General features: G+C 35.6%; 1 protein-coding gene and 1 long non-coding RNA gene across 4 annotated transcripts; both read left to right on the forward strand.

Moving 5' to 3' along the window:
* The first annotated feature begins 24,681 nt into the window (after window positions 1-24,681).
* Window positions 24,682-38,155, forward strand: LOC125274038. Of its 2 annotated transcripts, XR_007186177.1 has the most exons (4): window positions 24,682-24,810; window positions 25,380-25,483; window positions 28,276-28,406; window positions 37,029-38,155. It is a non-coding gene; the product is annotated as an uncharacterized LOC125274038 (long non-coding RNA). The 2 variants fall into 2 exon arrangements; XR_007186176.1 differs by lacking the exon at window positions 37,029-38,155 and having other exon boundaries at window positions 28,276-29,236.
* A 7,788-nt stretch (window positions 38,156-45,943) lies between these two features.
* On the forward strand, window positions 45,944-51,547 carry rhcgl1 (Rh family, C glycoprotein, like 1). Of its 2 annotated transcripts, none has more exons than XM_048200074.1 (11): window positions 45,944-46,223; window positions 46,342-46,534; window positions 46,693-46,843; window positions 46,928-47,075; window positions 47,784-47,950; window positions 48,035-48,172; window positions 48,346-48,482; window positions 48,646-48,770; window positions 48,861-48,934; window positions 49,041-49,117; window positions 49,338-51,547. In XM_048200074.1, exons 1-11 carry the CDS (start codon window positions 46,037-46,039, stop codon window positions 49,357-49,359), a joined length of 1,419 nt encoding a protein of 472 aa, XP_048056031.1. In that variant the 5' UTR covers window positions 45,944-46,036; the 3' UTR covers window positions 49,360-51,547. The 2 variants fall into 2 exon arrangements, with proteins under 2 accessions (XP_048056031.1, XP_048056030.1); XM_048200073.1 differs by having other exon boundaries at window positions 51,078-51,547.
* Window positions 51,548-70,838: the final 19,291 nt, after the last annotated feature.

Consider the following 70,838-nt stretch of genomic DNA (forward strand, 5'->3'; position numbering starts at 1 on the left):
TACTTAAATATTATATTTGATTATATTATAATGTAAGCCTAATAAAAAAATTATCTCACAAGGGGATTGTTTAGGGCTCCTTGCCACAAAAAATCTTGAAACCTCCTGGTATAAAAAATCTGGGAAATTCATAAGCAATAAACATGTAATTTTAATGGTTTAACACTGTCTGTTGTAAAATAATTTTTTAATAGAATTTCTTGGTAAAGACTGGTACAGTTAATACAGCAATGTGAAAAAATCTCAAGTAACCTAAAATGTGCTTAATTTAGTGACTGAACTGCTTGTTAAATGTTACAGTTGCTTGATAAAACCATTTTTTGTGTGTGTGTTTACGTTGATTGTACAGGTCTGATATAAAGTATGTTTTTGCTCAGGTGGCCAAAATGTGCGCTCAACAGAGAAAAGTTTTGCTCGGCGAGAAAAAAAAAATTAGAGGGGACATTGGAGGCCATATGGCAATTCTCTTGTATTAATAACCATGCAACCGTGAAGATATTCCTATCAGCAGGGCTATCTGTTTTGACACAAGCTGTAGAATTTTAAGACATAATAATAAGCAAAAATAATGACATTTACCTCAGGTAAATTATCTCCTGCGACTACTGACAAGTCTTCCACATAATCTGTTTCTCCGATAAACCTCTCGAATACCTCCTGAACTCATAGCCATCAGAGGACAAGAGTCCTTTAAGAGCACGAAAGGACTTGAGAGGACTAAACTACACAGGAAGAATGACAGTTCAGATGTGAAGAAAACAAATGAAGCTATTTACATCTTCTGGAGAAGAAAAAAAAATCAATCTCAAAACTTTTTTCTACTTTATCTACTTCATTTATCTTTTGTCAAGCAATATCAATATATACTATAATTGTCAAAAACAACATAAATATCAATACACACCAAAATCATCATAAAACTGACAAATGGTAATAAGCCAAGCAAGACGGAAATAAGAACTCTTAAAGATGAGTCCCATCTGTAGGTTTTGATTTTTTTTCTTCCCCTATTTACTCACTGTCATGTCATTTAAATACACAGCCTCCAAAAAGGACAAAAAGCCACTTTAAAAATACCATAAAAGTTGTGTATATATATATATATATATATATATATATATTTTTTTTTTTTTTGTAAAAAAATTAAGTCATTATTTAATGATAATCTTAAAGGAAGTACTGTCAGACATTTGAGCACCAATCATTAATTTGGCATCTAAACTGTGTCATAGGGGCCATATTGGATTTTGGAGATATTGGAGAGCTGCAGCAGTATTAATAATTGAATAAGGACGTCACTTTTTGTTTAAGGTATTTAAAAGCGTATGAACAGTGGAATAACAGTATAAACAAGTTGCTACAATTTAGCAAACAAAGTTGATTTTTGTATTTCTATTAATGTATGGCAATTTGTCCTGGTTTCTGTTTAGCATCCTAAATTTCAGATGATGTTATAATCAATTAGTTTGTTGTTGCTGAAATGATTTTAGGTTGTGCTTAACTAGTTCAACACGCTCTGTTTTCCACTCAGAATCAGTGATCTATGAAGCATAGAGATATGTAAGGGCCATCCCCTACTGTCCGTTTGTAAGAGGAGAAACAAAACTGTTTTTTTTTTTTCTCCTCCTCTTTTACTGCTTTAAAATGAGTCTGCAGACAGAAGTTGCTGGGATGGAACTGATGTGAGCATCATCTGGAGAAGGGTTAAGACAGTCTCAGCTCACTTCACACTGCCTACTTGTGCAGGAAGTCACATGTCAAGGTCCTACAAGACAGTTCTATTTCCTCTCCCTAGAGGAAACACTCAACAGTGACTTAACACTTTTGCTAAGACCTCACCAAAGTATTCATTTGTACACTTAAGTTAAAGTAGGAAGCCTGTCAGATGTTTACACTTTCAGCTTTCTCATCTTCACTCTTATAAGAATGTCCAGTAAAAATCCTTGGTGTGCTTATTGATGTGCATCATTTACACAACCATAGCTTTGATGTACAGTTTCAGAAAAAAAGCTTCAATTCTGAGAGGAAAATTCTTTAGACAAGGCTGAAAGCACTTTTGACAGTAAATCTTTATTACCAGTATGAAGTAAACATCAGCAAGATTGAACATGTACAATTACAAACACTTGTATGTGAAGACAAGAGTATAGTTTGTATTTGTGCGTGTGTGTGTGTGTGTGTGTGTGTGTGTGCGCGCGTGCATGTGTGCACTTAGATATGGAATGTTTGACTTTGTGGGGTCCTTTTATTGGACCCCACAAGGACAAAATCTTTTATATGAGACTAAATGTTGACTCAATTTACTATCGTCCTTCCCTACTTTCTCTAACACACGTTATCCACAATTACGGTTGCCCTAGAAATAATTCCCTTTCATATTTACACTTTTTGGCAAACCAGGGTAATTAGGGACATAAAGCTGTCCAGCCATGGCTTCCTGTTTTACAGGATGAGGAAACACAATGGCCAAATTCCCTTAGTCATCCATCACAATAGGTAAAATTAAAGGATATAGTTCTGATGTGTAGCAAAAGATTGAGATTCACAAAATAGAAAGTGGCTGTAAGAAAATAGCTAAAGCATTGAAAAATCCCATTCCACAATCAAGGCAATAATTAAGAAATTCCAATCAACAGGAAATGTTATGGATTTGCCTGGAAGAGGACACATGTCTATTGTCTTAAAGGGTTAGTTCAGCCCAAAATAAAAATTCTGCCATTAATTACTCATCCTCATGTCATTCCTAACTCGTAAGGCTTTCGTTCATCTTCAGAACACAAATGAAGATCTTTTGAGATGAGCAGAAGCTCAACCAAAGGTGAATGACACACGTAACCAATGAGGTTCATTCTCGTGTGTTCACAGCACGTTTGAGCTTCCAGAAGAGGTTTGTTCTTGTGCGTCATTCACCTTTGGTTGAGCTTCTGTTTATGTTCGCTGATCAGTGTTTACATGTGAATAAAAGCCTAAATTCAGTCTGTTCATCATATAAAGCGATCGAGTCTCTTCAGAAAACTTGGACTAAACCGTTCGATTCTTATGGATTAGTTTTACGTTTTTGAACTTTTTGAAGCGTTAAAGTGGTAGTTGCAAAGGCAGTCAATGGAGGGACAGACATCTCTCAGATTTCATCAAAAAGATCTTCAGTTGTATTTTTAAGATGAACAAAAGTATTATGAGTTTGGAGCAACATGAGGGTGATTAATTAATGACAGAATTTTAATTTTGGATTGAACAAACCCTTTAATGCATGGTGAGGAGGAGAGTTTGAGTGGCCAAAGATTCTCCAAGAATCACAGCTGGAGAATAGCAGAAATTAGTTGAGTCTTGGGGTCAGAAAAAAAAAAAAAAAAAATCAAACAGCACATACATCACCACAAGTTGTTTGGAAAGGGGGGAAAAATAAAAAAAAATCCTCTGCTCTCATCCAAAACAAACTGTCAGACACAACTAGTACTTCAAATGGTCAGATGAAACTAAAAATGAGCTTTTTGACAGCAAACACTCAAGATGGGTTTGGTGCACACAGGGATAAAAAGTACCCCAATGTGTATGATTAAATAGCTTATACTGCTGAATCTTTAATGTTGTGGGCCTATTTTTCTGCTGGAGGTCCTGGACATCTTGTTCAGATACATGGGATCGCAGATTATATCAAATGCCAACAGATAAAAAATAAAAACCTGACTAGTTCTGCTGGAAATCTTATAATGGGCCATGGTTGAATCTTCCATCAGGACAATGATCCAAAACAAACATCAAAATCAACACAAAAATGGGTCACTGAGCACAAAATGATGGTTCAGCGATGGCCATTCCAGTCCCCTGACCTGAACCCTATAGAAAACTGAAGGACCTGGAGGGATTCTGTATGGAGGAATGGTTTCTGATCTCTTGTCAGGTGTTCTCCAAACTCATCAGGAATTAGAAGATCATGATTGCTATCTTGGCAAAAGGTTGCAAAAATTATTTTATAAAGGGTGCCTTTAATTGTGGACAAGAGAAAAACATTTATTTCATAGTGAAGTTTTCAATTGTTTTACTTCAATGAAAGGTTAGGTTTTTGTAAATTTTTTGAACCAAAGATCAAAAGGCTTAATAATGCAGAATACATTTCACAGGCTTCTTTGTTCAAGGTTGCCAATAATTCTGACCATTTAATGCTTTAATGCAATTAAATACTAAATACTAATAGTAATACTAAAGTAAAATGTAGTTCACTGTAGTTAAAGCTTAGTAAAAGAATAGCTAAATTGCGGTTTAACTATTTGAAAGACTAGCTTGCCAATCCATCACACAGTAGCTTCAGACACACCCCAGATTATGATCGGACGTATTTGTCACATTAACGTGTATACAGAGATGATGATCATTAAATATTTATTTTACAAGAAGAGAGGAGCTCTGTGGATGAAAGAGAACGAGTGAAGGGCATTAAGAGGGAAATTTACGGCGGCAACTATGGTGCAGTTTCTCTCTCCTGAGCAGTAATGACTACATTATCATCCCATATATGGCCTCCACACTAATTAGAAGCTGGGTCATTAGAGTAATTAAATGAAAGATTGGTTACCTTATCCAGTTTGACTTTACTCACACTGTACACATCCCTCATGTTTTCAGGCGCTCAATCTTAGACTGGAGAGTGTCTTCATATCCTATTAACTAATCTAATTAAATCCCATGTGGAGAGGGATATTTCTCTTCATGGTTGTTGTCAACCAATTTAATTAGCTACTTATTGAGTTGAATTCAGGGCTACCTCATCTCTGTCAGCAGTGCACAATAAAGAGAGCACTTTTAAATTCATATCAGATCTGCAGAGACAAATTTAATTTGTCCATTACTATGTCTAAGCTTGCTTCAATGTGTAATTACGGCTTTTCCTCAACTTTGTTGTTATTTGTATGTGAAATGAAAGTCAAATTGAATGTTTCAATATTTGTGCATTGCTTTCTTGTATTTATTCCGTCTCTATGAGTGGGCTAGAAATCTGACAGATGCTGCATTCATGCATGATATTTGTAGTATAGGTGGTGTCCTAATTTTGATTTTAGAAAGCTGAAATATTATAGAGGTCTGGAGGTCCTTAAAAGTTTTTAAAGTCCACTGAAAGTTCTATTTTTAAACTTTTTTTCTTTCAAATGTAGTGACTCACAACCTCACTAATTTTTTTTTAGAAAATTTCTTCACATGAAATCTGGAAAACATAATTGGTTTGCAGGGCCATTGTGAATGAAGGCCAAAATCCATGTACTGTTGAATCTAACATTATCAGGCATCTGTTATTTATCATCTTAATGGGATGGTTCACTCAAAAAGAAAAATTCTGTTATAATTTAATTGCCATCATTTTGTTCCAAACATGTATGATTTTCTTTGTCACAAAAGAGATGTTATGAATGCATGATCACTAAATGTTTTTGTTGTATGAAAAAGAACAGCAAGAACATCCTTGTAAATGTCTTCTATTGTGTTCCATGAAAGAAAGAAAAATTATATGGGTTTCAAATGACATGAGGGTTTGAAAACCCTAGGGGACATGGTGATAGAAAAAAAAGAGATAGAAGGAAAAATTATACCGCAATGCTTTTGCATGCGCTCGCAAAACATTGGCGTTCCCCGTGAGAAAATTTGCGTTTGCATCTCATACGTATGTCTATCACAAATTTTGCAAGTGTACAAAAAAAAATATGGCAAAGGAATGCAATTATTTTTTTAAGCAAATACAAAAGCATTGCAATACATTTTATCCTATTATTTCATATTTTTCCATATTTTTAAATTGTGTTTTTCTTACATAGGCTATTACTCCTCAATGCATTTCTATATTGATGATATATGTTTTATACTTAATTATATAAAGCAAAACCTAAAATTGTACTCAATTTAAGCTTCTAAAATTAGACCTGCAGGCTGTGGCACTAGAGTAAAAGATGTTAGTTTGTTTCTGGCCTGCATCACTCGGCAATCTCATTTTGTATTAAGCCTATATTTATTTAAAGAATGCATGAATTGTTCAAATCCAGAAAGCTTGTTTGAATTCAGTAAGAATACCTTATGATTACCATCCAATACCACTACAAAATAATCCAATCTCTGTATCTCTTTGTCGTTCTTTCTCTCTCTCTCGACTACATGCTTCAGAAAGATCGCTGTCATAATAGAACTGCATGGCCCCCATGAAAAATCAGTACTTGGATGTATTTATTTGCTCTACTTCCACTTCATCTAACGGTTTCTTACTTGTATTTATTGTGGCGGTCTGCCACTACTCACTTGCTTTTCATTTATCAAATGGCCCACAACACAGAATCTCTTGCACTACATATATATATATATATATATATATATATATATAGAAGCCAGCCATACAAAACAGATGTACCAAGCATCCATGAAGATGCTTAAGTGATAAAATTCTCTAATCTGATTTAAATAGCAATATGTCATCCAAACCTGTTACGAAACTCACAGTGAGGGAGTCATTGCTTAATGCATCAAAGGAAGCAGCTTGGTAAGTAAATTATCTTTGTTTTGACCTCAACTCAAGCAGACTTAATTTAAGGAGAATGTCATATCAAGCTATTTCTGAACTTCAAAACCGAGTATATGGAGTAAAGACTCCAACATCTGTAAGTAGAAAGCATTTCATCATCATTTATGAGTAAGCTGTTTAAAATTCATGAAATCTGTGTTTGTGATGCTGCAGTAAGGTCTGCGGCTTAACTGCGGCTTGATAAATGCAAATTGTTTCTTCTTTAATGTTTTTTTTTTCTTTTTCTTTTTGTTCTTTTCCAATTGTTTATGTATTTGCTTATTTGGCATCAGAATATACTAACAGTAGTTGCTCTTGTCATCAAATCTGGAGCAACTTGTGTCTTTGCGGTGTCGCACTTAAAAGAACAAGAACTATGTTGGAGGGACGACTGAAAATAATGCTGATAATTTCATTAAATTCTGCTTTTTTAATACACTTTTATTGTGCTTTTTTGTCATTTTTGGTGCTTGATTGTTTGGAAAAATAAAGGGTCCAGGGCATTCTGTATAATAACTGCATAATAACACGTTTTGGATTCTACAGATATGACTTTGGAACAACATGAGGGTGTGATAGGTTGACAGAATTTTAATTTATCTGTGAGCTATTGCTTTTTGTTCATAAAATTAAGTAAAACAAAACAGTAACCATATGTTGACTGAATGTATCACTTTTCTTTTTTTATATGTGTGAAAGTTTTCAATCATTTAGGCCATCACAGAATGTCCACTAGACTTTTTTGACAAAAGATGCTGGATTAAATGGCTTCCTTTATTCCTCTTTCAAACCACCTGACCTCTTTATACCATCCTTGAAAGATTGACCTTTAGATGTTAGTACAGTATGGTCACGTCTTGGGCAGATACAAGAGAGCAGTTACCGTCAACATGGGGATGGACTCACTCCTGACAGTCTACATCTGAGGTCGACTATAACAGTCGATAAGACTTCATATTAATGCTCCCTTCAAAAGGGCTTAACTGTGATGACAAATAATGCAAGAACTAAACAATAAATTTATAAGGTATGTAATAATGCAACCAAAATAATCAATCATATTGATGCAGGCATTTGTGTGTGTGTGTGTGTGTGGGTGGGTATGTGTGCGCATTTATATTCCTTACAATAATATTTTGGATTATGTTACATTCCTTTTAAACTGCCATTGAAATAAGGCAAGAGATGTGAGTCATTATATTGCAGTAAGAAAATATAAACATAAAATGACCTGTACCAATATGAACATTAATTTTAATCTCACTCATCATGTCTAATTATTACATTTTTCGGTGTTGATTAAAGTCATCATGAATAAGATTTGAATTCATTGTCATACCAGCCATACTGTACACAGGTATAGAGTGGAACGAAATATCTATCTATCTATCTATCTATATATATATATATATATATATATAGAGAGAGAGAGAGAGAGAGAGAGAGAGAGACATACAAAATAAGTGTGTCAATTTAAGCATTTATATTAAAAACACTGCTTCATGAAGCTTCTGAGCTTTATGAGTCTTTTGTTTCGAATTAGTGATTCGGATCTCCTAAAATGCTGAAATCACGTGACTTTGGTGCTCCGATTCACTGATTCGATTTGTAAAGCTCTGAATCAGTGTTTTGAACTCGGCCCATATAGATATTGTTGAAAAGTCATTATTTTGTTTTTTGGTGCACAAAAAAGTATTCTTGTCGTTTTAAAATATTAAGATAGAACCACTGAACTCACATGAACTGAACTCAAATATGTTTTTAGTACCTTTATGGATCTTGAGAGATGCAGTAACATTGCTGGCAATGGAGGCCTCACTGAGCCATCGGATTTCATCAACAAAATCTTAATTTGTGTTCCGAAGATGAACGAAGGTCTTACGGGTGAAGAACGACATGAGGGTGTGTAATAAATGACAATATTTTCATTCTTGGGTGAACTAACCCTTTAAGCATTGAATGCCATTCACCATTGTCATATGATGTTTTATTAACAATTTGAGAGGAGCATGTTCAAAAAAATCTACCCAATCAGGGCGAGTGTCAGGGTTTGGAAGGAGCGAGGACTCAAATGCAGGAAGAAGATGGGTCTTTATTAAATGAATAAAAAATAAAACAAAACACAACAACAAAAACTACCCCGTGGGGGAAAACAGCCTTGACCTAGGCTAGACTTGACTTGAATTGACAAAGAGGGAACACACATGGGAAACCACGACGACCGAATATACAACAACGAACCAACACAGGACTGCAAACACAAGGAGAATAAGTAGGGAACAAACAAGGCAGGTAATGATGTGGAACAGGTGGGGCAAATTAACCAATGAACAGATAACAAGATGGGCGGGGTCCAGACAAAATACAGGTGAGCACATGGCACAAGGAAACACAAAACATCTGGGTGCAATGAAACAGGATAATGAGTCCGGGAAGTGTGTTATGGGAAATGGAGTTCACGGGTGTGGTGAGGAACCGTCCAGGTTGGAGTGCCCTCTGGTGGCTAACTAGGGCACTCCAACTGGTGATCATGACAGCGAGAGGAGGCATAGATAATGTATAGCGCCGACTTACCTTGGTTCCATAACAGTTTTCCAGCATCCTTCTTCACTCTCGATTATTCCTATCCCAGCCAGGGATGGAGTACTCTTGGTTCGGGCCAAATTCCGAGCTCGGAGCCCTCTGCTCGGACATGCCATCAATGCTTATCAATGTAATGCATTTGTAAACGAGTTATTTGACAAACCCCTTGGTTGGTGTACTTTTTAAGGTTGAGCCATATTATTCAAAGTTCATTTTGTTTAGCAAAAAATAAAAGCAATCGTGTCAGACTTACAAAGTGTTACACATTTTTTTATTCTGTTAAGCATTACACAGCTAGGCCAATGTCCAGAAATTCAGTAACACTTTGATGTTGTGGTGTACCACTCATGTAACTATCCCAGAACAGGCTTTTTCATGAATCTGTTCATGAAAAAACACACACACAAAAATTGCAATACTATAGTGAGAATCTGATGAGTCCTTCCCTTTATCTGCCAGCAGGATGATTCTGTTGTAATGACAGATGATGACAATTGATGTCCAAGTATTCTTCATGTGTGTAGTCAGGATAGTGGAGGCAAGACCTTAAAGCCGCATCTTCTGACCTCTGTTTTATTTTGAAAGGGCAGAAAAGGAGTTGTTTGTTTCCTGAACAGACAGTTGTGGATGATCTTTTATGTTGCTGTTGTGCTTCATAGATCACTAAGTCTTATCACTCCACAGGTGGAAGACAGCAGCAGAGGGTGGATGGGACCATTGTAGCGTTGAATAGTGCAGGCAAGACCTTTAAGCAGAATTCTTTCACCTCATCCCCTTGTTATTGTGTAGGTTTTTTTTTTTGTTTTTTTTGATTATATCAGGTCCACTACTGGGATTCACTGTGGTGCTACAGTGAATTTTTATTGCTTGGCTAGGACTTCCTTCTCCAGTTGAATAGGTTTCATGTCGCACAGGTTCTTATTTTGCCTTCAGAAGTAGACTTGTCTCATTTGCTCACACACTTGCTCTGTGATTTACCAGTATTCACAAAATATATTGATTAAATAAGATTACATCTGAATATATTTTTCTTTATAATATTCAATTTTGTGCTATAACAAGAAAATTATATTATATTATATTATATTTTAAGCTTATTCTATACACATAGAATTACAATTTGATTAAATGCTGTCTTGATATATACTGTGTGTGTGTGTGTGTGTGTGTGTGTGTGTGTGTGTGTGTGTGTGTGTGTGTATATATATATATAATATTGCTGTTTAAAGGTGCCCTAGAATTAAAAATTTAATTTACCTTGGCATAGTTAAATAACAAGAGTTCAGTACATGGAAATGACATACAGTGAGTCTCAAACTCCATTGTTTCCTCCTTCTTATATAAATCTCATTTGTTTAAAAGACCTCCGAAGAACAGGCGAATCTCAACATAACACCGACTGTTATGTAACCGTCAGGATCATTAATGTGCACGCCCCCAACATTTGCATATGCCAGCTCATGTTCAAGGCATTAGACAAGGGCAAGATGTCTGGATGTGCACAGCTGAATCATCAGACTAGGTAAGCAAGCAAGGACAATAGCGAAAAATGGCAGATGGAGCAATAATAACTGACATGATCCATGATAACATGATATTTTTAGTGATATTTGTAAATTGTCTTTCTAAATGTTTCGTTAGCATGTTGCTAATGTACTGTTACTGTAAATGTGGTTAAAGTTACCATCGTTTCTTACTGTATTCACGGAGACAAGACTGTCGTTATTTTCATTTTTTAAACACTTGCAGTCTGTATAATTCATAAACACAGCTTGATTCTTTATAAATCTCTCCAACAGTGTGTAATGTTAGCTTTAGCCACGGAGCACCATCAAACTCATTCAGAATCAAATGTAAACATTCAAATAAATACCATACTTACGCGATTAGACATGTTGCATGACGAACACTTTTTAAAGATCCATTTTGAGGGTTATATTAGTTTGTTTATGCTGTTTAAGGCAGTCGCAAGCTCGGGGGCAGGGAACGCAAGGATTTAAAGGGGCCGCAGCCTGAATCAGCGCATATTTAATGATGCCCCAAAATAGGCAGTTAAAAAAATGAATTAAAAAAAATCTATGGGGTATTTTGAGCTGATTTTTTATCTGGAGTAACTTAACAAAAAGATAAGATCTACAATGTTTTATTGATTATACTGATTCTTGACAAACATCTCAGTATATATTTAAACTATATATATAACATAAGGATTCCGCACCAACTTAAAACTCCTCTATTCACAAGTACAAGTTCTCTGTAAAGTCAAAATAAAACTTTCTTTTTCTTATCTAGATTTAAAAGTTCCACCTTTAAGTGAGTACAGAATAAACTAATTTGCTCTTTCAGTCAGTTCTGGCCATTGAACATTTTCTATAGACAGAAAAGAGACTATTGTATCTCCCTATAGGTAATTATGGTACATTCTAATGAAAATGGCATCTGAGTCTGTGCATTTTCAGATGAATAGGTTGGAGGAAAGCAGATCAGACCGTCTTGAATTATGTGGTAACCAGTCCTTTTTAATGGCAGCTCATAATTTCACAGATCAATGAGCATTACCTGCAGCAGTAAAAGAGGGTAGAATTTGTATGCATGCCAAATTCAATATTTTCAGCCTATTGTTGAACAAGGACAAAGTCATTAGAAATGTCCAATTAAAGGTATTTTTTCCACGAGTAAGTCTTTTGTTGTGCACTATGAAGAAAATGAGCTAACAGCATTATAAAGCTTGCAAAGAAATATTAGGACAAACATACAGTTCTAGGTAGACATAAATGAGGATGCCGCTTTATTCAGCAGATGCTTTTATCCAATAAAATAAATAAATAGGTGTTCTGTTTATTTATTTAATTATTTATTTATTATTTAATTTAATAATTTTATTATTATTATTACTATTATTATTATGTTGTGATTATTTAAGTATTTAAGAACATCATTGTCTTCATGATATTCAATTCTATATATTATATTATATTATATTATATTATATTATATTATATTATATTATATTATATTATATTATATTATTAAATGTAGGGGATCTGCTCTTACTGGCACAATTCTCAGAGCCTTGAATTTGATGCAGGCAGTGGAGCAAGACCTTTGCAGAAGCTTCGCAGTGTATTTGGACAAATAGGGTCAGATTTTTCTGATGCTGAAAAGTGCAAATTTGCATGGCTGGTTGGTTGTTGAAGTTTGTTGAAGGTCTGGCGCATTAAACACTATCCACAGGTTCCTGGCTGACCTAGCAGGTCTTTGAGTTGTTGAGCTAAGATGTAAAGTGATATGGTGGTCAAATGATGGCTGCATCCAGGCCAAAATGTCTGTGAAGCCCTCAGAGGTATGTGCTGAGATCATAGGTACAGTGTTGGTGAACGTGATTTGACCAAATAGAATATGTTCCTGGATTAACATCTCTGAATAACATTCCAATCAATCAATCTATCAGATTTATGTACAGTTTATGTCAAGTTTAGGCTTTTACATAAGTGTTATCATTTCCTTCTGATTTTAGAGTTAAGTTATGGGTCTGGTTAGGTATAGGGGTAGGAAAAGGTTTAGGGCTGTATTTTCAGACAAGAATGTTGTCTTATAGGATCAACAAAATATGTTCCCTGGAAATATGTTGATACTTGGCTAGAGAGTGCTAGCGAACGATAACGAAGAATAGAAATAGAAGATAATTCTATTAGATAAAGATAAATTGTCACTATTTACTCACCCTCATGTCGTTCCAAACTTGTATGACTTTCTTTCTTCTGTAGAACACAAAATAGGATATTTTGAAAAATGTCTCAATGTGAGGATTTGTTTGTTTGTTTGTTTGTTTTTTTCATACAGTGAAAGTCAATAGGCTCCAATGTTGTTTGCACCCCAACATTCTTCAAAATTTCTTGTTTTGTTTTCCACAGAAGAAAGAAATGCTTTCAGGTTTGGACATGAGAATGAATAAATTTAAGAAGACCTCAGATGACCAACACCTATGAAGAGATGGCGCCAACTCCTGCGAGGACTTCAGAAGACGCAATCATCTGGATCAACATGCACATTGCCCAATTTCTATATCCTAATTATTGTTAATGTAATTCATTTTTCCAGGAGCTCATTGCTTCTACCTTCATTTAAACTGCTAACAGTGATTGTAAATTAATTGCCTAAATTATTACATTATTTTCTAACTGCATTCTTTAAATTGTGATGTTGACATGCATTCTCTGTAAAGCTGCTTTGAAATTATATGTATCGTGAAAAGCGCTATACAAATAAATGTGAATTGAATTGAATTGAATTGAATTGAATTAAATGAACTGTCATAGGCGGAGCGTGTGTAAGGCTAGGGAAGGCTTAGCTTTCCCCTGACTATGGGTCAAAAATTAACGGGAACATGGCCAAAAATGCACCTGCACATTTAAACTAAATCTAGTAATAAAGTGTAAAAAGTGAAAAGGGTCAATTGAAGTATTAAATATAGATCTGCTCATGTTGCGTTATACTTTTTACATGTTTTACAGCGTTGCGCACTATAACCAATCACACATGATTCTGTTATGCTTATAATTACAATGGCCAATCAGAAGCGTTCAGATTAGTCATCACTGTTTTATTCAGTGCGCGAGCTGAACGAAGTCTGAATGAATTCCTCACTCCTGCTAAAGCTCTCAGTCTTATCATAAACTGATAAACATAAAGAGATTTGGCGATTGTGCTCTTGAGAGCGTCAAAGAGATATTATGTAGGCTAAATAAAATATTCATACAGTCAGGTTAATCAATTAGTAGAACTTGAATTAAGATGAGTGACAGTTTAGTGATTATAAAGGGAGCGCTTTTATGCACGCTTTCTACACGATATATAATTCATTCAGAATTTGAAGATAACATATTTTTTGCTGCATTAGGTACGGCAATGGTTAGGCTATTTATTATTCGAACTTGCTGTCATGCCAAATCACGCATACAGTATACAGCCTGTTCAAATTATAGTGGTTTGTGAACATAGGCGCTTTAATAACAAGAGCGTTTATGCTGGGATGTGTAGGTTGCTGAAAGGCGACACGTAACTATTTCATGACATTGTATTTAAATGTGTTTTTATGGAGGAATCTAGCCTCACATCCAGCCTTATCCTAGAGTTGGTTCACCCTCCACCTATGTGAACTGTCCCTTTAAGTATTTCAGTTTAGGCAAATGTTTTGATTAATTCTTTCTCCCAATGCTCAGACATCTCTGGTCATATTTCAGGATAGAGAGCTAAGCTCTAAAAATTAGGTAAACTTCAGCTTCCTTTTCAATCTGACACTCTGGGGGCAGAGAAAATGAAACCGTTGTGTCATTATGTCACCACTCAGATTCACTCAGACGGATGTGTGGGAGTATTGTTTTGTTATCGTGTTACAAGGAAGTCACATGATCCTTTTAATAAGAAAGCAGTTTCAATAAATTAATCCTATTAACAGTCCATATCCTCAAGACACAATGAAATGATACTGAACTGCACATAGCAAAATAAGGAAGATCCACCACTAACTTTTCCCCCTCTAACCAACCATCTTGTCAACATATGTTTATGTGTCCTGGAGGAAACCAATCAAAATGATATAAATTCAATTAGCACATTGCCTAAAAATAAAACAAACACAAAGTTTTTAATTATGTGAAGGAATAGTGCATACCAACTGCTCCAGTTCAGTGGTTTGAGACTCAGTAATCTTAATTTTGACTAGCCACAGGGTTGATTGGTGCAAACTATTTAAATTGACTTTAGAAAGCCAGATGAGTAGTAGAAAACAAAAAGAGATGCTTATCGATCAGCTAGGCTACACCAGATTTGTATATCCATATATATATATACTATATCTTAAGCCAGAGCCTTGGACAGGGGAATCCATCACTATTGACAGGTGATGTTGATGATCCAAGAGAGCGTGGCAGGTTTATGGACACGTTTTAAGTGGGTTGTCTGGGCCTCTTTAAAGCCACATCACTCAATCATTGCAATAGAATTAGGCCCCATATGAGTCAGTAATGGACCACTTGGACCATTTGGAGAGAGAATGTACATCTATAGCTTACCTATACTGTATAACATGAACTTGCATATACAGATTAATATCCATGCATGCATACAGCATTGAGACAAAGATTACCATCAAATCTACTGAGGATATCTATTATAAGCAAACTGCTATATAGCTAAATAGCTAAATGGCAGTTTAATGTCTAGACAACACTGTGTATTCATTTTCAAAGGCATGAACCTCATTACTTTGGAATACTCTGTTGTCTTAGCACTGTAGATATGTATGTATGAGAGGTTGCAGGAAAAACAGCTTTTAGTTCACAGAGGAGCACTGCTCTCATTTCCATAATTGCTGAACTTGGCCACTGCCAGGTATATTCACCACATACTCCCACTTGTATTGCCCTGCTATTTAATCCTAAGGCCCTGTCAAGCGAGACTGATGAATCTTGTCAACGCAAGAAAAGCTCCAGATTGGACTAGTCCAGCAATTTACTATAAGTACTCAATTTGAGACTGAAACGCAGCCTGGATTTTGCAGATGGGTGGCCACAGTTCTGTATATAAATATATATATTTATTAAAATCTGTGAGTGTACACACTCTTAACATAATTGCCTCTGAGTACATTTTTTAAAAACTGAAAATTGCATGTGTCATTTCGAATAGTACAATTGCAATATCAGTTTGAGTGCAAAACCATTTTATCGAAATCATGAATATTACATCTTTCAAATGGTATGTTGGATGTCAAGATGAATTAATAATATGACATTAAAAATGCTGTGTTAACAGATTGAGCTAGTAACTAGTATATAGAAAGCCTTTGTGAGTTGTGTACTCATATAACTTAAAAGGAAGAGTTCACCCAAAAATTTACCCCATTGACTTTTTGGACACCACTGAATTTTAACAGTTCAGACTGCTCAAAATATCTTCTTTTGTGTTCCACAGAAGAAACGTCACACAAGTTAGGAACAACATGATGGCAAATGTTGAATTTTGGGTGAACTGTCCATTTAATGAATTAATGTTTATGTCCTACTACAGTTTGAAGACCACTTGTAAATTGTGGCATAACATAGATTTAACTTAAATCTGTAATAAAAACTGTCAGCAGCAAATGTGAAGTATGAAGGACAATAAATTAGAAAGCCTTATCAGTGCATAACCCGAAATCCACTTTTATCATTGCGAGCCAAAATCTTTGTGCTGTTTAGATCTTAATGCGTTGACAGTTAAATCCCTCAAGCTTTTCAAACTTTGCTCTGGTGTTTGGGATCTATCCATTACCCTGACACCTCATTTCTTACTGCAAGTGACCTAGAAAGTGGAAGAAGTGGGGATGCATACAGAGCCGCTATGCTTTCAAGATCTTACCACCTGTGCGAAATGGCTAACCTCTCCACTGCAGGGGCATGGTGTTTAGTGGCTGCCTTGGTTATTGATGAGAGTCAAATCCTATCTGAATCCCTGAGCCATGCCGCTCTTTGTAACTAGGACAAATGGTGGTAAAGTGAGAGTGCTCACTTGACCAGAAACAATGAGTAAAAAATGTTTTAGGTAAATCCTTCAGAAGAGTAAAACTCATTTAAAAGATAAAAGTCTGCTCGGAAAGTGAATTAGGAACAGAGGGTCATTGAAGAAGGCATGGCGTGTAAGAAAAACATTGTTTCTCAGTTTGTACCACCTTACAGCTAGATGTAAGACCTCGCTTTAAGATCAAACCTGCTTTTTAATGGCATTCTTTTTGACATTCTTGTAGCATAGTTGAACAAACTAAATAAGTAGCACTTTAAAGGGTTAGTTCACCCAAAAATGAAAATTCTGTCATTCATTACTCACCCTTGTGTCGTTCCACATCCCTAAGACCTTCGTTCATGTTCGGAACACAAATTAAGATCTTTTCGATGAAGGTTTCTGTGCCTCCATAGAGATCCAACGTAACTACCACTCCAAGGTCCAGAAAGGTAGGAAAAGACATCATTAAAGTACTCGATGTGACTCCAGTGGCTTAAACTCAATTTTATGAAGCAATGTGAGTGATTTGTTTGTGCAAAAAAACATAATTTACCACTTTATTCACAAAATAATTATATCCAAAGATTGTTCACGCAACAATGTCAGCTTTCAACACAAACACAAAATGAATGCATCGTGATGCTCTCGTGATGCGCGTTGCAGATCAATATTTTTACAAGTGGTAAATTATGTGGGTTTTTTTGCACAAACAAAGCACTCATGTCGCTTCATAAAATTTAGGTTAAACCACTGGATTCACAAGGAGTACTTTAATGATGTCATTCTTTCTGGACCTTGAAAGTGGTAGTTGTATTGGATCTCTGTGGGGGGACAGAAGCCCTCATACTTCATCAAAAAGATCTTAATTTGTGTTCTGAAGATGAATGAAGGTCTTACAGATGTGGAACGACACGAGGGTGAGTAATAAATGATAGAATTTTCATTTTGGGGTGAACTAACTCTGTAACACTTAACAGTATTGCGGATCATATATATACATTTAAAATATTAATATGAATTTATAAGTCAAAGTTTCATGTACATCAACTAATGTTATTTTTATATATATATATATATATATATATATATATATATATATATATATATATATATATATATATAAAAGGTTTAAATAATGCAATAAATGTACATACATTTGCATGTTCATTTAGCAATTTTCTCCAATGCAACTTAAAATGAGGGGTAAAAACAAGCAATTTATCAAAAATAATCCACAAATATTAGCAGTGAAAGGAAGAAAAAAATGAATTTTCTGTATTTTATCTTATACTTTCTGAGTTCATTAAAAGTTTTTATGGTAACACTTTACAATAAGGTTCATTAGTTCATTAGCTTCTACAGCATTTATGAATTTTTGTTAATGTTCATTTCAACATTTACTAATACATTATTAAAATCAAGATTTGTATTTGTTAACATTAGTTTTAAAATAGAAGTGTCAACATGGCAGATTTTAATGAGCAGATGTGACGGTGGATTTGATCGTGAGCAAGTGCAGTATCCCTCACTACTTAAAGGGATAGTTCACCCAAAAATGAAAATTTTATGTTTATCTGCTTACCCCTAGAGCATCCAAGATGTAGGTGTCTTTGTTTCTTCAGTAGAACACAATTGATGATTTTTAACTCCAACCGCTGCCATCTGTCAGTGGTATAATGCAAGTCAGCGGGAACTTGGACTATAAGAGTAAATAAAACACAACAGACAAATCCAAATTAAACCCTGCGGCTCGTGACGGCACATTGATGTCCTTAGACACGAAACGATCGGTTTGTGCGAGAAACCGAACAGTATTTATAACATTTTTTACCTCTAATACACCACTATGTCCAACTGCATTCATCACTCGATTCGTGAGGTCTGATCGCGCTCTGACAATGGCAGTGATGTCTGGCACTCATTGAAGTATATGCGCGAGACATCACTGCCGTTGTCAGAGCGCGATCAGACCTCACTAAACGAGTGCTGAAAGCAGTTGGACATAGTGGTGTTTTAGAGGTAAAAAATGATATAAATACTGTTTGGTTTCTCACACAAACCGATCGTTTCATGTCTAAGGACATCAATGTGTCGTCACGAGCCGCAGGGTTTAATTTGGATTTGTCTGTCATGTTTTATTTACTCTTATAGTCCAAGTTCCCGCTGACTTGCATTTTACCACTGACAGACGGCAGCGGTTGGAGTTAAAAATCATCAATTGTGTTCTACTGAAGAAACAAAGACACCTACATCTTGGATGCGCTGGGGGTAAGCAGATAAACATCAAATTTTCATTTTTGGGTGAACTATCCCTTTAACATCTTACATGCTTTGAGAACCACTGATATATTGAAATGATGTTTATTAATAATATCAATGAAAGTTATTATAATGTGTTATAGTACCTCAGAGTCATGGGGGAAAAGTCAAAAGCAATTACCGAGACACCCTTAGGCTTTTGCGTGAAGTTATAATGAGCGTTTGCTTTGCTGAGATGAAGGCTAAGGGTCAAGTCCTCAGGTGTTGGCTTTAATGTCACTGGCGGAACTGGTGTAACATATTACTGACAATCACAGCAGTTGATGTGCATCCTGAGGACACTATTACTAATGTGGAAAAAACAAACAAACAAATAAAATAAAATAAAATAAAAAAAACACTACTTCTAGAACAAAAAGTCAATTACAAATGTGTAATTAAAAATCTATTTAAATACATGATACACAAGTCTCAATAGAAATTACATAAATACTGTATATTTTAGCTTAACATGAATGCTTGCAAGTACTTAAGTAGATCAAAAAAGCACTCTAGTCCAGCTAATTGCATTTAATATACATTTAAACTACAACAGTTAAGTGTACTACTTTTAAAAAAATATGTTAAACTGTTCTTTTTTTCCCTCAAGGGCTATAGTGGTATGTCTATGGAATGCAATCAGGACTCAATAATAACGAGGACTCAAAATAATGAGCCAAATGTGACCTTAACAGTGCATATAGTGACCAGTAATGGGGGACTGTGTTATGTGAATCACTCAACTGGCTAGAACACAAAATGAGTCACAGCCACACGAGCACTTACTCAGTGTGCACAATGGGCTTTGTACTGATTTAAAACTACATTTGAAGATTTTTTTTTTTTTTTTTTTTGTATTAATAATTTAAAAAAATACAGACTTTCTAGGTTTGATTAAAATATCTATAATCTGATAGTCTCATCTCATCTTGGCTTAATGGCAAAACATCTTTATGGACAAAGTTTGTGTACATCATTCTAAGTTGTTATCATATGAAGAGATACCCATAGCTAAACAGTGTTGGTACATGCTGTTTTCCTGATTACAAGCGCAGCTTCAGAGGTGACAAAGTTAGTAACCTACTTCATCTGTAAGATGCTGCAATCAGTGTGTATGTTCTCAATGCTGCTTCCCCCTCACTCAAGACAGTGATTATAAAACATTAATCAGCTGCAGAGGAGAGATTTAAAATGTGATATAGACCATATAAATCAATGTGAGAACCTTCAAGTGGGGGAGGCAAATTATTGGCCTCTCTAGGAAGCCATCTGGTGCGCTTCAAACCTAGACTGTGCAGTAATGCGAGATGTATAACTGGAACGTATGTTACGGTAAATGTCACTTACATAATCTTTCGAAGCAAACTAAACATTCTAGATTTAATATCACTTCAAAAGTAAGTAAATTAATTTGTTCACAAGGGAAACGGGGGCCAATTAGTCAACAGAGAGTCCCTTGTCGTATTAGTAATGATGTGAAGTCTTTCAGCAACTTAGAGGTGGATGTGAAGTTATAATGCTGCACACATTATATAAGAAATCAATAAAAGCATTGAGGCATCTTTGTGGGCACAGAGCCAATAAAAGGAGGCACATGTGTGACATGTGTTTTCCAATATCTCAGAGATGAATCTTAGCACCTCAAGGGCATAACCATAACATTTCTTCATAACAGAGACATTTAGGGGAATATGAGGGCACTATTACATTGCTAGCTTGGTTTCTTCTCCCAGAGAAGTCAATATGATAGAATATTATTTCTCTTGCTGTGTTTGTGCACTGTCAGGTGACTACTGTGATGTGTGAGAGCATAACATTGCATCAGACAAAATATATGTTAATTTAGTAAAACTTTACAATAAGGTTCCATCTGTTAACATTAGTTAACATGAATTGACATTCATCTAAAGCATTTATTAAACATAATGTTAATTCCAATATTTACTAACGCATTATTAAAAATCAAAAGTTGTATCTGTTAATATTATTGATGACACATTACAATTAGGTTCCTTAAAGGGTTAGTTCACCCAAAAATGAAAATTCTGTCCTTAATTACTCACCCTCATGTTGTTCCACACCCGTAAGACCTTCGTTCATCTTCGGAACACAAAGATATTATTAAGATATTATTGATGACATCTAGTGGCTCAGTGAGGCCTGCATTGCCAGCAAGACAATTAACACTTTCAATACCCAGAAAGCTATTAAAGATGTATTTAAAACAGTTCATGTGACTACAGTGGTTGAACCTTAATGTTATGAAGCGAAGAGAATACTTTTTGTGTGCTAAAAAAACAAAATAATGACTTCATGACAATATCTAGTGATGGGCGATTTCAAAACGCTGCTTCATGAAGCTTCATGAATCTTTTGTTTTGAATCAGTGGAAGTCACGTGATTTCAGTAAACAAGGTTTAGTGTTTTTTAAATTTCAATGGTTCACCACTGGGGGGTGTGACTTTGGCAGTTTGATACATGCTCCGAACCACTGATTCAAAACAAAAGATTCGTAAAGCTTCGAAGCTTCATGAAGCGGTGTTTTGAAATCGAAGATGAACGAAGGTTTTACGGGTGTGGAACGACATGAGGGTGAGTAATTAATTAATGACATAATTTTAATTTTTGGTTGAACTAACCCTTTAAGTTAAGGTTAGTTAATTCATTAAGTAACATTAACTAACAATGAGCAAATTATGACAGTATTTTTCCTTGTTAATTTTTTTTTAATTTTTCCTTGTTAATTATGTTAGCAACTTTTGATTTTGATAATGTGTTAATAATAAATGTTAAAATTAACATTAATAAATGCTTTATATCTAATGTTAGTGTTTATAACTAATGTTACATTATGACTAATGTTTCTTTATAACTAATGTAGTTAACTAGTGTAACCTTATTGTATTAAGTGTTACCATATTATTTAAAGGTCCCGTTTTTCGTGGTTTTTTGAAGCTTTGATTGTGTTTATAGTGTGCAATATAACATGTGTTCATGTTTCGCGTGTAAAAAAACACAGTATTTTTTACATAATTTACTTATCTGTATACCGCTGTTTCCACTGTCATAAAAACAGGCTGATGACTTCCTTGTTCTATGAAGTCCTGATTGTGCCAGCGGTTCGTGTGTTGTGATTCGACAGCTCTGAGCGCACCGTGCCCTGAAAGGTCACGCCTCTTGGAGATGCATGCGCTCAGTGTTATTGTAAACATGTCTTTAATTTTACCCTATCAATTTGAGCCGGAATCAGACCCGGTGATTGGACTGCGGGATGAAAATAACAACGTTTTGACGACATGGCGACAAACACACTCTACAAACGCAACTCTTGTGTATTCCTGTGGGCGGAGGTTAGTCAAAAAACTGTTTTAGTGACGTCATTAAAGAAGGAAGTAGAGGGATGTAGTCCAAACTGGCCGTTCGATGTAGGCGACTTCTGTTAAATAAAATATCTCGCTTGGCATTAAACTTTGAGCTTTAAAATTTTACAGATTTTATTTATACTCTAACAACAACATTACACACTAACTAAAGTTTGAAACATGGGATCACGAAGAACGGGACCTTTAATGGACCTCAGCTAGCATGAACTAGCAATAAACAGTTGTATTTATATTAATTTTATTAACTGTTATTAACATTAACAAAGATGAATAAATATTTTAACAATTGTGTTGTAACTAATTGGACCTTATTGTAAAGTGTTACCATTAATTCAAACTTTAGGTTAGATTTTGAGGTGGGGAAAATCATTTGGTAACACTTTATTTTAAAATGACGTACTACATGCACTTACTATAGTAATAACAGAAAATTTTGCATAAGTACAAGTAACCTAAACCAAAACCTAACTCTATAGTACTGTAAGTACATGTAGTTAATTAATATTACTTATTACTTATTTGAGTAAGTACAATGTAACTACGTTACCTTAAAATAAAGTGTAACCTCATTACATTAGAAAAGAAAAGCATTCATTTTGTATATGCTGATGCAAGAAGTCTTGTCATTTCTTTTTAAATTTGATAATTTTGACAGTCTAATAGAAAAGATCACCAGCATTGCAATAGCAGCAAAAATCTCTTGTCACAATGACAGCTTGCCCAAATTCTTTCCTCTGACTAGATAGTCCGCTGCATAGCCCTTCATTAAATGTCCGGCAGCTTAATTATGGGAATTCGAATGAGATCCTTGAATTGTAGTTTGACATTTTAACAGCTTTGAGAGATTTTTTTTTTTCAACCTTGATTGAACCTTAGAGCTCTTGGAAGGGTCATTATAAAGGATAAAGAGGAGGGATAAGCAATAAGAAAAATTCGACTCACGTACTGTAAATGTGCTTTCCCTTATCTACATGGATTTCTATGGTGACCTTAGCCCATAATGCAAAAGTATGCACAAAACATGACATCATAACAAATTCAGCATTTTATTTTCATGAATCTAATACATTTGTGAATGAATTGTAACACCTTTGCAAATATTTCGTTTATCCGTGATTTTATGTTTTGAGTTAATTTTACGTTGTTGCCTAATGTTTCAGCATAAGTGTGCAAGTGTGTATGAAATGGTTTTTAATCTCTCTAAATATACCGTATGTTGTGAAGATTTGTTTGCTTACCTAATGCCATTGTGTTGTGCACTGCAGAGCCATTGTTATTTTGAGCTTTTGCACTAAAACCAAAGCTTACTTGGAGCAAAATGTAATGCAATGTAAATCCTGTTTTTACCATTCAGGCTTCTTTTTAGCAGACCCTAATGCTGTCACTTCAATCCTCAGGACTAATAAGACTCGAATGTATATTAGCAATGATTTCACTCGTCAACCAAGGCCTTCCTTAGAGAGTTCCAACCCGTCTCCAATGGCCTCGAGGTGCTTGCAGTCAGACTTGACAAATGGTGTTGCTGGGCCGTGCATCAGCAAGCCTAAGGCTAACTGACTTATCACCCTGCTATCCCAAACTATTACTTTTAGGGACACTTGGTCTATCTACAGGCCTTACTCACATTTTACCTTTCACATCTGTGAAGTTGGAGTGACTTCAGTGTCAACAACATATTAACAGTGTAACAGATGATTTCTTGTGAGGCCGACACCTTTTGCATCTTGTAGCAGAACATTCAGCATGCCATTAGTAACATTTTCCAGTCACACAATTTATTTTTCCTCCAAAATAAGATCTGATTACTAAAAGAGATCAAAATATCATTTTCATCCATGTAGTAAACAGCATTAATGTCTGATTTGTCTACCTAATTTGTGCTGGAAGTTTCGTATGTTTTTCTTTTGCATATATTTTTGCTTTGTTTCCAATAATGATAATAATAAATAATAATTTAAATTAAAATTTAAATAAAAAACTTAAAAGGATAGGATACATTAATGTTATAAACTGTATTGTAAAATGTTATAAACTGGATTAATGTCTGCAGATCATCTGATTACATAAAAACAGTAGGAAGTTATATGAAAAATGTGTTTGTGTGCATATACCTGTATGTATTTGCCTCAATTTTGGGTGTTGATGCCAAATTTCGAACTTAAGAAATGTAATGGCCCTTAGCCAAATCTTTGTACTTTTCTTATCGCTAAACTGGAATGTGTAACCGTGTCATTCACATGATCTATGACGCACCTCTGATTGCTATTTGGCTCATCTCCCAGTCCCATTGAGCAACAGAAGTAAATCTGAATAATCAATTTCGCAGTTTGAGCTTTTCCAGTCGAACAAACATGAGCATTGGGTCTGACAGCAACAACCTGCCTACACAACAGAGATGTCAGAGGCAAACTTAGGAGTTTCATCATCCCTTTCAAGCAAAAGCTGTTTTTGTTTACTTCTTGGACAGTATGTATTGCTCAAGTGTTACTACTGTGTTTATTCAGAAATCGATTTTACTTCACTTTGATCGTCCTTTTGATGATAATAATAACCTTGTTCTACATATACAGACTTTTTTCTTTAAACAGGCAAAGTTTTAAATCTGTTTTCACAGAACTCTGTATGATTATTATATAGACTTACCAATTTAGCCTGAGGTGAAAATAAATTCTTGTAGGCTTACAGACTGCAAGCCTGCCTTACATGACAAAAAAAAAAAATGCAGGATGACTCTATGTATAAGCCTGTAATGTCGCATGACTTAACCAGTGACGATGTTCTTAAATGGGGCTATTGTGACATTTTTCTTGAACAAAATGTGTCTTAAAAGACAATTTTTTCAAATCTTCTCATATTCTTGACAACAAAACAGTGTAATTATACAGTAGTCAGGATTTGTCTGTGCCATTACATGTCCACTGTTGTTTGTCACTGGAAGTTTTTGTTTGGAAAGCACAATAGAGCTTCTGAATTGTACCTATATTTAATCCCCATCTTGCCTGCTGTCAAACTGAGTTTTTCCTTGTGCATTACAGTTTTAATACAGAGGAAACAACTGTCTTCGAGGAGTATGAGACAGACATTCAGCATTAGCTCTCGTTCACTGTGGGACTGAAGTCTGTGGCAGCAATTTGCTACGGTAAAAGAAATAGAATTCTTTGATTGGTGTAAAGGACACATGAAGGTTGTACAGAATACGTCTCTCTCACTAAGCTCAAGAATTAGGTGTACAAGCCATATCATCAGTCACTGTCAGTTTATGTTACAATATATTAAAAAGTATAAAAAAAAAAAAAAAAGAACCCTTGGATTTCCTTACTGGAGTTTATTACCACACAGATTTGATTTGAGAATTATAACATACAAGCAACAATTTGCTTCCTTTTTGTGGGACATGGGAATAGTCTAAACTAATAGAGAAAGGCACGGTGGCAAAATAATCAAAGCATTTCAATCACTCTGTGCTGTGCTAAATTGTTGGAGCTTGACATTGATTTTCCTGGCAACTTTCAGTGAGCTCATTAGAGATTTATTTATGTATATATCTGTTTGATGTGCGTACATATTAAATGTACTGTATGTATATACAGTATACTGTTTGAAAATGCATTAGACCACAAGCCAGACGTAAACAACTCCTTTTGGAATCTGAAAAATGAGAGGATATTCAATCATCTTTAGGTAAACAGATTCCTTTAAGCCCTAAATGATCGTGATATACGGCGATTATATAACAAATAACTCTTTACGGTAAATATTTATAAATATCAGTAAGTATTTTCCATGCTTCCCAAAAAGCAATTGCTCAGCCATATCAATAATAAAACCACTATTGTGGAAACAAGGTTATGCTTCACAATTGAGATAATATAAGTGAATGGAACATTTGTACAAAGAATATTTGTACGAGTGTGTAGCCTGGAGCCTGTCTGTCTGACTGTTTGCTTCATTTGCTTGAGTTAGGGCATCTATTCCAGCAGGACAAAATCTATAGGCCATGGGCACATATCTTAAACAGTTTGTCATATAGTGGGGTTATTGTCAGGAGAATCAGGTCCAATAAGGACAAGTTCAGCCAGCAGCTATAACTCTGCAGCTCTTGCCTGTGGTCACCCACTAAAGCTAAGCCGGGATGAGCCTGGTCAGTACCTGGATGAGAGACCTCCTGGAAAATAGGTTGCTGCTGGAACAAGTGCTAATGAGGCCAGCAGGGGGTGCTCACTCTGTGGTCTGTGTGGTTCTTAGCACCCCAGTATAGTGATGGGGACGCTATACTCACCCAAAAAAAAAAAAAAATGCACCGTCCTTAGGATGAGATGTTAAACTATGGTCATAAAAAAAATCCCAGGATGTCCTTTGGGAAGTGTAGGGGTGTAACCCTGTGCATCCTGGCTAAACTTGCCCTTTGGCCTCTGTCCATCATCATGGCCTCCTAATCAACACATATATTTAATGATTGGCTTCATCACACCAATAAGCTGGTGTGTGGTAAGCACTCTGGCGCACTATGGCTGCCGTTGCATTTTCCAGGTGGATGCTGTGCATTGGTGGTTGATGAGGAGATTCCCATCTTCCATATGTAAAGCACTTTGAGTGACAAAGAATGCGCTATATAAATGTAACAATTTTATTTAGCCAGTCATAGTAGAAAATGCATTGTGGCGCAGTTGGTTACATAAAGTGAAGTATCAATAGGACAGCATGATAAAGATAACTCTTAATAAATTGTTAAAATGATTCAATAAAAATAACATTTAGTTAAGTTCATGTAAATTATTCAATAATTCAAAGTTAAAAAAGACCATTTTTAATGCTTTTACACATTTTCCATTTTAACAGCACTGTAACATTCACTTCTTGCTCAATGAAGAACACTCGGAATCTTTTTCATTGGATACTTTTTATAAACAGCCCACCAGTGTGGTTATGTGAAGTAGGCCAACCAACATTTAGACTGCTACTGTAGCTCTCTACAGGTTTTTCTCACCAATGTGGAAAAATGTCAGTCTTTGCAAACTGGTTGTGTTTTAATAATACTGGCTGGAGGTAGCAGTGTGGGTAAATTGATTTACGAAATTCATGCATGAGACAAAAGTTGCTTCCATTTCTGGCAGAGTCAGACTCAGATTTGTCTCACAGTTGAGCAACATCTGCATTCCCCCATGGTATAGAAGGCAAATTGATTTTATCTTTTCCAGGCTGTCAGCAGTGTGACAGAACATTATAAAACAAAATACAACCACTGAATCCACAGGATGTCTAGGGCTGTACCTCATTCCACTCCTTTGTCCCCTGTGATGTGATTCAGTATATCATGAACATGAATTTGGCCACTAAATCTACTAAACACTGGGACACTGATGACTCAACTACAAGGTCGCTCGTTAAAAATGTAGCTGTATAACACGCACTACCAATATATTTTTTGGGGCATTTTCAGAGCTGTTAAAAAGTACAGTGCTGTTTTGAAATATGCACTTGTCATCCGATTTTGACTTTTATTAAAGCAAAAATGGCAAGGTTATGCAGAACTTACTAAATTAACAACAGCAAGTCAGAGACTGAAGAATAATACATTTTTTTAAAGATGTATTCTGGGAATTTATAAAAAGCGAACATTTCAGTGCACTGAAAAGAAAAAGTTAGGACAGTCCTTGAAATGGCAGAAGGTTCCAGGCATTGTGATTCATTGTGATGTATTGTGCTGCATTGTGATGTATTGTGCTAACGAACTAGGGAGCAGATTCAGACATCCTATGTAACTGTCATGGTAAGGCTTGGACACAATGACGATGTCAGAGTTAGAGGAATAAACTGGTAACTTTATTAAATGAAGCAGCAGAAACACAATCCAATGTAGGTAAGAACTGAAGAGATGGATAAATAACAATAGTGGAATCTTTGAAGATGATAACTGGTATTGTCTTACAGGTAATCCGGGCATAAACACACAAGGGAGCAAACGAGACAAACTGGATGACTTGGAATCGACTTGGAACAAGGAACAGCACTGTAGATGACAACTTAAGCTTACAGTAGGATATTCTCAGACAGGTTTCCAGGTAAGAGAGTCTGTATTCCCTTGATGAGGCCAGACAACTGGTGATGGTGTGTCTGCTTTATAGTGCTGGTGATGAGGCCTGATGAGTGGCAGGTGTGTGTGGTTAGTACTCTAGTGACTGTACAGGCTTGATGTGACAGTGAGGTGGAGAGATGGATCATGCATATACACCTACATACACCTGCAACTAGACTGTTGTGTTCAGACTGGCCACCTGAGCACTAAACCAGTGGACATTTAAACTTTTTTCATAAACTGTGGATTGGCATTCATGGGGGGCGGCCATCTTGAATTGAGTAAAAGACCTGAAAGAACTTTCATCATGCTTTTTATACTTTGCCATGTTGCATCATGGGAATGGGAGATACCAAGTTGGGGGGGGGGGGGGGGGTGAAGGGGTGAACATTGTTTTATGAGGTTATTGCCCTTGACTTCCTCTAATTTTTGCTTAAATGAAGCTGATAATGGGTTTTATTGTGCTATTTATATTTGTGTATTGAAGGAAATGAGGTTATGTGATCTTTAGTACTTTCCATGTAAAATTATAGCTGAGAAAAGGTTGTACCCATGTGTATAAATTCTCACACAATGAAGTGGTCCAGGAGTCTAGGACTGATGTTCAGTGAGAGCAGTAGCTACTGTGGAGTACTTTGATTTTTATTCAGCACTTTATTATTATTATTATTATTATTATTTGTTTTTGATTTACATTGAAGAATTTTTTTTTTCCCCTCTTTGGGAAATTTGTTTTTTTGTTTGTTTTTGCATCTGTGAGCACTCTGCACTTTACTGGCTTGGGAATGTCCCCAAATAAAAAGGGAAAAACTGGCATTTACCGTCCTCCAGTCATTCATTGAAGAACTTTTGATGGTGTCCTAAGTTGATACATTGACAGTGAGTAAGGGAGAGCCTGGCGTGATTGTGACATTAACATGGTAAGGAAAAACAGTAATGTAAGACTTGTATAGTAAATAATCTGTTCAACAAAATTATTATTATTTACATTTATTTCTTCACATCTTCTAATTTGGTTTTATTATTTTTATTTTGTTTAAACAAATGAGATTTATATAAGAAGGAGGAAACAATGGAGTTTGAGACTCACTGTATGTCATTTCCATGTACTGAACTCTTGTTATTCAACTATGCCGAGGTTGAATCTAGGGCACCTTTAATTTATTTTCTTTTTAACTTTTTTTGGGGTGGTGGGTGACGGTTAGCATCAATGTGAAGGCCATTGTACTATGTATTTTAAAATTCTATAAAATAAGCTTTTGTCATGAGTTAAGTAAGATTATACAGGACAGGTTATGCATATTGTTAAACACTGTGAAATACAGTCAAACATTTTCTGATATTTTCAGCAACTGCAAACATGATGAAAGAGTGATAAATTATTGAGTCTGGGGGGAAAGGATGCTGGCAAAATATCTTAACAAAATGTTGAACTTATTTGCAGCATTCACTGCCCCCAAGAGGAAATAGCAGAAGAGCTTAATTTGCTACAACAACCTTTTCCATTTTCATTATACTGTAGTCTAAGGGTGAAAACTGTGGTTCCCTGAGAAGGGAAACGAGACACTGCATCTTGGATGGATGCTATGGGGATGCCAGCAGCTTATCTGGTGTCTGAAGCATGTGTGAAAACATTCCAATCTGGAGTGGTTTCCCAAAGCTTACTATGGTTGCAAGTTCCATCGTTACCAATAGAGTTCAATGGGACTTATGACTATGGTTCACCAACGATGCTTTCAGGAAACGCACCCCTGATTGGTTGGCGACGTCTATGACATCATTAGCAGAGTGCCCGGAAGTATAAGAGGATGCTTTTAGCAATCATCATCAAATTCTTTGTCTGAAAGAGACATGCAGGCAGACCCAATGGAATGGCAGTGTCTCGTTCTCCTTCTCAGGAAACCACTGTTACAGTCGTAACCTGAGATGTTCCCTTTCGAATAGGAACTCTACACTGCATCTTGGATCGACGCTATGGGGAGCAAGTACCCACTCTGCCATGCTACGGAAATGCCTGCCTCACTAGGTGAAAATCTGCACAAACATAGCATACATTGACTTAACGGATTACTTAGCTGGAATCAGAGCGTCCATCCAGGGCACATACATATACAGACCGTCTAGAGAGGTAATGTTCCCTAAGCCATTATCTCTGACAAAACTAGAACATCCCTTAGCTTCTATGCCTCTATCTGCCTCAAAGGAACCTTCCTCCCTCCCCAGCGGCAGAGCTCTATGGAAAAATGGCCAGGCTGTGACCGCCTTTTCTTGTCTGACACTCTCAGGAAATGCCTGCCATAGGGAGTTTTTTTTTTTTTTTTTTTTTTTTTTTTTAATAAATATTCCACTATCAACCTTGGCAGTAACACTACATCTGAGGGAAATGCACATAAATTTTCATATAGGCTGTGGAACAAGAATGGCAAGTACTATAATGCAGCAAATTCTTGTAATAAACTCCAAGCAAACTGCAGCTCTATTAAATTACCCTATACAAGAAGGGGAGCACTCACACCCTCCTTGACATTTATAACCCAGGCAGATTCGCACCATTTTATTTGGAAATGATTGGTGGAAAATACCAAGGAGAATCACTTTTTTTTATGTATTTGCCAAAATCTCTACTCGGTAACATAGATGACTGGTAAAGGAGGGCAAGGGACCCTCAGACTGTGGCGGGCCAGAACCCCCAGAGATCTGGATCTGGATGGAGACCAGGCGGGGATCTGGATCGGCGCGGGATGTATTTCCTGAACGCCGCCGACTGCGCCCTCATCTCTCTAAACTTTCTGACTACTTTCTCAACAGATGTGCCAAAAAGTTCAGAGGGCAAGACTGGGGCATCAAGGGGAAAATTATTTTCTTTCTCCCTGATGTCCACCAAGTTCAGCCACAGATGCCTCTCGATGACCACCATCGCTGCAACCGATAGCAGATGCTGTTTGTTGAAATGTCCCGGAGTGCAAAATCCGTGGTGTGGCGCAGTTCAGCTAACACTTCAGGAGACAGTTCCTGGCCCTGATCTAAAACTTTAGCAGATCTGCCTGGTAGGCCTGCAACACCACCATTGAATGCAAGGCCCCCCCTGGCCTGACCTGCTGTCACCCTGCATACACCCTGCCATTCAGGCACAAGGGGGACTGAAGTGGCCTGGATGCCATGGAAGGAGCCTTCAAAGAGGATGATTCGCCCTTGGAGAGATCCCCACAGGGGGCATCTTCACATATCCCCGCTCAGCTAATCCTTCCACATTTGCTCAGTTTGAATGATGAAACGGATAAATCCGGGCTGAATATAATTTGTTCCATGATTTGTCGGAAAGGAATGGAGGGCTCATAGGGTAAGGGAGGACATGGCCTAATAGGAAGTGCTCATCCAGCCTACCACAAGCAACTTCCTGTTCGGATGACTCTAGAGACACCACATCCTGATCCAGCAGATCACACGAGCCTGCAATCGAGGCGCGAGAAACAGTCAACCCCTTTTTTTAACTCCTTGGCAAGCTCGACCTGCGATCCCCATGACAGAAGCCTTTGCTTTGCCCCTGGCAACAGCGGGACCTGAGCCATGGGGTACAGATGCTTGCTCCACATCCTTCGAGAATAGGGACAAATCAGAACTGAGCTTTCGCATTTTTAATTTCTCACAATGAGCACATGCAGAACCCTCGAGCGCTGAACGTGCATGCTCCTCTTCCAAGCGATTAACTCCCTGAGGTCTGAAAACGCGCCGGCGCGTTTTGCAGGATTTTTTTCACATTGCAGCAAAACAGACTTAAAATACTCCATCATTTCTTGTCATAGAGACATAAGTAATATATCAATTAAAACTATAGAATGTCTTCTTTTATTTGTGTACACTCAGAGTAAAAACACAATGTTGTGCTTTTTGTAAAATAAAGAAAACTAACATGATGCGTGATCTCTCGTCTCCCTCTGCACGAAGTCCAATCTGATAGTTCTCAGAAAATGAACTGTAACTTAGTGAATACTAATGACAAAAAAAAGACATTTATGTGTTTTCAAACATTGTGTTTAAGTAATCTGTATGAAAAGAGAGTCATGTCAGAAGTCTGTGATTCAGCTCATTATCCGCTAATGTGGCCACGCCCACGGAGGGAGCGCTATTCAGACGCAAATTCAGAGGCAATACTTGTATGCATTGTCTCAATCGTGTATTTATTGTCGTGAAAAGTGTTTATCTGGATGTTAAAGCCATGGTTAGCGACCTCTAGAAGACATGCCGTTAGTTCCTGGTTCCATTTCTTCTTTATATGAATTTGTGGCCTAAAGGTGTACAGAGAGCGCCCTCCGGCTGCAAGTATGAATTGAAAACACCATTCCTGAAATGTCCTCTTCTTCTTTAGAATAATTTGTGGACTAAAGGTGTACAGAGCGCCCTCCGGCTGCAAGTATGAATTGAAAACAGTATCCAGCACTCATAGTGATGATAATAAATTTGAATAAATATTACTCCTCAGTATAGAATATTGACATAAACATATAAGAATCCATCAATATTTCTCCAAATGTGCATGCTTTTAAGCTAAAAGCCTATATGAAATGCCATAGAGGTTACATAATTGTTCAGACACTTTACATCACAGAAATACATTATATTTTCAAGAATATAATAGAATACCATTATTTTAAATTGAGCTGAGACATGATTACAGAGGGTTTTTTCACAGCCTACCTGACTGAAAGGCCTCATTAATATGCAAGTCATTTCAGGTCATTATTATGTGATTTTTTTGTCTTCTCAGGTGTAAATGACCCATTATTCATAATGATTCACGCCTCCATGCATACTGTGTTTTTTGACAAAAAGTGTCTTACAAAAACTAAATCAATATATTGTTTTATATGAACAAGTGGGCATTATAATTTTTACATAATTTTGAAGCAAAAACTCTAGTCTACAACCTCCAATATCCAGAAGTCTTGTGAACACAGATTTAATATACTTTTTTTGGCCTTATTTCAGTGACTTAAGTTTTTTGTTTTTTCAATAACCATGCATAAACATTATTCCTTCAAAAATACAAACATGTACATACATGTTTCTCACATATTATGGTAGCCTAGTTTGTGCTGAATACAGAGTAATGACACTTTTGTCATTAATATGTTTAAGAACAACTGAAAAAAGCACAAATGTCAGGGCATGTCAAAACTTCTCCAAGCCCCAAATCAGCCTCAGACTCCAGAGGGTTAATGCTCAGGTTGTGTGTGTCCTCAGGTGTCGAAAACCTAAGACATGAGGCACACATTTACTAAAACACTTGCTAGGACTTACCATGATCCTGCATTTACCACGCGCTAATGATACAAATGGCTCCTGAAGACAAAAAAAGCTGATGATGTGCGCTAAGGGCATCCTCTTATGCTTCCGGGGACTCTGCTAATAACGTCACAGACTTTAGCCAACCAGTCAGATTGGAGTGTTTTCATATGTGCTTCAGACACTGGATACACTGATGTCCCCATAGCATCCATCCAAGATGCAGTGTAGAGTTTCAATTTGAAAGGGAACACTGGAGATAATATATTAGCGTAGTCTCTCATTAGCTTGTGGAGTTGCTATTGAAGTGTTGGACATTTTCATTCTCACCTTTACTTCAACTGTAGAGTACAGTCAGAGCCCATGGGAGAACACACTCCGTACAGACAGAGCACGGTGTGTCGAGAATGAGTGATGATGTAAATGCTCAGCCTGAAATGAGCAATATCACATCGGAAAGCATGTGTTTCCTTGCCCCCAAGATAAACAGAACTCATTATATCTCAGCACTGATGTATTATATATGTGCTATAATGTGCGTTGCTGTACTTTTTAACATTTGCATTCAAATACCATATTGTTTCTGTTTCCGAGTGTGACACACTTTTAAAATATGTGGTAATGTTCAGAACACAGGGGATGCATTCATTAAAGATTTGTTACAATGAAAGATTTGGTCATTGTAAGCAAAGGTGGGTAAAGAGTATAAAGTAAAAAAAAAAAAAAAAAAAGCTATGCATATTTGCAGAGAAAAGCAGGCATTGGGATTTAGGTCACATAAGTAAACCTGACTTAAACACTTTAGGGTCCATGTGAGCCTTAATAACAATTCAGTTCATGGATGGTCTACTGTGCAAGCCAGTGGAAGCATTACTGGAATCAAAGTGACCTACAGGTCTGAAACTTTCATCCCCTGACAAAGAAATCAAGATTTAGTATGTAGGGCACACAGAAATAAAGAAAGGAGAGGTCCTTTGCTTTCTTCTCTCATTGTTACAGCCTTTTATGAAGACCTCAGCAATCCTTTTTAAATGTATATGAGCTTTTTTGGCATCACATGATAATCAGGGTTATTTAGCATGTGATGCCGAATAACAACTCAATTACACCTGACTCTATATTTTCAGAGTTGTTTTAATTTTTGTGATCTACATTACCCAATAAATCAAATGCACATTGACAAATTGCCCAATCAATTGGTCCTAAAAATGAACATTTCATACATTTTCAGCAATTTTATTATTACTGTCCTGTTCTTTCTGATTTGAGACTTCTGTCTTAGGAGCTGAGTATGCTTTGACAAGTGATTTATTAGAGATTTTACATTTCACAGAAGAAAATCCCTTTGATGGGTTCATTAAAAAGTTATTTATTTTATTAATGCCTAGATTACAGTCTGCCAATTTGTACCACAAGTGTCCTAATTTTTATCTAAGGGCCTTTTGCAGAAAGGAAGCAGGACGTTTTTACATGGAAAGAAACACTTTATATGAAACTCTTGTTAAAGAAATGCTAGCATGGTGCCCATGTTATTTGGCCAGCACTGTTTTGTGTATAGAAATTCAGTAGCTCTCCAGTGAGCTGTATTCTAATATTATTTTTTTACTGGTGAGCTATTGACTTTGTCAAGTTCGTATCATTGTTGTCAAAGAACTGTGTTTGGTGATGTATCTCCCTATCTTGTTTCTGTTTTATGGGCTGTCAATATGAAATATGAAATTAAATATTAAAAAGTGATATTGGTGTTTGTGATGCTGTGGCAGGGCCCAGACTAGTGCTCTTTATATCCATTAATATTGTTGCATCCACTTAAACTAAACTCATGTAGGACGTAACACCTGTTAATGAATAAGCTTCATGAAACTGGCCACTGGATTACCAGCCCAGATAGTCTTGTATCTGTAAAATACTTTTTATTTCCTAAAATGCATTTTAAATAGATATTTAAAAAAATTTTATTCATTGGCAAGGTCATTAGCTTACATATCTTTGGAAATACTATAATAGTTAATTATATAAATATATTCATGTAATTCTTTGAGATTTATAATCTATTTGTGTTGCTTACAAGAAAAAAGATGTACTTGACTATAGCACAAAGCATAAGAAAAACTATAGACAAGTTGAAAACATTACCAGAATAGAAAAAGAGATGTTGTATCATCTTTTTCATTTTTTTATTATTATTATTTTTTTTTTTTTTTTTTTTTTTATGTGCTGTATTGACTAAAAAGTACCTGGAGGTGCATTGTACATTTTAATAAAGGAACCTTTTGTACTTGCTAAGATCTACATATCTGGTACATTTTTATCTTATCAACTTATACTGTCAGATTAACTTATATGAATATCCATCTCTAATACATGGTTCACCATTTTATCTAGCGCATATAAATATATAATTTTTTTTTTTTATATATAATGTTAAAGAAGTCATATTGTGAGAAAAGCGTATTTTCCTTGATCTTCTGTGATAAAAGAGTTCATTGTACTTTGGAAACTTACTGCAACTTTCATAACTAAAACTTATTTCCAAATCCAAAAAGAAGATTCATAAAAAAGACAAGCTGCTTGTTCTAAAATCCTTGGTTTTAATATATATCCACCCACATTTATGTGTTATTTATGCCCTATTTTGTGTTCATGACCCTGCCTGCCACATTCATAAGGTATTAAAGAGGAGGATAGGGCTTAGCAAATTACTGTACAACAAAGCATTGTGTGCTCTCTCTCTCTCTCTCTCTCTCTCTTCTTTATTATTTTTTTGTTTACATTTAACTTGAAAAGCAAAGTACAAAAAGCCATAATATATAATAATATTTATAATAATGCAAAATAGTAATAAAATGGTATTTGTTTTTTGTTTTTTTAGGGGATCTTGGTGAGAAAATGTATTGTATGACCTCTTTAACAACAATGTAATCCTTTAAAAAAGCCAATAACTGCTACTGTACACTGATGTGGTTACTGAAGGAGAAGCCAGTCGAAATTGATGTTGCTATAGGTTACAGAATTATATAACATTCCACAGAAGCATGTTTACTTGCGCAACACAGAAACCTAGTCACGAGTAAACTTGAAGATGAGTTTAAAATGACAACATGTTGTAGGTTTAGAAGTGAAACACACCCAAACTGGATTGTCTGAAAACACAATAGTACAATTTTTAGCTCCTCTCATCTCATTCATGCCATTATGTATTGTATTGTAGACTGTATTGATTTATGTATTGTAGATTGTATTGACTGAAACTGTGGTTTCTGGTCAGTTGCATGAATTCAATAACAGTACATGTGTTTCTATTTTAACATCCCTATTTTTCTAGGAATGGCCCTGGTCTCTAACCTGTTTTCACATATGCTGCCAGGTATCTTAAAACCTTCTGCAAACTCTAAGACCTGAAGTAAATCCTGCAACCTCTCCATTGAAATTTATATATTTCACTCCTGGATTCATCCTGTAACCAATCTGAAATTCAAGACTTACCAGCCCACAATCTTGTCCAAATCAGTAGGTAAGTACTTAATAGCCGATAATCTGCCAAGCTTGTAGCCCAACCTCACCAACTTTGGAATATGTCCATGTAAAAAGTACTACCCTCCCCGGCAATGTGCACTCAACATCATTTTTGTGTAGTACCTGACAAACCTGTGTTGCCAGATGATGCACCTACTTGAATACAAAATCCAAACAATCCTCTTGTGCAGTCAACTTGTCAAAGTTGTATTGTTAATGAGGACAGGTTTCTTTTGCAACCATGACAGCGTATGAATTAGAAATAGACAGTTCAACATGATAGCCTCTAATTTTTTTGAGTACTTAATCCCAAAACATATTTTTCTTTTTGAGCTTTGTGCATGATACCATTTGATATAGCTTAGATGTCACTTAGAGGCTTCTGCTTAGTAAGAATGTACTTAATCCTTACAATTGATGTTCGGCAATACAAATAACTGATTACAATAAACTGCTACACACTTGGTTTCAGTTGTTGTTGTTGTTGTCTGCCAATTTCCAAGTATTTTGGGACTGGTTTGGCCAGAGTCTGCAGACGAAAAAAATATAGCTCTCAACACTGTCATTAGGTACACACAAAATGTCTCAATGTTGTCAGGTTAATGTGGTTGGGAAAGCTTGTGACACAGGCAGGAATAGGGGACAGATGGGAACTGTTCGGTCACTTATAGCGATCAACAACTACCTTGTTATCCAGGAAAAGACTCTCAACAGCACAATAGCTTTATAAGTATGTTCCTAATATTCCAATGAGGTCTGCTCTTGTTTTGGACCCTACTGACTTTTATTGTATAGAGAAATAATATTTTGTCAGATCAAACCTCTTTCAGAAGCTCAAATATATGCTATGTAACCAATGAGGTTCATTCTTGTGTGTTACGCAGCATGTTTGAGCTTCCGGAAGAGGTTTGCTTATGATCTAGAGCTTCTGCTTATGTTCGCTAATCAATGTTTACATGAGAGTAAAAGCCTAAATTAAATCTTTTCATCATAACAAGCGATCGATTCTCTTCAGAAAATTTGGACTAAACCGCTCAATTCATATGGATTAGTTTTCCGATCTCTTGATGAAGTTTTTGATGTGTCAAAGTGGTAGTTACAAAAGTAGTCAATGGAAGGAAATCTGACAGCATTCTGTCATCAACAAGATCTTTGCCATTTGTCTTGCGAAGAGGATAAAAGTCTTATGGGTGTGGAACGACATGAGGGTGAGTAATTAATGACAGAATGTTCGTTTTGGGGTGAACTAAACCTTTAAGAATGAATTGTTCAGCCCATTATACTGCAAATTTGTTTTGTAATAGTCCCAGAAAGTTCCACTCCTTTGGTTTTGGGAGTGGCTTCTTATGGTTCAAAGTTTTAATTTCTGTGACATGACCTGGGGTGAGATGCATGCTTTTACATGTTTTTTCTATAACCAGTAAGAGTCTAGTAGTATATTTCCTTGTACACTCTCATGTCAACTTGTATGATATGACAAAATTGTTTGATATCCTACATATGGGATCTTATGGTCATAAGTGACTTTTATTGGGGTTTTTCCCCCTATTATAATCATGGTTTATTATAGGGGCAGGGCTTCATGCTTAGCTTTAGTCTTGGGTTGTATGTTGTACCGTCCAACTTGTATGGATTCTTACGATTTCTGTCATCTTATATGAATCACTACAGCTTCTCATGAGTCTGAGTTGGTATTTCTACTTTCAGCGTTATGCTCATTGAAATACATAACTGTAATTTCTGGCAAATGAGTTATGGAATATTCTAACAAAAATTGGTTACACTATTTTAAGGTGTCTTTCTCACAGTGCAATTATACATTTAAACATCAAGAAATATTAACTAACTACATGTACTTACTACAGGGTTAGCATTAGGTTTGGTTTGGGGTTAGTTGCATGTACTTATGGATAATTTATTTTATTACTATGGTTATTACTGTTGTAACTACATGTAACATATGTAACAAGGACAGTGTAAAATAAAGTCTTACCCAAAATTTCCTCTCAGTTCTTCAAAAGTGTAACATTTGTTAGCTATATGCACAATTCATCTTATTTCATAAAACAAAATTTTCAAAAGTGTTGGCCAAAACACTTCCATTGCATTTTGTAACTACTGTATTTTATGTTTGTTGCTTTACAACTAAAAGTGAAAGAAATGAAAAGAATCACAAATTGCACTGGTTCTTAAACCAGCTCACTAGGTTTGAATGAACAGAAGCATGACAGTAGGCAACATTTTCAGTTAATAATGCCTTTATTTTGCATTCTCCCTCATACAAAGATATCTCATGGCTTTAGAAGACATGGAAGATCATATAAACTAACACATTTGTCCTTCCTGGCACTTGTTAGCACCTGCTCCTGTTTACTCTATTTGTATGTTTCCGCGTGGAAAAAGATAAACGATGCAATGACCCTTTTAAGACAAAATTCCCTAACAAGCCAGAAAGAGAAAGCCAGAGTCAGTAAGCTACTATCTTCTTGCCAATCTAAAATAGCAAAAATGGGTTGTGATTAAAGGAAGGGACACTGCTCACAAACTCCCAGTTGATACTTTAAAGTTTAGAGACTAAGAGCAGTGCAATACTATGCCCATGTTTAATGGGAACTGGCCATATATTGATTACCTAGCACTATTACAAAGCTAAGTTGGCATTTATGATTAATAATGCAGTCAAGTTAAATAAACCGAAAAACATCTATCCTCCAATAAGGTTATGCAATAACGTGTGGTGTTCAACAAAAATGGTTGGAATGCTGTGGTTTAAGGGTGTCTGTTACCACTAATGAGCTGTCACTTTCATTGTTACAGATCATGCTCTTAAAAAATTATTGGAATTCAACACCAAACAATATACCCATATGCAGTGGCCTGAACCTTAACAGCAAATGTGACGAATGATGGTGTACACAACACCTAACATAATAGTCCATTGCTAGTTTCTTTGGTGGAGATAAAAGAAGTCTTCATAGTTTTTTTTTTTTTTTTTTTTTTTTTTTTAGATAGTGCTATAAACATTGTTTTATGCAAACAAGTGCTGTTCAACTTTTCTTCTGACTACTTGTTTGATACGTTAACTAAGTAGTTCTGATTTATTTGCATTTTCTCTCCAAATAAATAAAATGATACCACTTTTTTAATGATAAAACAGTCAATGGGATAACTAAAATTTCAATGTACTATTATATGAAAAAAAAAAAAAAAAAAATGCATGCTGTGAACTAATATAACACTATTCATTATATTAGTCACTCTGTGGAGTTGACTGATGAAGACAGAAAGGAGAAAAATAAAGTTTGTCTGAGTAACTGTTTACATGCTGTAAGATACTTTGGGTGTCGTCAGAAAGAGTGACTGGAAAACAAAATGATTTTGACAATTGCCCCAAACTGTAGCCTTTTCACAGTCCAACTCCTCACTGTCCATGTCTGTATGTTATTTGTGCATTGCATAGGGATTGAGGAAATGTCATGAATTATTTCAGAATTACTACGCATTTGTTAAAGTATATATGTGTAAATATATTGGTGTAAGTAAATATATGTGAACTTACTTTAAGTAGAAATGTATTCTGCCAGTGCGCTGTATCAGTGCGGTTTAATCACAATGTGTGCTGTTGCCTATGGTGATTCAACAGAAAATCCCACAGATGAATAAAACTACAGGTGTCACATGTGTAAATGTATTAGCAGACTAGGTGTTTGGGCATGTCTCACTAAGGTGTCTATATTGTATCTTCAAGGATGGTTCTTGATGTACAAGTATGACAAAGCCTCACCTTGACTATTACTCAACAGCAAATATTTTTGTGTCTTGCTAAGACTTAAATCTCTTTATATTAACATTTCAAATTGAATTAATATCTAAGATGGTTTTGCTTGTTCAGATATTGACATACAGTATGCCTGTATAGCTGATAAAACATTATGCATATCAGGAATTTTCATGTTTAAGTATGTGCTCTTTCTGTAAACCTGCAGGGAAAACATTGTTTACAATCAGATAAGTCATTTACTCAGTCCGTAGACTGTAAAAAAAATATGGACGTAGTGTCTGTGACGTTACCCGTAGATTTCTGAAGAGCACTTTGAAGTGAAAATGAGGCTTCTGCCATCTTAGCAGCGCATCACCGCACGTCACTCCCGGATAACTGAAAATGGACAAAGAGGCGGGACGTGGTTGGAACTGAGGTGCCTAGTTGCTGAAACCTAGCGCGACGTGATCGTGTTAGCAGGCAAAGGAGCTATCTTAATAAAATATTAATAAAGATAAGTTATATCATTAGAAAGTTCTAAAGGGTTACTGTCAATCTACAGTGTCTGTGATGCTCCAGCACCAGTAATTGTAATTTGTCTCGGGTGTGCAAATGACAACACAAAAAATCAAATGGGACTTCATATCTTTATAATGAAATAGCGATCGAAAGATGAATCCAATCTGTGGCACTTGGGTAAAATACCCATTAGTGTCCATTGAAAAACAAAAAACAGTACTTTTTGTCCAAAAAAGCGTTAAATCCATTAAATATTGATATATTATCCATTGTTTGCATCACATTTCATCTGAATGATCTGCTCTCCATCATCGTTCTTCAAGAAATTGTGCAACCTGAGCAGCGTTTATGTTGTAAAACTGTATATGATTGTATACATTAGACTCTTACAAACAAATGAGCCTGTGTCCAAAGTATAATTTTTCAAAATAGTGCAGCAGTTTTAGTTATAATATCCAAGCAGTGCTGTCAGAGTTTTATATCCTTCCGCCATTGTCATTGTAGTAAATCTCACGAACAAAATTTTTAGCCAATGCCACGATCCAACAACGTGTGTTCTGTTTATCTTCCGCATCTGTCTTGAGTCTCAACCATTAACGCAACAAGCCATATTATTTTAAATTGTATAAAATAATCCCGAAAAAAAGCACAAACACGACAGAGATGCCAAATTCAGCAGATGGAATTAGCTGAGGTAAATTGATGGCTCACAGACAGTAGTGGCAAACCTGTCACTCAAGTGACCACGCCCTTAATTATGCAGAACTTTAATGCTTAATATAATTTAAACGGATGAGTTATAAAAAAATTCACCCCCCTCAGAGTTGTTCTGAAGGGCAAAATCAGCAGTATAGACCAAAACTACAATTTGTACCAGCTGTAAACATATTTTTTCTAGGGCTGTCAAACGATTAATCACGATTAATCGCATACAAAATAAAAGTTTGAGTTTGCCTAATATATGTGGGTGTACTGTGTGTAATTATTATGTATATATAAATACAAACACATCCATGTATATATTTGAGAAATATTTACAAGTATATGTATTTATTTATATTTTTATATAATTTATATTATATATAAATACTTTTTTTGTACATAAATAACATATTTCTCTTAAATGTATACGTTAATTTGTGTGTATTTATATATACATATTAATTACACACATTACTCACACATATATTATACAAACTCAAACTTTTATTTTGTATGCGATTAGTCGCGATTAATCATTTGACAGCCCTAATTTTTTCTGTTGTAAAGTTGGGCATTTTAACATGGGGGTCAATGAGATTCTGCTCTCTTTTGGACCCTGTCCCTAGCGGCCAGTCGATAAATTGCAGTTTAAGTCACTTCTGTATTAGCTTCAAGAGAAACCGGGGGAGGTTGCCGCTTGAGTCAGTTGCATAAGAGTTTAACTCCCCTCAGCCACCTTCCGTTTTTTTTTAGGAAATGCATTTTTGTCAATAAAAATGTAAGCAGTGTAAAAATGCTACGACCAGATACTGTATATCCTCATAGCTGCTTTGCAAAAATAATAATAATAATAATTAAACATTTATCTGTGGATAAATCTATTGGTACTATCTGCTGATCACACAAAGCCTATTAGATTAGCTTAGCTTTTTAAAAAACCTTGTTCAGTATGAGGCCACGATAAGTTGAAGACTAGAAGTAGAGTCTTATGTGTGCAGCATTATTGAATTTATATTTGTTGTTTTTATTAATGATTATTAATCTCCTAAATAATGATGTTTATTATTTTTAGTAGCAGTATTTTCAGGTGAAATAAGAAAGGTCTAGCCACTCAAGGTAAGAAATGATGGTGATGGCTTGACACGCTAACATGTTGTTGTGAGAACATTTGACAGTAACTGAATATTGCACATACCACAATATAAATGTTGTACATACTGCACATTGTTGACGCAGTTGTGAGGGGAAATCTTTGACACTTACAGGGGCTTTTTATCTGAGCAGTAACAACAATGTCATGTAAGCATGTAACTCACACATCATGCTACAGGGAAACTACAAGAACAAGTAAACAGAGCTTTTGGCAATTTTTTTTTTTTTTTTTTACTGAAACTGATGATGTGTAATACCACAAAATTCAACATAAAACAGTAAATGTTTTTAATTATCTAGCTACAGTTTTACTTGACTATATATATATATATATATATATATATATATATATATATATATATATATATATATATATATATATATATATATATATATATATATATATATATATATATATACAGTACAGTCCAAAAGTTTGGAACCACTAAGATTTTTAATGTTTTTAAAAGAAGTTTCGTCTGCTCACCAAGGCTACATTTATTTAATTAAAAATACAGTAAAAACAGTAATATTGTGAAATATTATTACAATTTAAAATAACTGTTTTCTATTTGAATATATTTCACAAAGTAATTTATTTCTGTGATGGCAAAGCTGAATTTTCAGCATCATTACTCCAGTCTTCAGTGTCACATGATCCTTCAGAAATCATTCTAATATGTGTACAATTGTACAAAATATTTGTGTACAATATTTTTTTTCAGGATTATTTGATGAATAGAAATTTCAAAAAAACAGTGTTTATCTGAAATCTAATCTTTTGTAACATTATAAATGTCTTTACTGCCACTTTTGATTGATTTAATGCATCCTTGCTGAATAAAAGTATTAATTTCTTTAATTTCTTTTCAAAAAAATAAAAATTACAATTCTTACTGACCCCAAACTTTTGAACGGTAGTGTATAATGCTACAGAAGCTTTGTATTTCAGATAAATGCTGTTCTTTTGAACTTTCTATTCATCAAGGAATCCTGAAAAAAAAAAGTACACAACTGTTTTCAACATTGAAAATAATCATAAATGTTTATTGAGCAGCAAATCAGCATATTAGAATGATTTCTGAAGGATCATGTGACACTGAAGACTGGAGTAATGATGCTGAAAATTCAGCTTTGCATCACAGGAATAAATTACTTTGTCAAATATATTTAAATAGTACACAGTTATTTTAAATTGTAATAATATTTCACAATATTACTGTTTTTTACTGTATTTTTAATTAAATAAATTTAGCCTTGGTGAGCAGACGAAACTTCTTTTAAAAACATTAAAAATCTTAGTGGTTCCAAACTTTTGGACTGTACTGTGTATATATATATATATATATATATATATATATATATATATATATATATATATATATATATATATATATATATATATATATATATATATATATATATATATATATATATATATATATATAGCCTTTTATAATTTTCCAAATATGCTTATGCAAAAGTCCTAGGCCACCACTAGCTTTGTTGTTTTAGCAAAGTTTTAATGTGTATTTGTAATATGTTTTTAGTATTTGTTGAGCATGTCATGTATTGTGTGCGTGCTCTTCTCTCTCTTTCTCCTGTCTCCTTTGCAGGTTGCTAATTGAGTTCCACCTGATGCTCATCAACTGAGTGCATGTTGCAGATCCCAAACGCTATAACAGAGTGAAGAAACAATGCTGGAGTACTGACAGAATGCACTTCTTTTCCCTGATCTAGAACTGTTATCGTGTATTTTCTCTTGTGTGAATTCAGGTATAGAACTAAATGCAGCCTTGCTCTGCTCTCAACTTTTTGGATGAGTTGCGTAACCACTTGCAGTGAGAGAGCGTGTGAAAGCTGTTTTGTTTGTTCTTATGTTATCAACATTTTGTTTTCACTCTTAATTTGTGTAAATACTTTGTTTTCAATTGGGAAGCTGTAGGGAGAGTGCCATTTTCTTTAAACTTGAATTTTGCTTATGTTTATAGACAGGGAGCAAGGTAAGACTTTGTTGTTTATTTGTTTTCTTTTAGTTAATGCTACCCTTGTCAGTAAGAAAGTTTCTGTTTGTTGTGTTGGCCTGAAGATTTGCTTCCTTTATTTCTTTCTTTCTTTTTGTTGAGGCTATTTTTGAATTGTTGTTAAATAAAGTTATTTTTGCTTAATTTGTGTTTGTGGCTTTTCTGGATTAGGGGATTTAAGTGACAGTCATTTTTATTTTATTGACAATTGTTACTTCCTACCCCTAGACAAACTGGGAGGTTTGTAACAAATTACCATATATATATATATATATATATATATAATTTTTTTTTTTTAATTTTATTTATTTTTTTGGTCTTTTATTATAATACAAACAGAAAATACAAGAAATATGTACACAAAGTAAAAAAAATATATATATAATAAAAATATAATATAAAATAAAAATATAATATAAAATATATATACACCAGATACCATCTCTTCCTTTTCCTCAATACCTTTTTGTCATAAGTGTGTGTGTGTTTTATGTCTTTGCATGTCTTTGTAGGTGTGGCTAGTTGATTATGTCATGACACACCTCCAAACCTCAATATAAAACCTTTATGACAAAAGGTGAGTCACATGCATGTTCCTATTGAAAGGAATTTCACGGTCATCTCAAGAACCTCTCTTCGGGAAAATCTGCAAGACTTAAAATGACCAAAAACACCAATATTCGAATCAGTCTACCAGCAGTTTGCTTTGTCTGGCAGATTGCCATGATCATCCTGTTTGGTGTGTTCATTCGTTATAATGAGGAGTCTGACACCCATTGGATCGAACACAAGAGAAGAAAAAATATTTCCACGCATTTAGAGAATGACTTTTACTATAGATATCCAAGTAAGTAACATCACCAGCATGTTTCACTCCAATCTGTTAAATTTACTGAAACTTTTTTTTCCTCATAATCATGTACATATTCACACTCAGACATTCTTCTTTTTTTATGTTTCCTCAGGTTTTCAGGATGTGCATGTGATGATCTTTGTTGGTTTTGGATTTCTCATGACCTTCCTTAAGCGTTATAGTTTCGGTGGAGTTGGCTTCAATTTTCTCATCGCAGCTTTTGGAATTCAATGGGCTCTGCTGATGCAAGGCTGGTTTCATCATCTTGACAGTGATGACTGGAAAATAAAAATTGGGATTGAGAAGTAATTGATTATTGTAATCTATTGACATTATTGATATGTTCACCTTCATGTTTAGGCCTAGCGTCACATGACTGACATGCTTTCTACATGATACAGAACAGTGATTGAGTTTTAAATTTTTGAAGCAATGCTTAATATATGCATCATTTTTCAATCAGCCTCATCAATGCAGATTTCTGTGTGGCCGGCTGTCTCATTGCATATGGCGCTTGTCTTGGAAAGGTCAGTCCAGTGCAGCTGATGGTTCTTACTCTGTTTGGAGTCACCCTGTTTGCAGTTGAGGAGTATATCATTTTAGAACTCCTTCATGTAAGTTTGAATCCATCTATTTTCTCCCAATAAATAACATCAGAGCTGGAATTTATCATTTTTGATGGCCTCATTCATGCATAGGTGAAAGATGCTGGTGGTTCTATGGTCATCCACACTTTTGGAGCATATTATGGTTTGACCATATCTTGGATCTTATATCGACCATTGCTATCTCAAACCAAACATTTACAAGGATCCGTATACCACTCCGATGTGTTTGCAATGATTGGTGAGTATGAAAGAACATCCTTCTCCCTTTCCCCTGTTGTATTAATCAAGCTGGGTATAACAAACGTCACTAAAAGAGCTGTTGATTTTGCAAGGTATTTTACATTTAAGTACATAGTTATTCAAAACAACCACTTCAATTGAACCAAATGGTGCAATTTTCAATTTAATCATATTTTGCCATTTCAAAACCTCTTAAAGGTATAGTTCACCCAAAATTTGAAATTATGTCATAATTTACTCACCCTCAAGTTGTTCCAAACCTGTTTAAATTACACAAAAGAAGATATTCTGAAGAATGTCGGTAAACAAACAGTTGATGGGTCCCATTGACTTCCATATATGGAGAAAAAAAAAAAAAAAAAAAAACACTATGGAAGTCAGTGGGCAACAACTTGAACTTGGGTGACTAAATACAAAAAATACAAATCGAGAAAATCCAAATTTGAGAAAATTTAAAATTATGACAAGATCTGTTGAAAAAATGATCCCATTAGCTACATATGCATCATTGTAAAAATTATTAAATGTTAGATTGAATTGAAAAGTGCTGTGCTTTTTGTTGCTAATTTAGTGTTTTGGGATAAAATAAATTAAAGGAGCCTATATAAATAAAATACCCCAGGGGGCTTTACCTGCTGTACCCAATTATGTAGGCTATCAAAATGTTGGGAACCATTCCTAATTTTCTTCCATCTCTCTTTTTCAGGCACTCTCTTTCTTTGGATGTTCTGGCCCAGTTTTAATTCTGCTATTGCAGATCATGGAGATGGGCAGCACAGAGCTGTTATAAATACCTACCTCGCACTGGCCTCATCAGTTCTCACTACCTTTGCCATTTCAAGTCTCTCACAGAAACATGGAAAGCTTGACATGGTAACTGAATTTCTAGTGACTGTCTATGAGATCTGAGTTGATCTTTAATTTTTGCTCATAAAATAATCCTTACATTTTCTTCAGGTACATATTCAGAATGCTACCTTGGCTGGTGGTGTTGCGATGGGAACAGCTTCAGAGTTCATGATAACGCCTTACGGCTCTCTGATAGTGGGATTCTGTTCAGGCATTGTTTCCACACTTGGATATCTGTTTCTGACTGTGAGTTTTGCTTTGTTGTACAGTACTGAAATTGCTCATATTGAAGTAAAAGAAACAGTGATTATGTATTTATTCAAAATGTGGATGGTTTTCTATTTACTGTATAATGCAGTCAAACATTTTAAAATTGATTTCAAGGCAACTATAATCTTTTATATATATTTCCTTATCAGCCTTTTATGGAAAAAACTCTGAAAATACAAGACACTTGTGGTATACATAACCTGCATGCAATGCCTGGAGTTATAGGTGGTATTGTTGGAGCTATTACTGCAGCTTCCGCCAGTGAGTCAGTTTATGGAAAAGAAGGGTAAGTTTTTATTAGTCAGATGATCCTAAAGATTCATAAAGGTTTTATTAGAATTTTTTATACATATACTCAGAGTTACAGTTGGCCTCTGTTTGCACTGCTGCAGAAAAGAAAACGAAAGCAAAATATCGCGCGACTCCTTAATACTGTGTTTTCTGTTCAGGTTGATTAACACTTTCGACTTCAAGGATGCCATTGCTAACAGGACAGCCAGCACTCAGGGTGGTTACCAGGCAGCTGGTCTCTGTGTTGCACTAGCATTTGGCCTTGCAGGTGGAGCTTTGGTTGGTGAGTGCAATTAAAGTTAAACAGTAACTATGTGTTTTTAGATATTAATATGCATTAGAGCTGACATTTTTATGCTGTTTAACTTTCCAGGAGGGATACTAAAGCTGCCAATCTGGGGAGACCCAGCAGACGGTAACTGCTTTGATGATGAAGTTTACTGGGAGGTAAGAAAAGTGTTTTTGTAGAACAGAACTGATTCATTAAGTTTTCTCTGTCAAAGGAGTCATGAATTTAGAAATAGGTGGACAAATTGTTGGTGTTCATTCTTAGGTTCCAGAGGATGAGGATGATGATATTCCTGCCTCAAGACACCTAGACATGAACCATGTAAGAAACATGGCAGATGTGTGAGTATACATGCTATCAAGTTTTAAATCACTTAATCTATTCATGAATCCCTCCTTGCAGTGGGATGGGAACCTTCAGTTATATTTCAATCAGAGTGACAATTCACAAGGCCATTGTGAAATTTCTATCAAACTACAATTAAGACATTAGGAAATTGTTGTTCAGAATTATTTTATGTAAATACCTTTGTAAAACTGTTGACATCTCTTATGTACACAGATATCAACGAAGTAATGTGTAGGGGGAAAACCGCCTTAAAACGCCACTTCCTGAAGAACTCTGAATGATGATTGAATAAGAATCATGAAAGATTTACAGACTGATTAGATAAGCTACTCAATGGAATTTTTTAAGTCAGTCATGTGCTGTGGGTTATACAATGTCATAATCCTAAGGCATCTTGTCTATAGCACCTGAATAACCAGTGTTGCCACTGCTGCTAGTGCTTCCGCAAAAACCTTTCCAAACAGTAGGGTTATTTCCTTTTTGAATTCTTTACATTCCTACACCAATGATGAAACTTCAAATAATCTTTGTTCGTAATGTGACTATCTATACTGATTCGAGTTTTGTCATTGTATTGTTAATAATCAACATATAATTAATCTGTTCAGTGAAAGAATAAGAACAAGATTGATTGACTGCATGACAAGCTAACTACCCATGTTATTTAACATAGTGATAAAACCTACCCAATAAAGTCAATTATTTTTTGTCATATATCGATTTCATAGGTTTTTAATACTTTTGAATGCTAAAGGATGTTGATGCTATAACATGTGATCGACTTTGACAGATGAATTTGCATACTTGCCCGAGGCCTCTATTTGAAGGAACTCATTGTGAGCAAAAAAGAAACTTCCTACTGTCTGGAATGTTGAGAGTTACTGATCCATCAAATCTATTTGGGCAAAAGTCCAATTTATTAAAATAATGAGTGGGTCACTCCTATCGGACAGCATAAGATCTCTCTAAATGATATCTTGGAATCATTATCTTGTCACTACAATTGTTGCCTACTAACATTGATATTCTCTTTTATTCTCCCTTCATTCTTTCTCAGCCTCAAACCTTTCTAACATTGGGAGTATTTGTCACACCAGAGAAATGAATGTTTGTGAAATTTCTTTGTTTATGAAAGCTGTCATGGGTAAAGTTATGGTTAGGTTTGGAGTTAGGGATGCTGTTTAAAAAAAAAAAAAAAGAATGTACATGCATAAAACTAAGAAAAGAGAACATGCTCTATGGACCAGTTTAGCTACACAGCTGGTGTTTTTTTTTTTTTTTTTTTTTTTTGCCCTAATTGACCTAAACTATTTGCCAAAAGGAAGCATTTAAAAAGTGGTAACTACAGGAAGGAGGCAACAAGTAAGATAGCAATTTTAGCTAGAGACCTTGAGATTGTACTCTGATAATAGCCAACAATGCTCTGTGCAGACTAGATTATGTGTTGATGTCTGCCCTTAAAATTGACAGATGCAACTTGTACTGTATAAGACATTTTACTAATTTAATAAAAAAATAATAATGTCATGCAATTATAAAAGACATTCAAATACATGTGATTTAACTGCAAAAACGGACAACACACACCCTAATTTTTCTTGTTTGCTGAGTTGTTAGCTGTTTCTCTTAAATGAATTCCTTTATGAATCTCCCCATTTATATCTTTTTCACCTGTTAAGTTTCATTATTTTCATAATCTTTTTCATCTGTTAAGTTTGATTATTTTCATTATAATCATTATCTACAGTGCTGTTGTAATAATATTGTACAACCAGTTTGTCTTTCTGCAAGAGCTGTTTACACTTGGACAGAAAGTAATTGGCTGACTGATTGTTGGTGAATTTCTACTCTGATTAAAGGAACTAGATTGAGGGTTATAATTCCCCCCCCTTCAGACAACCTCGTGAAAATGCAAATAAATTGCTATAATTTTTTCCCTGTTTTTTACATCAGAACTGCAAGTCTTCAAAGTGGATGAAAATGAAACCTTCTCCTTATTACCCAACATTTTGGCATTACAACTGAAAAAAACTGTGTGTTCCATGTAAAATTTGTAAGTCACCCTATACTTCTGTTGTATATTTTGTGCGGAATACAGTGTAATGAAACTTTAGCCATGAATACGTTTATGAACATAATGATGTATGTCAACATAAATATAAACATATTAATGCATGTTAAAACCTCTCCATGGCCCAAAAGGGTTAAGTTATCACAATATCCATTCTCAAGTTGTGGATCAAGATGTTCATGTTCTTTGCTTATTTGGCAATCTGTGATGCATCTATGCAATGTTTCCTTTCTAGTGCCAAAGATGCATAGAGCTTCCTTTTCAAGTCTTACAGTTTTTATTTTATTTATTGTAACTGCTTATATGTATGATATTTTGAAAAATAATGACCAAAATTAAAGAGTAGATTATATTGCCATGTTATATTTCCTTTTCCATAAGAAATATTAAGCAATTTTTTAGTTATCTAAGCACCAAACATGAAATTTACTATTAAAGGATTAGTTCACCCCAAAATGAAAATTCTGTCATTAATTACTCAAACACATGTTGTTCCAAACTCGTAAGACTTTCATTCATCTTCGGAACACAAATGAAGATCTTTTTGATAACATCTGAGAAATGTCTGTCCGTCCATTGACTGCCTTTGCAACGACCACTTTGATGCTTCAAAAAATTCATAAAGAGATTGTAAAACTAATCCATATGAATTGAGCGGTTTAGTCCAAATTAATAGATTGAATTTAGGCTTTTACTGGCATGTAAACACTGATCAGCGAACATAAACAAAAGCTTAAAAGCTTAACTATGCTGAGAGGTTCGTTCTTGTGTTACGCAGCACATTTGAGTTCATTTATTCATCTTATAAAGCGATCAAGTCTCTTTAGAAAATTTGGACTAAACTGCTTGATTCAAATGGATTAGTTTTACAACCTCTTTATGAGCTTTTTGAAGCGCCAAAGTGGTTGTTGCAATAGCAGTCATTGGACAGACAAACTTTCAGATTTCATCAAAAATATCTTAATTTGTGTTCCAAAGTTAAATGAAAGTCTTACAGGTTTAGAATGACATGAGGTGAGTAATTAATGACAATTTCCATTTTGAGATGATACTAATCATTTTATTTGGTTAGTATATGCCGGTCCTTTGCATTGTGTTTAACTATTAGCTGAAATACCAAAGAAGATCACCGCAGGCAAGTCAAACAGTCACAAGCATAACTGCAGTTATAGCCTCTCCCCTGTGATGGTGTCAGATGTACTATTGTGTATATAGTTTCATAGCTACCTGTAGTTGTTGTTCATCATTTTGCGTGAGACCATCTGACATGTATTAGGAAACAAATGAGTAATAGTGTAAAGCAGGCATTATTTGTTTAAGGCAGATGTGTTCTTGTAGTGCAGGTATATCCAGTCATGGAAAGTTACTGGAAACTACGTCTGTCTTTATGCAGCTGAGTAAGGTGATCATCAGGGAGTTCAGAATGTACAGACTTGTAGTAAAAAAAAACTTCTCAGGAAATTGGATTTGTCAGAACAATATGTTATGTGCATCAGCCCACCCTAAAAATAAATATGACTTAGACCATGTATCAATAATAATGGAATATGGAGCATGTTTTATTACCTAGGTTGAAGAGGGACTCCTATTTTTAAATAATGAAAAATAAGTACTAGCAAAATTGAAACCCAGAAGAACAATTACATTTACACCAGAGAGATTAATAAGCTTGAGAAAAAAAAATATGAAAACAAAACTAAGCAAAACATATTGAGAGTGCAGTTGGAACTGAGATCTCCTTGTAATGGATGATAGGGTGCTTGATTGGTATAAATAATTAACATTCATTTAAATGATTTCAGGGGAAACAAATGGGATAATCATTTCTAATTATTATGTAAACTTGAGATGAGGATATAAAGAGCAAGGAAGGATGGTCCCATTTTAAGGAGCCTCCTTTGTTCTAGACCTACACATGCTAGTCGCAATGAGACCTGATTGAGGTCCCTGGTTTTGTAACTGCTGAGAGCAAAGAGGATTACATGAACAAAAGCCTCTGTGGATGGTTGAGGAGGATATCCTGAAGCCAACGGGTTTTGTTTACATCACTGTATCTGTTAGACCACAGAGCTAACACAGGAGCACTAAAATATGCAAATATGCTTAATAACCAAGGAGCTGCAACCATGAAGAACATGGTGGTTAACGCCTAAGTCTTTTGTTTTGGGAAGAAATGCTGTGAATGCTCTGTAAATGGGCTGAAAGTTGTAGCACCTAGGGGTTAGTTCAATATTTTTATTCCCATGCTGGTAAGGACAAAATCCCATGCACCTGAATTTCAAGGTTAGCCTTGTAATATTTTAGAGGTCTTTCAGCAGCTGTGAGTGAAAGACTCTGGTCTCAGAGCAGTGGTCCAGGGGGCGACTGCAATCCAGCTGTGTTTTTAAATAAGGAACATCCATCTGAGCCTCTTTCCTACTTATTGGCAAAAGAGAACAATCAGCTAGATAGAGAGAGAGCTCCACGCTGTGGTAAGAATTCAACACACACAAAAACATGTGCTTCCACTTAATGAGGAAAATGTACACAAATATGATTTGTGTTGCATGTTTTTATAGCTGAATCCATGGAAGTAAAGGAATTGTTTTTCCCAGTTAATATGGGAACATTCTCAGAACTTTGGCTAACGTTCTAGCCAAACGTTCTTTGGCAAGGTTCTCTCAAAGTTTTGAACAAACGTTAATAGAACGTTCTGGTCTTTAATAATGTTCTCAAAACATTAGCACAAAAACATTATCTATATACATCATTCATAGAATCTTTTTTACAGAAATGTTTTATTTGGATGTTTGTTTGTACTTTCAGAACATTCAGAGAACATACAAAAGTAACATTCTGATAATTGGAATGTTCTCCTAACGTTCGTACAACCAAGGTAACATCTTCGTATAACTAAGATTTTTTTTTTTTTTTTTTTTTTTTTAGCTGGGTTGTTTTTTTCATTGCACTTTCTGGTTGAAAAGGCTGAAATGAATTTATAATCACATTTTGCCATTGTGCTTCACATTCCAGTTAGCTTAAATTTGAACTAAGTAAAATCTTTATTGTGTATTTGTATTATTTTACATATATTTGCATCTGAAACTTATAACTATACAGTGCATAAAATCTGCATGTGTTATGAAATTATTGATTAATATGCTTTTAAATGTATTTGCCTGCATATTGACTCAAAAAAATTTTTTTGCCGAAAATGTATGTATTTATCCATGGCTGTGAAAAAAATAAATAAATAAAAAATGTTGCCTTAAGGATAATAATATAATATTCTGAGTATAATGTCAGTGAAGTAATAATTAAAAAAAAAAAAAACTCTACTTCAGAACAACTTTACACTTTTGCCCAGTTGTCATTATTTATAATATTCTCTTTTATTTCTGAATGAAATTTGAATGGCTAAGTATGTCTGAGGGATAAAGTAAAAGAAATCCTTAGGCTGTTGAAATAACGAGAATAATAAATAAAATAAAATCAGAATAAAATCGTGTTAAACTAACACTATGCAATGAAACAACTCATTTTGTTTATCTTTGAAACCGAGATGTTTTTTTATTGAAACCAAAACTTGTGAGAAGCCAGCTGCGTCGGCTGTTTGCCTTTGTGCTTGCAGAGACTCAGGGGATTCCCGCCTATCAGGTCAATCAGACGATGATGGCACTGCGGTGAGGGTGGAATCCAAACTTTCTCATCGAAACTGGAATCTTTTTTGTATGTTAATGAGTGAAGAGGCGGATGTAAATGAGATGATTTAGATATGGAGCTCCCAATCCAGCTCCTGTCATAACAAAAAGTTAATTAAGAAAATAATCATTCTATTCAGCACACTCATTCAGTTCTCCCCCACATTCCCTAAAGAAAAGCAAAAAAATCAACTTTGTGTTTTCTTACAAATGAGAACACTGCATTACCCATTCAGTATGCAGTGAGTTTGGTGTTGGTTATTCAAATCAGGCTTGCCTGTGGAAAAACCTAACTCAATTACTTTAGGGAGCCCCAATCGTCTATGCAAATATGCGGGTGTATATGTAGTGTTTACCTACAGTATCAGCCTAGTTTCCCTGGACATTTTCATTAACTAATATGCCTATTAAAGGCTTCCTTAAAATTAGCATTTACTTGTGAACATTTATGCTCAGGGTTGTTTATTTTTTTCCTTATCGGCTCTCTGGAATACTTTATTCTGAGTGATCAATTGCGACATTTAGCTCTGATATTTTCTGATATGACACTATATATCATACAAGATCTTATATGGGTAACTGAAACCGGCATGATTTCCTAATTCAGAATATATTCAAAGACTGTGGATGTGCTTGAATTGGCAATTGGAAATACATTGATCAGTGGTGTAAAGTATTTGAGTAAATGTAATTAGTTACTGTACTTAAGTATCTTTTTGGCTACTTTGTAGTTGTACTGAGTATCAAAGATATTAAAGGGATAGTTCACCCAAAAATGAAAATTTGATGTTTATCTGCTTACCCCCAGGGCATCCAAGATGTAGGTGACTTTGTTTCTTTAGTAGAACACAAATGATGATTTTTAACTCCAACCGTTGCCGTCTGTCAGTCAAATAATGCTAGTCAATGGTCAAACAATTTATAAGAGTCAATAAACACGCACAGACAAATCCAAATTAAACCCTGCGGCTCGTGACGACATATTGATGTCCTAAGAGACAAAACGATCGGTTTGTGCGAGAAACTGAACAGTATTTATATAATTTTTTACCTCTAATACACCACTATGTCCAACTGCTTTCAGCAATCGCTTGGTGAGGTCTGATCGCGCTCTGACAACAGCAGTGATGTCTCGCGCATATACTTCAATGAGAGCTAGACATCACTGCCGCTGTCAGAGCGCGATCAGACCTCACTAAGCGATTGCTGAACGCAGTTGGACATAGTGGTGTATTAGAGGTAAAAATTATATAAATACTGTTCGGTTTCTCGCACAAACCGATCGTTTCGTGTCTTAGGACATCAATGTGCTGTCACGAGCCGCAGGGTTTAATTTGAATTTGTCTGTGCATGTTTATTGACTCTTATAGATTGTGTGACCATTGACTTGCATTATAAGACTGACAGACGGCAGAGTTAAAAATCATCATTTGTGTTCAACTGAAGAAACTAAGTCACCTACATCTTGGATGCCCTGGGGGTAAGCAGATAAACATCAAATTTTCATTTTTGGGTGAACTATCCCTTTAACAATTTTCACTCTACATTTTTGAACAAGTAAATGTACTTTTCCAATACATTTGTGATGAGTAATGCAATTACACATTACATTTTGCATGGCACCTAACTTTTTCTGCAGCAGTTTGTTTCTGATATAAATCTATATCGCCATCTAAGGGCATTTGAAGGTACTATATCTTGCGCGTTTTGCCTTTACTCACCCAAACTTGTCAGCAAGGCTATTTTACGTGAATGTGAGTACATTAGCAGGTAGTTGCTGAATTGCAGGTGTTTGATTTGAGGTCACGACTGCAGCCAGTGATGAGGCCGACACCAGCACACCCAGTGCCAGCAGACTTTGATTATTTAATTTTACTTAACATTATTTTATTTATCTGCTATAATGACAAAAACTTTTTGAAGGATATTGGTTTACTTATGGCGTTTTTGAGCACTTGAGCTTAACTAAGACTTGAGAGTTTGTAGACGTTTAAGAGGCTGTTGTCGAACTTGATTTATTGCAGTACTGAGGTGTTCGGTTTTATTTTGATTTTAGAAAATAATCATTATTTCTCATCTTACAAATCAATTGTTTCTTATTTTCACCGGTATGTCTCTTAGGTTGAGGACTAAAGCATTTTTGAGCCTATATGGTTACACTTTATTTTACAGTGCGGTAGTTACATTGTCATTTTCAAATAAGTACTGAGTAATATTAATTAACTACATGTACTTACTATAGAGTTACAGTTAGGGTTAGGGTGTTACCAAAAATAATTAAGTACTGTTCAAATCAGATACTGTAAGACTTTTACTCGAGTCGTATTGAAATTTGTGACTTGTAACTTGTAATGGAGTCATTTTTACTGTAAGGCATCCTTACTTTTATTCAAGTATGGTTTTCAGGTACTGAATCCAAGTGAAATCATGTCCGATGTTTTTCCACATTTAATACTTGGAACCAACAATTCAAGACTTTTTATGTAGACTTTGTGTAGACATTTTATACCCACACAAAGCATGTGTAGACTTTTTATACCCAATTATCCAGTAACATTTAAATTAAACTTGTCAGTAAAATTATTTTGAAGTGTTGCTGCTTTTGTGTCCTTTAACACATACTCTCTCTCTCTTATTTTGAACGCAACTGGTGCCATCTTGCATCTCATTTATCAGTTGTAGTTACCTCAGAATTACCTCAGAAGACTTGTTACTGTAATTTTTTTGCCATTGTCTTCTTGGCCAACTATTTTGTATATTGTAGATTTTTCTTTCTTAGCTATTGGCTACTGACAGAATTATGAAATAATTTAAACTCAAATCAATATCTCATGTCCACAAGTGTATTTAATTATTGACCAGCTAATTGTACATTATCCTTTACTTGTAGACAATCCCACAGACATGAGATACAAATAAGAGATGTGTTTCTTAATTCGCTTATTTGGCTAATACAACTTGCATGCATGCAGTAGTTACCACATCCAAAGGAAGTCATATTTGTTCCTTTAATGTAATACTTGTGCTCTTATCTTCAGCCAGCTTAATAAATATTTAATGCTGCTATCTTCTTATTACACAATCTATTTTCAGATATTTTCACTGGCATCCCTACATCACATCAAAACTGCTTCAATCAAGCCTGTAAACATCTGACAAGATATTTAAGCATTGTGCATACCATCTGTTGTCCTTGTCATCGCTTGTTATACATGCAGATTATTCTTGTAACAGTGACATCAAAAATTTGCTTTCCATCACTACTAACTAGAAAGTGAATAACTGAAACAGTTGAAAGACCCCATGAGACATGGCTTCACCAAGTTCATGTTCAAAGATTTTACAGTGCAAATATACCTATAACAGTTGGAGGGCAGCCCAAAAAAGGAGAGCATGTGGACCAATTATTATTCGTATAGATTAATGCTTGGCAATGTTCAAGTCGGACAGATTTTTGTTCAGAAATCCAATCCCCAGCTGAGCTGTTTGCTTCACAAGCAAATCCCAGCTGTATCGGTCTTTTACAACACCTGTTCAGGTTTTTTCCATGGGAGCTGTTCAGGTTCTTCACAGCTGACTCACAAATCACGTCAAGTGCGTAAGTGGGGTGGACAGCTACCCTTCTTTTGCACACTAGTGTGCCATTTCTTGTCATCATTCATACTTACGGCCCACCCCTAGACCTCCCTCTTGGTTACTTGCAGACTTTGTGATAGATAAATGAGAGGTTCATTATGAAGAGTTTGAAAGGTTGTCCAGTAACACTTTATTTTGAGGGTCTACTTTAGATATTCTACTAACTATAAGTAACTGCAACTACATGTCAACTAACTCTCATCAGAGTATTTGTAGACTGTCTGCTTAAAGGTGCAATATGTAAAAATTTTGCAGTAAAATATCCAAAAACCACTAGGCCAGTGTTATATATTTTGTTCACTTGAGTACTTACAATATCCCAAATGTTTCCAACTATTTGTAAATTGTGAGAAAATTGCAATTTTAACCAAGACTCCAGGACGTATGAGGAGTTGCCTGTCAATTGTGTCATACCCGCATTACCCTCGGTTTCTCGGTTTTATTTTGTAGAAACCATGGAAACACCAAAGATGCTTTAATATATTACATGTTTTAATAGACAAGGGAACAACTGTTTGGTTACGTTTATAGACAGAAAACTAATTGTTGTTATATAGCTCAACATGTTTAGTCTTATCGTTTAAATCTAATTTTCTTGATTTTTTGCGAGTAACATGCCTCAGAGAAAAACGCTATTTTGTGAAGTAGCTAACATAGCATAATCAGATGCATCTTTATTTTTAGTAACAGGAATACAGCATTTTTTCCATGATACAATATGTTTTAAAATTAAAGGTGCCCTAGAATTAAAAAATGAATTTATATTGGCATAGTTAAATAACAAGAGTTCAGTACATGGAAATGACATACAGTGAGTCTCAAACTCCATTGTTTCCTCCTTCTTATATAAATCTCATTTGTTTAAAAGACCTCCGACGAACAGGCGAATCTCAACATAACACCGACTGTTACGTAACAGTCGGGGTGTACGCCCCCAATATTTGCATATGCCAGCTCATGTTCAAAGCATTACACAAGGGCAGGACATCTGGATGTGCACTGCTGAATCATCAGACTAGTTAAGCAAGCAAGAACAATAGCAAAAAATGGCAGATGGAGCGATAATAACTGACATGATCCATGATAACATGATATTTTTAGTGATATTTGTAAACTGTCTTTCTAAATGTTTCGTTAGCATGTTGCTAATGTACTGTTAAATGTGGTTAAAGTTACCATTGTTTCTTATTGTATTCACGGAGACAAGAGCCGTCTTTATTTTCATTATTAAACACTTGCAGTCTGTATAATGCATAAACACAACTTCATTCTTTATAAATCTCTCCAAGTGTAGCATTAGCCATTAGCCACGGATCACAGCCTCAAATTCATTCAGAATTAAATGTAAACATCCAAATAAATACAATACTCACATAATCCGATGTATGCATGCAGTATGCATGACGGACACTTTGTAAAGATCCATTTTGAGGGTTATATTAGCAGTGTAAACTTTGCTTATGCACTGTTTAAGGCAAGTGCAAGCTCCGTGGGCGGGGAGCGTGAGCATTTAAAGGGGCAGCAACCTGAATCGGCGCATTTCTAATTATGTCCCAAAATAGGAAGTTAAAAAAATGAATTAAAAAATATCTATGGGGTATTTTGAGCTGAAACTTCACAGACACATTCAGGGGACACCTTAGACTTATATTACATCTTGTAAAAAAACGTTCGATGGCACCTTTAATTGCATGTCATTTATCAATACAAGCCATCCAGCATTTAATATGATATTCGAAAATTGATCTAGCTTACTGCAGTGTGCAACAAGTGTCTCACAGCAGCCACCGAGCGAACGCACAGAGTAACGTTATAACATTTTCAACACACTCAAATGTATCTAATATGATAAACAGATCTGCATTACCTTATACTCATGACCGGAAAAGCAGAAGCGGCGCCGGCGATTGTGGCATAATAAAAGTTCCGCTGCTCACGGCGTGTTGCGCAATCGCTCCAGTGGCCTCGTTCAGCTCCCACAACACTCGGTCCTGCTCTGCTTCATAATACAATAATGCTAATATGAACATGATTTCTTCCCGAGTCCTATCCCGATTATTTCCACCGGCTGTGATGTTAAGACCACATGTCCCAAGATTCCGTGCTCAAACTTGGCGTCATCAAGCTACGCCTTTGTTTTGAATAGGCCTCTAGCGACCTCTAGCGGACAGAAAATATTACATATTGCACCTTTAATATCTGATAACACTTTATTTTGGTGTAATTACATGTCAACTTATTACAAACCTGAACCCTAACACCTAACCCTAACAGTCTACTACAGTACTAATTCTCTAATGACAGTTAGTTGATATGTAGTTGCAAAGTGGACCATCAAATTAAGTGTAACCGACTGTCCAAATAACTCAAAGCATCATTCACACATTGTTTAAAGAACGCGCACATTAGAAATATAAAAACAAATGGATCACCTGCAGTCTTCTGCCAATATGTTTGTGCAATCTTGTGTGTGGGGTGGTGAAGTGCTCGGAGCGTAAAATTTGTTTTGCTTTCTCTGTATTTTGATGAGCGCACCTCTGGGGTACGAGGGAGACAAGACGTGTGATGAGAAATAAATATCATAATTTGGAAAACTATAAAAAAAATTCCAGCCTGTTTTAATAATCCAACCCAAATATGCTCACACTCTTCTTTTGTTTGTGTTAAATTACATTTGAATGAGAGAACATGAAATATTCATGAATGGTAAACCCAGACTTACTTCCTTGTACTAAAGCATGAGATTAGAAATGTGGATGGTGTTGAAATTTTACAAGACATTTGAGTTCTTCTAAAATACAATACAAATCTTCTCTTATGTTTCTCAAGGTAAAGTTCTGTGTTCACAAACATTCAAAAGAAGTCTTCAATTTCCTCAACAACCCATTCATCTATACACTGCATTATATAATCAAAAAGTCTGACAAAACCTCTGTCTGCATGCTGGCATCTCGATTTGAGATGCTTCCTGCGATGCCCGCTAATTATTTTCATCAGCTGAACATCAAAAGGGGGTGAAGTATGTCAAATGTCACTGATTTGAGATTCATGTGCATTTTGTTATACAGATTCATAAAATTAAATATGAAATGAATTCCCTTTCAAGTACCTGAGTAATCTGAGAATAAACACTGCATTGCTCTCTCATCTGAAATCAAAAAGGGCAAGCCATTATGAAGTATTTTACATGCCATTGACACTGGACTTTAACCATGAAGCTCTGATTCAATTATACATTTTTTATGCCGGAAATATGTTTACGCTATAGGTGAGTCGATGCGGAGTTCATGATCTCAAATGAACCTCAACCCACTGCTGACTTTTGCAAATGATATCGATCCCACAGAGCGTCATGCTGGCAGCTTTGCATACATATTCGAACACGATTAATGTTTATGCACAAGAAAGATAATCAGACTGTGCTGAAATAAATAAACCATTTATTTCATTAATATTATATTAATAAAACAAATAATGTATGATTGGACACAGCCGTTGACGTCGAGAATAAAAGATATGTGAAGCTTTTCCTCTTCTATTTTAAATGTTTATTTTATTTTTAATGAATTCATTGTTTTTCCTACAGTCCCATTGCAACCCACCAGTTGAGAGCCATTGCTTTAATGTATTCATTTATATTAAGATAGAATAAGATTTGCTAATAAAAATATTATGGGTTTTTTTTTTTGCGTTTACGTAAATTAATTGTAATAATAAAGGTGACCATAAAATTCAAAATTCTGTCTCTTTCTTTCTCTCTGTTTATATAAGTACGTGGTTCGGTTTGAAGGTGGTTAAAGGGCAGAGGTTTGGCCTCTCGCTCTCCCTCTGAGTAATTACGTTTATGGAAATGGTCTTGGCAGCCTTTGGCCTTTACTTCTTATTTCCTAGTCCAAGAAATCATGGAAATTTATGACTTAATAGAGGAAAAATGCTCCTTTAAGACTTTAGCTGAGTAGATGGCACAGATATGTGGCATCAAACTGTAGGAAATGGGGAAAGGAAAGCTGGGTCGCCAAAGCACATATTTTGTCTTTTGTTGATTACTGTCAGTTTCCCCACAGTGATTTATGTAAAGCAATTAGCATGAGTAATGTGGGAGCACACGCTTCTGTGTTTGTTTGTTCTCCCAAAAGAGCAGTGAAAAATTAAGCACCTGCACGGATCTATAACTAGGCTAAGCATTCTGGAAACAAGCAGCTGAGCACAAAAAGGCCTATGACAGCATTTTCAATTACACCGAAATGGATGTGCAGGAATCACTCATTGCATAAAAAATAAAAGTTTTATTTACAAGCCTATTATTTGTAAATACATGTAAATAATTATAATAAATATAATATAAAATGTGAAAATTTGGCATTTACCCTGACAGCAACATAGTGTCGGCCCAGATCCAGCCCACATCTGGTCTGCGTGTAATCCACATGTACCAGATGTGGGCTGGATTTCGGCTAAACTATGTTGCTGTCTGGGTAGTGTTGTGTACAATTTATATATAAAATGCATGTATATTTAAATGTATATTTAAATTACTGTATTACAAATTATATTGGAGTCCTAAAGTGTTGAGGCAAAAGAACAAGCAAAAGATAAACCATATTGCCCAGTTTGTTGTTTATTCCTGTTGCATTTTGCTCTACAATTAGAATTCAGCTGGCTTCCTCAACACAATCAGCCAAACATCAACGGAGGCCAAGGACTTTGTCTTGCCCCGATGTTGCATTGCCTTATCTTACTCAGTGCAACTCAAGGCAGTCTGTTCCCCTGGCAACACATCCTACTGGGTCTTTAAACCACCCCACTATTCTCTTTGTTTAGCTCTAGCTCTCATCACCATCTCTGTGGTAACTTCTTCTAACACTATTAGAAAATAATGGGGTTTCAGTGGGTCAGTATATCTCAGCTCCCCTGACCAAGTGAAGGAAGTCGCATGTCATGCTGATGGATATCATCAGACCTTTTTTCTGTTCTAGCTCTTTAGATCAGACACTATAGAGACAGCTTAGAGCATTAACAAAGATTCATATTACTAAACCCAGTATAAGTCCAAGATGACTATATTTGTCAGTGCAACAAAAGGAATGATTGAGGTTGCGTCCAAAGTTGCATACTCTCTGGGTAGGAAATTATTTTGAATAAATAATTACTTGCGATCATTGAAATGGTACGTTCTGTATAGTATGAATGTGTGGGTTATGAATTTAATCTGGGTGTACTATATTCGTCAAGTTTGTCATGTGACCTATCAGCATCGCTTCACTGCCATTCACAACTCCTCTCCCGTGGTCTCATGGTATAGTATAGTGTCCATTGGATGCGCACTTCAAAATTACGCTGGTCATCTACATGTTTTTTTACTTCTGTTTTATGAATACTATAAATTTGGACATACTTCTCCATACTATTTTTCAGTGTTGGGGGTAAAGTATCACAAGTAACGTACAAGTTACAGTTACGTTTTAAGTTCAAGTTAAAGGGATAGTTCACCCAAAAATGAAAATTTGATGTTTATCTGCTTACCCCCAGGGCATCCAGGATGTAGGTGACTTTGTTTCTTCAGTAGAACACAAATGATGATTTTTAACTTCAACCGTTGCCGTCTGTCAGTCAAATAATGCGAGTGAATGGGAACACAATTTATAAGAGTCAAAAAAACATGCACAGACAAATCCAAATTAAACCCTGCGGCTCGTGACGACACATTGATGTCCTAAGACACAAAATGATCGGTTTGTGCAAGAAACCCAACAGTATTTATATAATTTTTACCTCTAATACACCACTATGTCCAACTGCGTTCAGCACTCGCTTAGTAAGGTCTGATCGTGCTCTGACAACGGCAGTGATGTCTCGCGCATATACTTCAATGAGTGCTAGACATCACTTCAATGAGTGCTAGACACACATACTGTTGGGTTTCTCACACAAACCGATCGTTTCATGTCTAAGGACATCAATGTGTCGTCATGAGCCGCAGGGTTTAATTTGGATTTGTCTGTGCAAGTTTTATTGCAAATTATTATAGATGGAGTTCCCATTCACTCGCATTATTTGACTGACAGACAGCAACGGTTGCAGTTAAAAATCATCATTTGTGTTCTACTGAAGAAACAATGTCACCTACATCTTGAACTATCCCTTTAAGTACAAGTTACTTTTTCAACTGGTAAAGTAATGCATTACTTTTAAATTTACAACAAAATATCTAAGTTACTTTTTCAAATAAGTAATGCAAGTTACTTTGTTCTCCTATTTATTGACTGACAGCTCTCCTGTCCCCATGTTTAGAGAAATCGGGAGTAAGTGTAAATATGATTTATACTGTAGTTCTACACTAAATGTTAGAATGCATTTACTCATCTCAGTTGCACAAAAACAGATTTAGTTATATAAAATATAACTTTTTTGTTGTAATTAAAAAACAAACAAGAAAGCCCATCCCAGGTGAGAAACAGTAACGAAATGTAACGCATTACATAGTAATTTAACACATTACTTTTCATAAAAAGTAAAGAAGTAACGCAATTAAAGGTGCCCTAGATTGTTTTTTTACAAGATGTAATATAAGTCCTAGGTGTCCCCTGAATGTGTCTGTGAAGTTTCAGCTCAAAATTTCCCATCGATTTTTTTTTTAATAAATATTTTTAGCTGCCTATTTTGGGGCATAATTAACTATGCACTGATTTTTTCAGCAAGGCCCCTTTAAGAGATGCGCTCCCCCTGCCCCACGAGCTCTCGACTATATATACATCACATAAACAAAGTTCACACAGCTAATATAACCCTCAAATGGATCTTTACAAGATGTTCGTCATGCATGCTGTATGCATGCTTCGAATTATGTGAGTAAAGTATTTATTTAGATGGTTACGTTTGATTCTGTGTGAGTCTGAGGCTATGGCTAAAGCTAACATTACACACTGTTGGAGAGATTTATAAAGAATGAAGTTGTGTTTATGCATTATACAGACTGCACGTGTTTAAAAATGAAAATAGCAACGACTCTTGTCTCCGTGAATACAGTAAGAAACGATGGTAACATTAACCACATTTAACAGTACATTAGCAATATGCTAACGAAACATTTAGAAAGACAATTTACAAATATCACTAAAAATATCATGATATCATGGATCATGTCAGTTATTATTGCTCCATCTGCCATTTTTCGCTGTTGTTCTTGCTTGCTTACCTTGTCTGTGCACAGATCCAGCCGTTAATACTGCCTTTCCTTGTCTAATGCGTCGAATGGGCTGGCATTATGCAAATATTGGGGTCATACATATTAATGATCCCGACTGTTACGTAACAGTCGGTGTTATGTTGAGATCCGAGTGTTTTCCGGAAGTCTTTTAAACAAATGAGATTTACATAAGAAGGAGGAAACAATGGGGTTTGAAACTCAATGTATGTCTTTTCCATGTACTGAACTCTTGTTATTCAACTATGCCGAGGTAAATTCAAATTCTGATTCTAGGGCACCTTTAACACTTTTTTTTAGGGAGTAACGCAATATTGTAATGCATTACTTTTAAAAGTAACTTTCCTCAACACTGTTCATTTCACTTTTGGTGTGAAAGAGCCTTTACATTAGCCAAAAATATAACTTTTTTGTTGTCTGAAGGGGTTAAAAAATAAACAAGAAAGCCCAGCCCAGGTGAGAAAAAGTAACACAAAATAGCACTTCCTATAAACAGAAGTAAAGGACTCCATGTACAAATAAGCAATGAAAAACTACATTACAGATCTAATTTTTAGTTTCTGTTCAGCAGGATTCCAGTAAAATTACAAATTTGTCATGAGCTGACGCATCACACCCACCAATTCTTAACTACCGAGAATGGGCAGTATGCTTTTGATATTTCACATTCAGACCTCTTACCCCATGATGCCCTTTGCCCTTTGTGTAAAATAATGTCTAGGTAAGGCTATTTCTTTGACTGAAATACAGTATGTGACTGTAGTGTTGTAAATGTGTTTTGGCCATGTTTCAGGTGCATTATTGTGCATCAGGCAATTATAGTCTGAACTGAGGAAGAACACTGAGAGCCGCTGTGCTTCTCAGGGGCTTCAGCTTAAGCGCTGATTTTCTCATGTTTCACTTGTTCTGACACCTTTTGGCCAAGCTGGGAGTGATTTTCTGTTCCATCATTCATTTGAGTCATTAAAACTGAAGCTTTTTATGAACAGAAACATTTGGACAGCAGTTATAAGAATTTTACTATTTACTATATAACTAACCAAATATGGCACCAACTATCACCACTGCATTTGATTCCGGTCGTTCTAATCTAGAGTAAATGAAATGGACTGCGTAATAGTCAGATTTAATGTGAATGTGGAACAGTATAATAAAGCAAATAGCATTTGGGAGTTTGATTTTGTGATTGCCTTGCAGACTTTTGATAACGTTAAGCCTATGTGCCGCTTATGTTCTTGCCAAATAGCAGGTGGGTACACAATTCAACCCATCTGTTCCTATGCGCTTGTATGGGGAGAAAAGTACAAAAACTCACTAAGGCTGAGATTAGGCATGTTGATACTGCATTTAAAACAGTAATATAAATGTAACAGTAGGAAATTGAAAGTAAGCTAATGACACATTTATGTAATCTAGCTACTACACATAATGCCCTGTTATATTAAATATAGGGATTTCAGCTGGTCCTTTATTAGGTATTTCTCTAAAATGGAAATCCGTGCATTCCCTTGCTGAACACAGACTCCCTCAGAATGTTTTCTGCAGAAACATGTTAAGCATAAATATTAACTTTTTTTTGTTTGCATTTATTAATCCCTGTTTTTCTTCATCTGTGTGACCCACTGATAATACAAGAAAAAAATTGTATGCTTACATAAGACCAATTTGTTAAATGAAATTGAAAAGACATGAGGGTCAGTTTATGTTGATAAGAGATAAATCCATCATCTAAATTCTGATAGAATTACAGACATTTTTATATTTCTCATAGAGGCACATAGAGAAATGGAAGGGGGTCAGAGGTGATCTTATCTAGTTTGTAGTAAAATAATTTTGGGGGGATGAAGAGAGGTAGGTTATTCCAGGTCTGTAAGTCTAAACAGAATGTTCCTTCAAGGGACCCATTAAAGATAAGACTGCTGTGCCCCCACTGCACACCAGAAATGGTTTGTGGTCCCAGGTGTGCCTGTGTGAACATACCTCATAGATTAGACTCTCACCCAGCAGCAGTCATACAACGCTTCACCCAGACACGTACAGTGGAAGAAAGGTTTGTTTTTATCCAAATGTCTTTAAGTCATCCCTTTGCTAGTGATTCAACAAACTAAAATTAAACATATATATATATATATATATATATATATATATATATATATATAAAGCATGTATTCATGTATTTATTTTGTGAACCAATTATGCATTGACAGAGCAAACAAAAAAATGACATGACATTCTGAAAAAGCTAAATTCGAAAAGCTCTGAATATCTTGTTGCTTGTCTCCATGCTTTCCCTACAACTGTCTGAAATATCCACCTCACTGTCTCAAAATGTCCTCCCCCCATCTTCCCTTCTCAGATCTGATCTATCAGTTACAGGCAGCATGACATTACTAGCTTTCTCTCTCATACTAATGATGACAGTGATGTAACCTTATCATATACCAGTAACAATGGTCAAAATCCAGACTGGCATAAGCTCAAAGTGAAGTGAGGTAAAATGGCCAGAATGCCAGTATACCAGAGGAAATACTATCTAATAGGGCCCTCTTGTGGTAGAAGAGCAATATTGAAAATGAGCCAGGGAGACCAGGGCAAGTTGTCACAGCAAGACATATTGTCATTCACCTTTATTTGGAAGGTTTTGTTTATTAAAGAATAATATTGTAATAAAGTATTGCAATATTACTAATAAATGTATTAGAATAATTTGTAATAGGGTAATAGGTTAAAATATTAACAGGTAGTATAGTTTTATATCAGAATAATATTGTTATTATACACTGCCCGGCCAAGTCGCTGTTTGAAGAATCAGTTTCACACATGAATTGGCACCTCAGTAGTCCAGACATTAAATTCATTGAAAGTCTTTGGGTTGTGCTGGAGGAGACTTTACAGAGTGCTCGACTCTTGCATTGTCAATACAAGATCTTGACCAAAAATTGATGCACCTCTTGATGGAAATGACAACACAATATTTATTTCCCAAAGACATATATTTATGTTATATTAACAAATTGTTTTTAAAAATATATTAGAATTTTTATTGTTGTCATTTATTTTTAAATGATCCTTGTTACAAACCAACAATCATAACCACTTCTAGAGTAAGCAAATAACTATGCCGTTAAACTTTCTACTCAAACTCTACAGATGTACATCAATTGTGACAACTTCCCCTTATCAATGAACAATTTATAGGCAATGAGTTAATGTGTATCTAAGGGGCAAGAATAAATACTTGTTGTACTGAATAAGTTTTCATCCCAAGTGTAGATAAATTATTAAGCACTATAACTGATTGTCAGTTCAGATTGTCGTTACACCACTCTAAAAGTCTTTTAATAGGCTGCTACTGCCCCGGTTAGAAGCGGGGGGGCTTGCGATACGGCAATGCTGTCATTGCACTTCACACAGTATTATCTACTGTAACACAAGAAAGCAGAGCACACATCAGCAATTTTCAAACCCATTTGCAGTTCCAGGCTGACCAGAGGATGACTCACCAAAAAGTTGTTTCAGACACACAGGCAGTGTTGCTAATAAGTTTCTCTCACTCGAATCACATACCTAGATGACACCTTCTATTAGCATAAAATGAGCATAAAATGAGAATAAAAATGGCATAAATTTGTGTTGTTGTTTTTTTTTCTATTATTTTAATATAGTTTTGTTCCTGTTGCCACTTCCTGAGATTACTTTCTGTGAGTTTGTTACCTTTCCAGTTTAGCTCAGTACTCTTTGTGTATATAGTCCTTGGTTCTGTTCTCTCATTATCCTGACTATCACACATTTCTAGGTCAGTTCCTTGTTTACCATTTACAACGCTGGATTAAGTGAACTAGAAGTCACATTTGTATATGCCATTTGTTTATAGATTGTCCTCGGGGGTCATTTTGTGACTACAGTATTTTGAATGGGTCCTTCATTTGAGTTGAACCCTCTTCACCATGGGTTTTCCAACAGCCCTATATCCACTATGAATCCAGAGCCAGCGCACCCACCCATCATAATCCTACAGCCAAGTCAAGTGCAGTCCTGGAGTTATATCACACCCTGGTACCCACCCTTAAAGTTCTTCCAACTCAGCTGGTTCTGTCCAGTATGAATTACTCTTTGGTTCCATTATGTCCAGTTTCCTAGATCTGCCTTCTCCACTGGTTCCACTTAGTATGGATTTTTCTCTGGTTCTACTGGTTCTGCCCAGCATGAATAAAAGTCTGAATCTGACCAGTTTCTTGGATCTGCATCCTCCACTGGTTCCAATTAGCATGTATTGTTCTCGACTGACTAGTTCCCTGCATCTGCCTCCTCCGCTGGTTACACCAATCATGGATTATTCTCCAGATATGACCAGTTCCCTTGATCTACCTCCTCCTTTACTGATTCCAGCTCTCTTGCTCCACCGGCACGATCACAGTCTCCTGCATGGCCTGCCAGATCCTCCGTGGTCTTTAGTCTAACAGTGCGACAGCCTTGCCCCTCTGAGCCCATGACTCTGCCTGACCCGTCCAATCCCTCAGCTCCACCATGGCTCTCCGGTCCCTTGACTCAAGGGACTCATGGTCCATCATACTTCTGACTCCACCATGAAGTGTCGATCCCCTGGAGGTCCAACTGGTCCTCTGAGGTCCTTGGCACTCTGCATTTCAACCATCCAAGTGCACACCCAGCATAAGTATTGAACACACACACACACACACACACACACACACACACACACACACACACACCAGAGCAGTGGGCAGCCATTTTTGCTGTGTCACCCAGGGAGTGATTTGGGGGTTAGGTGCCTTGCTCAAGGGCACCTCAGGATGATGAGAGTCCACATTTCCTGGCGATACTGAGGCTCGAACCCGCAACCTTCGGGTTACAAGTCTGACTCTAACCATTGGGCCATAACTGCCTTGTCTTGTTAGCTCACTGATGTTTGAGCTTTCTGCCTAGAATATTTCAAATTCACTTTGGCATTATATAATTTATCCTTTATAGGGTTATAAGTGCTACCGAAGAAGAGCCCTTGCATACATCATAACAAAGAATTGCTAGCTGCAAGCTCAAGAAGAGGAGAAAATGAGATGAGTGGAACTGCGATAAGAAAGTGACAACACATGCAGAAAAAAAAC

This window comes from Megalobrama amblycephala, linkage group LG8 (assembly GCF_018812025.1).
Source record: "Megalobrama amblycephala isolate DHTTF-2021 linkage group LG8, ASM1881202v1, whole genome shotgun sequence".
NCBI lineage: Eukaryota > Metazoa > Chordata > Actinopteri > Cypriniformes > Xenocyprididae > Megalobrama > Megalobrama amblycephala.

Coding starts and splice junctions, on each gene's coding strand:
- rhcgl1 (XM_048200073.1), top strand. CDS start 46,037: ATGACCAAAAACACCAATATTCGAATCAGTCTACCAGCAGTTTGCTTT. Junction 48,771..48,860: donor TGCAGGTGGAGCTTTGGTTG/GTGAGTGCAATT, acceptor TTAACTTTCCAG/GAGGGATACTAAAGCTGCCA. Junction 48,935..49,040: donor ATGATGAAGTTTACTGGGAG/GTAAGAAAAGTG, acceptor GTTCATTCTTAG/GTTCCAGAGGATGAGGATGA.